The 72,089-nt window shown below is 45.1% G+C and overlaps 1 long non-coding RNA gene across 1 annotated transcript; it reads right to left on the minus strand.

The window, feature by feature from the left end:
- Positions 1-18,167: 18,167 nt before the first annotated feature.
- LOC144139395 (uncharacterized) lies at positions 18,168-39,320 on the minus strand. The gene is made up of 9 exons (XR_013316181.1): positions 39,237-39,320; positions 39,096-39,140; positions 38,951-38,997; positions 38,809-38,853; positions 38,676-38,720; positions 38,394-38,438; positions 38,252-38,296; positions 36,456-36,524; positions 18,168-18,382 (listed from the first exon to the last, which is right to left on the minus strand). It is a non-coding gene; the product is annotated as an uncharacterized LOC144139395 (long non-coding RNA).
- Between the last annotated feature and the right edge of the window lie 32,769 nt (positions 39,321-72,089).

Consider the following 72,089-nt stretch of genomic DNA (forward strand, 5'->3'; position numbering starts at 1 on the left):
ACATTTGAGCAGTACAGAAACTGTCTGTTTAGAAGAACTTGGTTTCTAACGAATTGCTATAAACCCTTACAGAAAATATTACCCTTCTAATGACATAGATCACAGCTTGAAACATACGTGTGCTGAATAAACCTATAAAGCGAACTTCTAATGCTATGTGTAATCGTTAGGGTGTTGGATAGCTGCGGGTGAAGTCAGGTTCAATGCGATCTGGCTGTGTTTAAAATTGCTCTACATTCGGGGCGCCCGTTATATTTCCGGTGCATCTTTATTTCTTGCAATGTCGTGGTTGTCCCCTTTGATACGCAATTTTGACTATTTTGATTAGCAGCCGCCCGCAACGTTCGTTATTGATAATAAGCGCGAAGTCGTACTATATGCTTAGCAAGTGCGTGGATCAATGTGGGCGTTTGGAACATGCACAACGTGCTTCTGGGAAACGACTAAACTGGAATCTCACGTGCGATAAGTCTAAACAAAGAGGGAAGACAGCCCGCGTCAATAAAATAACGTCGTGCACTCACTGCTTGGAGCTGTGGAAGCTGGGAGGAGTCATGCCATTCACCGACTTGAGCGTCAAGTACTTCAAGCCGCGCGTGCTCCACCCGTACAGATAGGCATTTCAGCTTCGCTTCAGGCACGTAATATTAAACGATCTTCCAAGGTAATGGAAATAAAGGCTTCGTTTTAAACATGTATCTCGAAATGATTAGGAGAAACAAATATCTTTAGCACCGAACAAATATCGGATAAGTGCCAGTACAAGTTTGAGCAGAGAACACGGGGGACGCACGCCGACAGAAGATACTCTGCCATTACGTAATATGCGGCTTTATTATAGCAAAAACGCAAGTGGCCGTCGACCTGAATGTAGTTGTCGTTTTCAGCGAACGGCTTTGGACAAACTTGCATGGTGGGTGTCACTTTTTTTCCAATCCGTAAGTTCTATGCCCACAGCGTCTTCCGACGTGCGTCGTCTGCTTTTCGCGGGAAGCGGTAAAAGTATGCACTGCTGTACTTCACTCTAACCGTTATAACAAAGGGGACGCAATAAAGCTCCTTTATCGTTTATCGCTTCATCGTTTCTCGTATTTTTTAGGCGGTATTACGACAACTACGCAGTCTGATGCTGAACAAGCGTGCTCCGCAATGGTGAAGTCCGTAACTTGACCTGATCAGGGCAATTCTCGGGACAGGTGCTAGGTGGCGAGCACAAACACGTGTTCGCCAATGCGCGACACCAGCTCCAGGCCGAAAGCTTCCCAATTGAAAGTAAATTTTCTGATGCGAGCCACGCAAAACAGGAACTGGTATTGTGGCGTGCCACAAGTTAGCTATTCCGGGGAATATGCAGGTAAATTCATTTATTAATTTTCTCCTCATGTAGCTCATCCTACATCAACACAAGCCGAACTGGTGGATGTTTTAATGCAAACTTTAGGAGTGTAACAATGTTTGCAAACAAGTGAAATCGGTTGAGTATGTTGCTGCGCACTGTGTTCTGTGCAGATGAATGGTACAGTGGAGCATCTAATTGTGCTGCTGTGTTCTCCAGAGCGTGGGTGCAGGAGGTAATTTAGTATTCCAGCATGCTCTTGAAGGCACATGGCGAACACCTCAGCGTGTGTACTGTAGATACCACTGACAGACGATGTGGCTCTATGCCGAAGAATAAAATCGGAAGGCTGATTTGCCGACGCGCAGCACCTGTCGTGTTTAATGTGCTAAAAAGTATGATTGCACAGCACAACACCATATTTTAAGGCAGTACGTTGGAATCCGCATTCTGGGTAAACCATTGGCAAATTTGCACACGGACTTATGATTTGTTTGCTCCCTTGTTGCTCTAGCCTCTCTCACTGTGTAGCACACAGAAAGTTCGAATTCAAAGCAATGCGTTTGAAATTCATTCCGAATGCACAAAAATCCTATTTTAAATACATAAAAATGTGAGAGTATAGCATAGAAATTGACACTTTTAATACATACAAGATGTGCTATTAATGCATTTTATATAAAAAATACTGCTTGAATTATATTCAAAATGTGTTCAATCTTCAAAATATTCAAAATACAACAATAACTACCTTGAAAGATGCCATTTAAATGTATTTTAGTGGAATTTGATTTCGTTTAAGCTAGAAATTGTGGTTTTTTGGTATTGAAAATTGTAACAGGTTCACGCCTGAAGATATGTTTGATAGTGTAAAGCAAAACCGGCCCTGCTCAGCTTAGGGGACAGCAAAGGACTGCAACGAACAGCACGTGTGCACACATATTGACATGTTTAGGCTTGCTTCTTGCACACCTCAGCCGAGTGGCCAGTTTGGTCATTACAATTCACAGCATGGAATGAATGTTTTTTCTTCACCTCAGAAGCCAGCGCAGCTGCAGCATTGTGCACCAGAGTCCTCGTACTTTGGTTTCTCCTAGGAGTAGAATTTCGCCGGCACCTACAGTGAAAAAAAAAGAAAACAAGAAAAGTATTACAGATACACTGCTTGTTTGGAGTGAAATGCATGATAAAACAGTTGCACCATTTTCCTAACCATGCCAACTTTCTTCAAAAGCAAGAATTTCTTACTTTCACATAAAAAAACAGAAAAAACCAGCATGGGAATTGTGCCACTTTGAAGGACGTAACATAATTTATGAAGCATACATTTTATATTCCCACGTGACATTGCACATTCAAAACCTTTAAAAAGAAAAGCTGTCGGGAGTGAAGCGGGTTATGTTCGGAGATTACCTAGGCATGAGAACTCGCGGAAATTAGGCAAAGAAGAAGCACCTAAGAAAAGAACATTGTCAAACATGCCACAGAGTGCTTAGCGTGATCCTTCTTTTCTTTTTTAGGCGCTCAGGTTGGCTTCAAGGGCAGGTAATTGTAGTTTTTCAACTACCTTGTGCAAACCTGATCTGCGACACCGCAGGAAATTATGAGAAAAAAATATTATTGAAATAACAGGTATTATTATTATGTTTTCCACAGTTAGGCGTCACGTTCCTCGGAGAATATGTTTTATAAAAATAGTTCCCAGCAAAACAGGTAAAAATGCAGTAGAAAGACCGAAATAAAAGGCTTATATAAAATTCATGAAATTTGCGTGTGACTAAACAATGCCTTTAAAAAACTCAAGATTAAGTTCAATTAAAAACAAAATTTGTACAAGGCGTTCCTAATATTTCAACCTGTATGGCAGGCCTATATCCAGGCGATGAAAACAAGCTTAGCGAAGAATGTTCATTTCTGCATACAGATGCATTTATCAGATGAACATCCCTGGTAAATTTATTCTTTTGCTGTTCACAGAAAATGCAATAGTTAATTTTGGGGAATCTTTGTGAATTCTGTCGTCTCTAACATGCAGAAAAAATAAATACCTGTTAGCGTCAGGGACCATCCAGTAGAAAGTAGTGGCTTTAATAATACTCGAGACAACTAAAAATATTGAATGTACACTTGCGACGTAAATGAGCAAATGCGGCTGCTAAACACACACCACCCGCCAATTAGCCCATGCGCAGCCGCCCTAGACTTGCTGTTATGGCGTGTCTTTACCAACCTTTAAAAACTCACTCGATCGCAAGTGCCCCAAAAGCTTCTCAAAACGCGCACATGTGTAAGTCCAGAATTGCTTATAGTTTATAACGGGTAAGAGCGCAGAAAAAACTCCACCCACAAGCCTTGTGTGGCAGGTACCTGAATCCCTGTGGTTGCAAAAAAGAGTTAGTTATATTCCAGCTGTTTATCACACGATTACTAATATAAACCGCTAAAAGTTTATTCATTCGATTTTAAAGTCATTTATACATGTTTCATTCCCAAGAATAAATGATTTTAACATGAAGAAGAGAAAGTCGCCCTCATTGAAAACTTGCTCAGGAAAAAAAATTACTTAGACAAGCCTTATTCTTGGTGCTAACTATTTTGGGTGTATTTTATATTGACCTCAAGGCCATCTGATATTGTTTTGCAGTAAGACAACAGAAATAAACATAAACAACGCGCATACAATTTTGATTCCTAATAGTTCAAATTTCGATCGCTGCGCGTCGCCTAGCCATCGTCTGCTTGGAGAAACATAATGTTCTTCCGTTATCTTTGGTCGGGCTTGTCCCATTGCGATTATTTCTTCGCCTTGAATGTGCATTGATTGTCAAGAAATGATGTTGGCACAATATCTTCCACAGCCATCATCGCCGTCTGATTGAGCGTTGTGAACTTAGGGTGCCAAAAAGGGGCGTTTCTTCACCGCATGTTTGGATGCAGTGCACAGACTGTGTAAACCCAGGATGACAGGTAAATCAGTGACGAAAAATGATCGGTTGCTTTCAGGAATCTTCGGCAAGTTCAACGGGCAGCGTATTTTTCTGTGCAAGCATTTCAAACGCAGTTACCCCCTTTGAGCACCTATCGTGGTGACGCAGGTCCCAACGCCATACGGGGTGTCCTTTATTGGAAAATCAGCTGTAACTGGGGATAAGTAAGCGTTATTTCATTCCGCTTGAACGAGGCGACGCCACCGTATGGCGCAAATAGAGAATATCGGGACATCAAACGTTGCAAGTCCAATCATTGCTAGTTCACTACACACGGGAGTGGCATGACGCTCTACGTCAGTTGGTTTGATTCACACTGCGGTGTCTTGCTTTCAATCCAGGGGACGAATTCTGATGTGTTAACCGGCGATGTAATAAAACACCAGCCGCCATTTCTTCAGTTTCATAAAGAGCCCTGGAGTTGACGGACGAATGATACGGCAGAAAACCTTGACTGGCAGTTAAAATCAATAGAAAAACACCTTGAGCACAAGCAGCCGCATTAAAAATATATATTGGGAGCTATTATCGAACAAAGTGAATAGTCACCTACTAAATCAGTCTTCCAAAGTTTCACTATCCAACTTATGCTACAATAAACGTTCACTGATTTTTTACAAAAATGCAGCGTGGTGCCGTGAACGCATTTTTAATTATGGTGAGGCTTTTAAAATAGCTTGCTTAAAGAATACATCCGGGTAAATGTGTAGTTCCTGTCCACCCAAGTCATGCTTTTCCGGAAACATTTTCATTTATAATAATTTTCCTGAAGCCAGTAACCTTCCCCCTATGTACACAAAACACTGACGTCGACACTGACTGCCCCAAAAATATCAACAAACGGCTATACAAGTGTATTCTATTCTCACTGAACCAATTTAAACAGCTATAATAGGCACAATTATATTATAAATATGATCACGAGATTTAAATGACTGACTTATAAATGCCGAAACACGTCTCGGCAAATATATCCATTTGTTTGTCCACTTCGGCAACAATCAGAGCACTGAACTGAAACACGGAAAATAAATATTTATTTCTCAGGGCTCCTTGTCAAGCGTGCAGGGCCTGCTGCTCAGGCAATTTCTATTCTCACCACACTTCACAGTTAGAAGCAGCAACGTGGCACCCTGAAAGCCCAACGTTGAATCGATTTTGATTTGCTGCACCAGTGGTTTCAATTAGTAATGCAGCTTTGAAGCGAAAAGCAACAGTGTGTGCATTAGAAGCAGCGACTTCACAGCGTGAAGGTGTGGCATGAATTCATTCTAACGTACTGCATAACCACCTTCAATTCGCAACACAACTTCATGGCCGGAAGATACATTGTGTGTGAAAGAATCGGCGACTTCACAGCCTAATCGCGAAGTATAAAGCTATTCCAGAAGTACTACATAAGTGTTTGAAATCGCTCCACTACCTAATGGCCAGAAGGTACAATCTGTGCGGAAAAAGCAGCGACATCACAGCCTTCCAACAAAATCCAACAAATTTTATGGGAGCTCTCATTTCTTAACGAAGCTTTCTATCCAAAGCAATTGTTCAACATTGCCGAGAAATTACATAGCCCTTTCAAGAAATGAAGTAAAACCATTTGAACCTGTTAAACAAATTTTTCCAATTTTAACTGCGTATGTACAGGCAGAAGCAACAGAGTGTGTTCAAAAACGAGGTACATGACACTCTGAAGGTCTGAAATAAAACCATTTTGCTATGCGACCTAGTTGTTTTCGGTTCTTCCTGCAACTCTTTAAGCAAAAGCGAGGGTACGAACATATTGGTACGAACATATCACTCTGAATGTGGGATAGAACACACTTCTACCTTCTACACAAGTGTTTGCATTTACTACTGCACCTCTTTAACCTGTACCATATTTACTCACTGTTTGAAGGTTCTCCAACGCCTTACACAGTTTTTCGATTCATAAAGTATGTAAAAGTGGGAACAGGTGTTAAATCTATGTAAATGTATGCTCCATGGGAAGCCGCTCAATCACATCCCGCACTCTGTAAATTAACAACGGTTTATTATGAAAGAGACGCTGTAAATCTGAATATAAGCCAATAAACATTGAAAATCCTTTGTTGAAACGTAACAGTACGACCCCGTACATTCTTCACTGCACAAGCACCAGAATCCAATAATTCAACTACAGCCATCACTATGAAACACAGCTGCAACAGACAAATTTTTATAACTCATCAAGGCCATCACAAAAAAATGTGCAGAAAGCTAAACGGTAGATGAGCTGTTGGTTCGTTCCTGCGAAATGTATTCAGCTATTCCAAAACCAATTTAACAGCTTACGACGTCTATCAGAAATGCCAACACTTCAGACAGAATACAAGGCAATCGAACTTCTGTCCACGCATAGTCAGTTTCCACGATGTCACTTCGTTAGGCGATGGGAACAAACGTACAGTAAGCTTAGAAAACGTAATGAAAAGCTGCGCGCATGTGCATTTTAGGCAACGTATGAAAAAAATACGTGGTCATGTCACGGGGCCAAACGTTTCCGCCTTTCTTCAAAGGTGGGGTTCAAAATCCGGGAAATATACAGTTTCATGACTTTTTTACCTTTGTTTTGTGTTTTAAAAACTATTCTGATGAGAAAGACCAACCAGAGTCTATGACAGTCAATAAACAATACGCCCCACCACATTTCCTTACTCCTACAATACTCACACTGGTTCATAATATTGCATGTGCGATAATATGCCATTTGTCACAAAAATGATGTTTTAGGCACCCGTCTCTCTCAGGAAGGCCGGCTCCTGCTGATTTTCTTCAAGCTACCCGGTTTCAGATAATTTTGTAAGAAGGTTTAAGTCTTTGCGTGTCTCTACAATATTGCTGTAATCACACCTGTTTAGGCCAGAAAAAAAGTCACGCCACACCCCTTCTCCGTCTGTACTCCGACCAGCCAGACCAAGGGGAATAACTAAGGAGAGATACGATACATTGTAAGATTTTACAATCAGAGTAATAACGCGTTAAGCTACTCGCACACTAGCGCCGAGATGCCATGCCGTCCTAACGACGGCTGCCAGCCGCGTCGCGCCGCGTTGACGGTGAAGTGTGCAGCACGATGCCGCTGGCGGCCTTCGGTAGTGCGGCACGGCAAGTTTGACGTGAGCACGCAGCTTAAAGCTGTACGAGCGGCCATATCTGTCCATACACACACCCCACACGTTTGTGCAATTCGCGTTAGGCCAGGTGGAGACCAGGTACGTATTTGCTCAACATCAGCCTCAACCGAACTGTTACAACGAACAGTTCAGTGAAAACGGCACAATTTCCACATCCCACCAACAACCGAGGTAGCTTCGACGTTCTCATATCGAGTTCGGTGACGACGTTCCGCATAAAAACAGCCCACCACACTTTTCTAACGTACAAACCATGACCTGGCAGGACACACACGCGACACACGATGATAAGCGTCTTCTTGTTGCCCTAAAGCACATTCGTAACATAAATCCCATACACAACTTTTCGCATACGACGCAGCAGAGGTCACGAGGCGAGCACGGCAATATTGAAAATAGTTCTGCTGTGAAACGTATGTCACAGGCATCACACAAAAAGCGAGACGTGAGTGGTCGCAGATAAATACAAATTCAATTGATGCTGAAAATGCTGCGACAGAGTTAAGCTGTAACAAACTATATGAACAAAGTACAGTAACGAGGCAAGAAGTTCCTACAAAGCAAAAAAGAATAAGGTTCGAACGTCCCGAAGTTTCAGGAAGTTTTGAGCAGCGATTTAATAAACAAAGAGAAACGAACGCAGCCGTACGGGGACCCGCACACCGGGCATCGTGGAGTCTCGTGCGGAGAACTGGCGCCTGCCTCGGCGTCCCGCACCTCCCTTCTTCGTTCATTTTACACAAAAGTGTTCTATGTCCAGGTACACCAGAATCTCCGTCAGGCGATATCCGTCACGGAAGTTGCGTCCCACAAAAAGTGCAATGACCCGGCGGCACCCGGATTCGAGCCAACGACTCTGCCGCCGTAACGGGAGGTACGGAGCGCTTTGACCACTGCGCTACGAAAGAAGCCATGAACAGCTCTACGAACGCGCCTTATTTCTTTCCCTAAGAGGCATTTAGTGTACCTTGATGCCAGCGCCACCGTACAGGGGGTAGACGCCCTTTGAACGGTCCCCTGCCACCGTAATGTGGTGAAAGTGCTCAACGCATTGTTCTTTCCGTTTCCCGCAAGACGCAGCAACGCGAAACAGATCATCATCACCAGCCTATCTACGCCCAGGGCAAAGGCATCTCCCATTAATCTCCAATTACCGAGGTCCTCTGCTAACTGCGACCAATTTGTCACCGCCAACTTCTTGATCTCATCTGCCCATCTCACTCTCTGCCGCCCCCTGCAACGCTTGCCTTCTCTGGGGATCCACTCTGTTACCCTTAATGACCAACAGTTATCTTGACTTCGCATTACCTGCCCTGCCCACGACCATTTCTTCTTAATTTGTACTAACATATCCTTATTACGCCCCCGCACGGGGCACCTTGAGCAATCTTGGTGACGGTACAGGCGATACCGCGGACCCCGAGCCCCCAAACATAAGCTGGATCCAACCGTGGCGATGTGTTCATAGGTGGAGGGTTAGAAACCACGAACGGTGGCCGTCGGAGCCCAGGTCAAGCTCCGGCGGATGGGCTCCCTGTCTGTTCACCAGGCAGGGAGCTCCGGGACCTCTTTGGCTACCAGGGTAAGGTCAAAGAAGAAAGTACCCCAGTCTCCCTGCTTTTATACTATGCTCTATGGCATTTTCAAACGCCCCCCCCCAAACGTGATCGGTCCCTCAAAAGGGGCCGCACCGAAGTATCGTTTCCCCAATTGCCATCTTTAACATTTCCTGAACCAGATCATTACTCTCGATTTCTTGTCATGGAGTCCCTCAATCCAACCCACCCTCTTGCATCTCAGTCAGTATTCTTGATCGCAAAATATCTTGAAGCCATAATAGGAAAATCATATAAGTGAAAAAAACAAAGGTCTGGTGAACTACTAATCGAGGTAAATGACAAGCAGCAGTCCACGAAGCTTCTAGCTCAGACTAGACTGGCTGATCTAGACATCAGGGTCACACCCCATCGGAGCCTCAACAGCTCGCAAGGTGTGATATCCGAGACTGATCTCTTGAACGAAACGGATGCGGATCTCCTTGCCGGCTTGAAGGATCAGGGCGTCACTGCCGTGAGACGCATCACTATCCGCAGAGACGACAAGGAGATTCCCACCAAACACATTATCTTGACTTTCGACCGTGCAGTTCTGCCACAACACATCAATGCAGGTTTTATCCGTTGCTCCATCCGTCCCTACATCCCGAACCCGCGGCGCTGTTTTAAGTGCCAGCGGTTCGGGCACGGTACAAACTCCTGCCGTGGCCGAACGACGTGTGCAAAATGCGCGTCGCATGACCATCCGAGTGACAACTGTACATCCGACACCCTCTCTTGTGTGAACTGCGGGGGGGCACATGCAGCCTACTCCCGCAGGTGTGAAAATTTTCAAATAGAAAAAAAGATAATTAACATCAAGGTCACGGAGAACATCACCTTCCCAGAGGCGCGAAAGAGGTTTGCCTCTTTCCCTCTGGGGAGGTACGCAGATGCGGCTCGCCGGGGGGCGGAGCGGCGTCTGGTTTCCACAGGGACCCAGTTCAGCGAGGCTGACCTGGTCCCACTCCCGCCCCCCCCCCTGGGTTGCCTCACGCAGCCCAACCCGGCACCACGCCGCTTGCTGAGGCAGCAGCGGTTGTGGTGCAAACCACTTCTGTCGGGACCGGTGCCGCTCCCTCCTCTGTCTCCCCGTCTTCCAGTCCGTTGGAGGGTACCGAGGTGATGGACACCACGGGCCCCGCACCGGCTCCCACCGTCACCGCACCGCCCGTGCCACCTCTGGTGCCCCGGACGCCCTCGGCGGTGGCGGCTCAAACGAAGGGCTCCCGAGGGGGGACCAAGTCCGGGGGGCCCGGTCCGTCGGGCACCCCTCGGACATCCGACGACGAGATTGATGTCGGGCCGTTCCTGCCTGCAACGCAGCGCAAGGAGCGGCCACCGACTTCCAAGCCTACAGACAGGCCTAAAAAGCCTAATCCCAGAGTAACAGCCCCGAAAGACGACACATGAACACATACACACACTCCAGTTATTCTTAAACTTAAATAATGGGAACAGAAAACATCATCCAATGGAACTGCAGAGGCCTCCTTAAAAATCTTCACGATGTGTATGAGATTCTGCATGCCAGTCAGCCAAATATCATGTGTCTCCAGGAAACCCACCTCAATTCTAAACAAACAAATTTCTTAAATAGGTACATGGTATTCAGAAAGGACAGGGTTGGCTGCACACACTCTTCAGGAGGTGTGGCAATTGTCGCCCGGAAATCCTTAGCCTGCCACCCTGTCACTCTGAACACTGTCCTTGAGGCTGTAGCAATCCGTACGATAATATTTAATAGGTTAATAACCGTATGCTCCATTTAAATCTCTCCTGATTTTGCACTTCTGAGCTCTGACTTCGAGGCGCTGGTCGACCATCTGCCCGAACCATACATCATAACAGGCGACCTTAATGCGCACAACTCTCTTTGGGGCTCCTCTAGAACGGATGCCCGAGGTCGCCTGATAGAGAAGTTTCTTACATCCTCCGGAGCATGCCTTTTCAACAAAAAACAGCCTACATACCATACCTTAGGACACAATACATACTCGCATCTTGACTTGGCTATTGGTTCTGCAGTTCTCTTTCCATGTCTTGAGTGGGGTGTGGGCACGGACCCATATGGTAGTGACCATTTCCCCACTTCATTAACGTATATAGGTATAGGCCCGAGCAGTCCATCTTCCCATAAAAGGTTTAATGAATCAAAAGCAAACTGGAGCACATTCACACAAACATCTCAACTACACCACACATTCATAAAACACCTACACGTGGAGGAAGCCGCCCAACTCGTCACGGCGCACATCCTCGACGCTGCCGAAAAGTCCATTCCCCAGGCTTCCAGTGGGTCCCGCACCCCAAGGAGGCCCTGGTGGAACGAGGACTGCAGGCGGGCGCGAGAGGCCCAAAACAAGGCTTGGGGTGTCCTTCGCCGGTACCCCACGTCACATAACCTCATTTCTTTTAAACGGGCAAAGGCTTTTGGGAAGCGAGTGCGTCGTGAGGCGAAAAGGGAGAGTTGGCGCACCTTCCTCACTTCCATCAACTCATACACTGACACACACAAAGTCTGGACACGAATACGAAAACTAAAAGGACAACAGACACACAGCCTGCCCCTGGTTAGTACAACAGGGGACACACTGGAAGACCAGGCTAACACACTTGCACAACACTTCGAACACGTGTCCAGTTCAGCACACTACACCAACACTTTCATTAAACGCAAAGCATCATGTGAGAAGAAGTCCTTGCGAGACACTAATAAGTCGAACTCATCCTATACCACCCCCTTTTCACTTCATGAGCCCAAGGTCGCACTCGGTACTTGTAAACCTTCAGCTCCAGGTGCAGACAGGATTTCATACACAATGATACAACACTAACATTCAGACGCACTTGAAACACTTCTTCACCTCTACAATAAAATATTTCTTTCGGGGCAGTTCCCACGCTCTTGGAGGGAGGCCATAGTAGTGGCTTTCCTAAAGGAAGGGAAGGACCCTTCCTCTCCCGCCAGTTATCGCCCCATTTCCCTGACAAGCTGCCTGTGTAAGCTCTTCGAGAAGATGATAAACAGGAGACTCGTGTACTTCTTAGAGTACAACGGTCTTCTCGAGAGCTCTCAGGCAGGCTTTAGGGCGGGGCGATCTACGAACGATCAACTCGCTGGGTTAGAGTCATATATTAAAGATGCTTACCTCCATAAGCAGTACTGTATGACAGTATTCTTTGATCTTGAAAAGGCGTACGACACTGCTTGGCGGTACGGCATCCTCAGCGATTTGAAGTGCTTTGGTATGTCGGGTAACATGTGGAACACGCTTGCCAGTTACCTCTTTGAAAGAACGTTTCGCGTGCGAGTTGGAACTGCACTCTCTAGAGTTCATGTGCAGGAAAACGGTGTTCCACAAGGTGGAGTTTTGAGTTGCACGTTGTTTATTGTAAAAATGAACTCTCTTCGGAAGGCTCTTCCACCAACCATTTCCTGCTCAATCTATGTAGACGACGTGCAATTATCCTTTAAGTCTTGTAACCTGTCTATCTGCGAGCGCCAAGTCCAGCTTTGTGTTAACAAGCTCGCTGGCTGGGCAGATAGCAACGGTTTTAAATTTAATCCAGTGAAGTGTACTTGTGTTTTGTTTTCGAAAAGGCGCGGCATTCGGCCGGATCCAGACATCAAACTCAATGGTGTCTCAATTCCAGTCAGAAATGAACACAAGTTTTTAGGTGTAGTCCTTGACGAAAAGCTCTCGTTCATTCCACACATAAAAGAACTTAAACATAAATGCTTAAAGGCCATGAATATACTCAAGGTTATCTCCCACTCTTCATATGGGGCTGACAAACAACTTCTTTTACGTGTTTTTATCAGCCTGATAGCTTCACGATAAGACTATGGAAGCGTTGTTTATGGGTCAGCAAGTAAGACATCCCTCAAAATGCTGGACCCAGTGCTTCATCTGGGGCTCCGGTTGGCATGTGGCGCCTTCCGGACTAGCCCGGTCGAGCGCCTCTATGTGGAGTGTAAAAAGTGGAACCTACAACGTCAGCGAGCATACACAGATCTTCTTTTTGCTTTTAAAATTTCATCTATGCCACACCATCCTTTTAAATCAGCTTTTTATGATACGTCTCAGACTGCACTACTCCTAAACCGACCATCGTTCTCTGCGCCCTTCTCTTACAGAGTTAGAGAGGAAGCGTCAGAGCTTTCTGTCTCCTTTTTAGACACCATACAAAGTTCTTAAACAGATTTTATAGCACCATGGCATCTCCGCCCTGTATCATGCGACACATCCTTCACACATGTAGACAAAAACCGAGCTCCCACATGTGCAATTCTGCAGCACTTCTTGTATTTGCAGCAGAAGTATCAATTTTCTGAATTTTATACGGACGCCTCTAAAACTGCCACCTCTGTGTCCTGCGCGGCGCATGGGCCCGGCCTTAATGTCACTAGAACTCTTAACAGTAATACCAGTATCTTTACGGCAGAGGCTTATGGTGTATTTCTTGTTGTTAATCATATCCTTCACAGTCACATCCCACAATCCATTATATATACAGACTCCCTCAGTGTCGTGCGGGCGTTGTCGTCAAAAAAGTCTTCAAAAAATCACGTTGTAAATCTAATAGTCAAGGGTATTATGTCGGTGTATGTACACAAATTTGAACTGGTTCTTTGCTGGGTCCCTGGCCACAGTGGTATAGCCGGGAACGAAGCAGCGGACCGAATGGCTGCTGCTGCTACACTCTCGAATACAGTAGACATAACCACATTACCCTACACCGACGTGAAACCACACATCAGACAACAACTTCGCAAAACATGGCAAACACACTGGAGTGAACAAACAGACAACAAGTTACACGTAATAAAACCACACTTGGGACCATACACCACCGACACACGTAATAGATACACTGAAGTCGCCTTGGCTAGATTACGGATAGGGCACACTCATGCAACGCACTCGCACCTTCTCACGGGGTCTCCAAGACCTCTGTGCAGCAGGTGCGGAGAGGCCCTATCCGTGATCCACATCCTCATACAATGTAAGGCACTCGACATTACACGACGAAAACACTTCCCACAACTACACACACGACATATTCCACCACACCCGTCATACTTCTTAGGAGATGAAGGCATGTTCTCTGTTCAGCGAACCTTAAGGTTCCTATCTGAAGTTCATTTCTTACAACTCATCTCTTATCACCCATAGTTTTACCCCTGGTCCTATACACCAGCCACCGTATTTATCTTTTAACCACTCACGTTCTTCACCCTGGCCCTTTACACCAGACGTGCTCATAGTATTTAAATGATTTTATCCGATTTCCCTCCTTATCAAATAACTTTGTATTTGGCGCTCTTTGCCCATGTCGGCCTTGCGCCATTAAACGTAAACCATCATCATCATCATCCTTATTACGCGTTTGTTGCCTGACCCACTTCGCTCTGTTCTTGTCTTTTGATCTTACGCCTATCATCTTCCGCTCCATCGCCAGCTGCGTCGTTCTTAATTTAGGTGGAACCCTGTTACTGAGCCTCCAAATTTCTGCTCCGTAGGTGAGTACTGGTAACATGCAGCTGTCATACACTTTCTTCTTCAGGCACAATGGTAGGCTGCTATTCATTATCTGAGAATGCCTGCCATATGCACTCCACCCCATTCTTATCCTTTTAATTATGTCTGCGTCATGGTTGGGATCTGGATTACAACTTGGCCTACTTAGCCTACGTGCTTATCACTTCCATGGCCTCGCCACGTATCTCAAACCACTGCTATCCCGAGGTTATTGATAATTACTTTGGTTTTCTGCATAATATTTTTCAGGCCCACGGTTTTTCTGTGTTTGTGAAGTCCGGATCACATGCTTTGAAATTCGTCCCTTAATTTGTCGTTGCGAAACAGAAGCGATGATTCAAACTTCGCTAGTAAACAATTTGCGGCGATACTTTTAGCCTGGTTTCGACACAACGACCGGGTTCGGCGGCGATCGGGGCACCCAAAATGGCGGCACCAACGTATAAGTGTTTCCACTAGCGAAACTAAATAATGGGTTTTAGAGTATTGGTATTCTTTTCTTTCATTGCTATGTGCCGCCGGGACATTCATTGGTGGATCAGCACCACGTGATAATTGATAAAATATGATCGGAACCATTCTGTTCCTGGGCGCCTCTCCTCTCCCTCACTCTGCTGCGCGGACGCTAGAGCGGCCGATCACACTGCCCGTCACACCCGGCGCCGGTTTCGTTGAGAGAGACGGCAACAGTCCAAGCAAACCCAAATTGGCCCCCAGACACTTCCGGGTGCACGAAGTGGCGGCACTTTTCAGTGTAGCTTATTTATTGACGCTAGTCCCCACCCTGTACAGCGGTCGCGTGAATCGAGGCAACCTACTCATTAAGATGGTGCTGCCGTCTAGAAGAGGCGAAGTGAAGTAGCGCATCACGGTGCTAAAAAGCGCCGACAGTTGGCGCTTCGATGCAAGAGCCTTCATGTAGGGGGGTCGTGCGTGAATTGAGGGAAACCTCCCCTCTTTTTTCTGTCTTGCGTGTCGGCGCCACTTCGTTTGGCACGGCCAGGATAGCGAATTATTCGGACATGAAGGAGGTTTATTTAACAATCAACTGCTCCTGTAAGGCCCTTTATTGTTTTCCGATTCCTAAGAAAGAGGGGTGAACCACAATTTTTTTACTGGTTCTTGGCTCTCGGGGGGAGCAGGAACAGCAACTGATGATACTAAATGCTACAGTAACTTACCCGGCAGATTCGTAGATTTCTCCAAGATAGAATATTCAATATAAGTACCTGGGCGCGAACCTCTTAGTGCCGCTACAGCCGAAGCTAGTTACGTGGGTTGCTCTAAACACTCTTGTCTGATTACTTTTGGTTTTAGTTGACCGAATGGAGACATGCGACCAAAAAAATCTTCGGACTGCGTTAACTTGCATGGCAGGCCATTTGGCCCCTCGCCGTCCGGACCGCCAATGCGCATTATTCACAAATGCATGTATGCCAAAAACGTAGTTCCTTTTCCGTAAGGCGGCTAATGTGAACATGCGAGGCTCTGAGGGCCTGCTGTGAACAGAAAAAAAAAAACTGCTCCGACCTATCATACACTAAGCACATTTCTGAATCCTGCAATTATGGACGGCGGACTTTCTATGAACAGGTTGTACATAAAGTGTTTGTTGAAGTTTCTGTTTACTGCAAGTGTCAGTTCTCAATACTTTTACAACAGAATAACCTAATATACAAAGAAACCAGTAGCAAGAGTCCCCACTGCCGCTCAGAAGTACCCGGTTTATAGAATAAGCGCAAAAAGAAAGACGCTAAAATGGCATTTATTTTTTACGTCTTCTGGCTGTCGTTGATATCTGAGCACATTGCCTTGCACGAAGAACTTAGTACGTGGAGAAAACGGAGTACTTAGGTACACGAAGTAGGGGGAGAGAAGCCTAACAACTACGTGCAACTTTGATAAGGGGCATTAGCATTCTTCCAATGCAAGGCAAACATACGTCGGTCAATTGTTGTGGGACACATTACACGCAGATTGCTGGTAAATCATGGTTAGCTTTGCTTAACTTCTACCCAAAGACAAACGCCGCAGCAACGGACCATCCAGCCAGGGACTGCGTCCGCAGGATGACCGCCCGTTGAAGATTTCGAAAACTTTTGTTACATGACTAGACAGGGCGGAAAAAACGAATCCAGGGCAGACGAAACGGGAAGTAGGGGTGCGCTTCTCAACTCGCACCACAGGTACCGGGCACCTAGTATGAGGTCTTGAGTGGCAGTGAGAGGCGCCCAGCTGCTAGCACTGGCAAGCATGGCGAGCGTTTTCCATGTAAGGCCAATATTTTTTTAGAAAAAGGCCATTTTCAAAGCCTCTACAGCGATACCGTCGTCACCACTGTTGCGATGTGCAAGTTTGCTTGCACATATATATATATATACATAGTCGCTGAATCATATGCGTATGCTTTCACGATTGCTCTGAAACACTGTCACCTTCGTATTGGTGCACTGAGTTTCTCTCTCATACGTACACTTCAGTTGTATGCCTGCGTTATGCAGCGCCGTAAGCGAAAGTATCTCCCTGAGTTTCTCTTATTAGATGTAATAACAATTAGGAGAAAAAATCGTACTGATTTTACTCATTTGAACTGTATTTTATCAGGACCTGAAGATACGCTTTACGTGAATGTTAAAATCAAGGATTAGCAGCAGCGCTTTTACTGTACTTGAAGTGTATTTTGGGGAAGCTTTAATGCATTTATAAAGTATTTTAAATAAATATAACCTCCTCCGCAACACTCGCTAACCAACCATCAAGCCAAGATCTATCATCGCCTTCAGAGAACATCTTTCTACAATCACATCATCCTCCATCACATCGCACTTACTCTCAACCCCCTTCAATACAAACACTGGGACACCCCACCCTGCCGCACTGGAAGACTGAGCTGACCAGCCCAGACCCGGCCCGCCAGAGGACCTAGCTTTCTCGGGCCATCGAGTCGGCCCCGTCAAAGACGCATCCTGGAAATTGGGCGATTCACCACCGCCATTTTACCTTTTCTTTTTGTTCTAATCAACGTTTATACTACTACTACCGTATTCATGGCGTATTTCTAACATGCTAAGTCAACAAACATAAAAGCAATTGAAGTATATTTTGACTATATTAGGGGTGTGCTTACACGCTTCAGCATACTTCTAAGATCATCTCATTCTGCAGCTCAAAATGTATTCAGTTAAATCTATTTGTATTTAATTTACACTGCAATTAGAGCGTGATTATTTGCGGGAAAATGCACTATTAATATATTCTCAGTACCGTAAGCGACATCCCTGAGGGTAGGCGCATTTGTAATCTTTTGGGGGGTAGATGAAAGTACACTATTTTCTCTTCATGTTTTGAAAAATGTATTTGATATATTGAGTAAAAATTCACATATTACATTTAATGCATGTAAGTTATGTGAACAAAATAGATAGCAAATTTCAAGTTCCGGTCAAGTACACTAGTCCATATTAACACGTGATAACGCACAACACGTGGTTTATATTACTTTTTTATTTGATGACCGTTCGTATTGAAAAAAGCAAACCGTCCTTCCTTCCATATTATTCCTCCCGTAGAAACCGGAGTGGCACCAGTGGGCATAGATTCTTGAACACGCATCGTCCATCCCTCCTTCTGTATTTATTTTTTCGGCAGAAGCATCCTGCTCTGACCGTCCCAGAACAGTCATCCTTTGGTATTTGATTTCGAAACTTGCATTTCTTCTCCTGGCAATGCTGGCCAGAACAGTGGACTTCGTTGAGACGACAAGCTGGAAATAAAATGTTAAATACAGTGTCCTCATGTATTTTTATTGGTCTTCTTTAAGATTAACACTTAAAATAATAACATGCAGTTACAAGAACCGTAACTTTTAAGAATGTACTTTCTGTTGATACACTAGATCAGCACGATCTTTGCATTCTGAGGTTTTCTTGACTGCCAACCCTCATTTTCTGTCTTATTTCACGGAGGCCTTCATTTCCCATTTTCTGATTCGCTATATATGTAAATATATGTGTATATATATATGTGTATAAATATATATATATATATATATATATATATATATATATATATATATATATATATATATATATATATATATATATATATATATATAAAGAAAGATAAACCCACAAAGCGCGCAGTAATAGTGTACGTAAAGAGTCGGATACACAGCAAGAACAATAACAAATAATGTTTACTTACGTAGCGGGAACGGGACTTGCCTTCATCAGAGTAAAGTTACATGATTTTGCTGTCGCAAACATTTTGAACACAATTGTTATATAGGTTTGCATAAATGCTGTGTATCCGACTCTTTACATATACTATATATATATATTTATATATTTATATATATATATATATATATATATATATGTATATATATATATATATATATATATATATATATATATATATATATATATATATATATATATATATGCGGGTTCCCCAATTGGGGTCATGTAGATAGGTGTGGTTGTTTCCTGCCTCAAAAAATGTCGTAAAAACCACATAAAAGAAAGCTTTAACGGAAGCGTTCAGTATACGGAAGATATGTAGGAAGTTCCGGAGATATGTACATTTGCACGTCATTCGCCTTCGCCTGCATAAAGCGCGCAAATTAACAAAAACTTAAATTATGAAGATTGTAAAACCTTTGTTTGTACCACTTATCAGAGCTGCGCTAGGTTTCGATATTACGCGAAGTTTGACTGATAAGTATCCACTTCTACCTAATGATACCTCAGCTTGAGTTCTAATACAGCATTTTTTGTTTAAAAAGGTTAGAATTGTGTTCACATATCCTCTTGCTCATTAGAAATCCCGCTTTATTAAGGTTACTCAGTAGTGGTAAAAAAGTGCAAAAAACATACTTTTATTTTTGTTTGCAAAACGCCCGGATGCGCGCAGTGTTAAAACGTCTTTCTTTCTGGGCAGAAAGAAATTTAGGCTTGCAGTAAGCCTTTTATGTTGTAAACCAATCGATATAAACAACCGAAGATATGCCTTCTGTACACTTCCCGTAGTTTCTATAGATTATAAAAAGACTCCAAAAGCAAAGCGAAACCTAATATAGGGTAAATATATCATGCGGGAAAATATTTTTCATTGTTGCAAAAAGAGGTTCAACCAGTTTTTATAGGGTGGTGTCTGTTATAAATAAAAGAACCTAGAGCAGAAATAAATCTGTTAGACGTTGTATGAATAAATGTTTTTTACATTTTTCAAGCCCATGGCAACGTTATCGGACAAGAACAGTACACCACGGAAAATAGATATTTGGTCACAAGTCCTAAGGTACAAATTTTTTGGCGTCAAGGAGACGGTGAACTTCACATTACCGAAAATTCTACGTTCTGAGGACTACTACCACTAAGAAGTGTCGGCGACTCGTTTTCCCTCGAAAATGTGAGACAAAACACCGTGCTTTGACTCACAAAGCTCCGCATCTGTCTCCAACAAAGCTTTTTACCATTTATAAAACAAACTAGTAATGGAAATTGGTAGTGTTCATATCGCGCCCGCATTTGTGTTAGCAGATTTTATTTCTTCTTTCAATTAGTAGAATCTCCTAAATGACACAACACATCCACCTAAGACTTCCGTTCTAGTTTACACTAGTCTTGTATTCTATATAAGCTCACGACGCAGCGCTCAGGGCAATATTAAAAAGCGAACGCTTGTTTCTACGGAAAACCCACGCGGCCATTCCCTCTACCTTGAAACCTAATGAGGGGGGAAGCGTACGGTTTGTAAGTGTATAAAAAGATTGTAAGTTTCTCTCTTGTGACAAGGCTCGCAGGAATTCGGGGCCAATGAAGCTCTGGTTGGAGGACCAAACGCGCGCTTGTTCAGGATGTGGCGTCATCTTTGGCATTGAACGGGATTGAAGCAATTAAATGGGAGACATACTTCCGTCAGTTAATCAGCAAACATAATCTCTACCAAGAACACATGCTGGAGGTCCCATTGTTCAAAGGGGCCTTATCATCTATATTGCGGTTTCGATGCTTAACCGTCGGGGTCTTAGGCCTTGGCTCATTCGTATTTTCACCCACGGAGAGGAAACCATGGTGGGAGAGGTATACATCTTTGCTTTAAAAGTGTCGCGTCTTTTAAGCACGAAACGCTCTAGCGCTTGGCAATGAAGAGCAATCGTCCCGGAGTCTTCTTTTATACACACTTTTCCCCACATAGAGAAAACGTTCTAGCGCAAGGCATTGAAAAGGCAGTGTCCCGATGTGTTTTAGTATGCGTTACGTTCTAGCGTGAGGCGTTGAAAAGAAGCTTCCTGCTGTTTTAATGCCGTGACTTCATGAGACTTCGACGCCATAAAATTTCTTAAGCCTGTACCCTTAAGGTTCTTCGACCCGGAAAAATTTAGGGTTACTTGAGATCGTGAACTTCTGCTTGTGAAGTGGCGGACGAGGTTCCGATTCCGCGGCCGCTTTTCTTGTGAAGGGAAAAACCGGAAACGCTGCTTGTGAAGTGACGGACGAGGTTCCGATTCCGCGGCTGCTTTTCTTATGAAGGGGAAAACCGAAAACGCCCGTAGGTTCAAGATTTCGGAGCACATAAAGGCCCCAAGTTGTCAAAATGTATCCGAAGCTCTCCACTACGGTGTCCATCATCGCCTGTGTACCGTCGGTGTGTTAAACGCCGCAACCAGACGCCCTGGATGTTATTCAGGCAGGCTAACCTATTTTATGTGGCAGCTTCCTCCACCACTTAACAGCATGCGCTGCTTCAAGTCGATACCAGCTCGTTCGTTTCAGTGTGGCTCAGGCCTCCGTACTTTGCTTTACCAATCTTAGTTGAACAGATGCATTTCACTAGCACTAAAACCCTACACCAACCGAACAGGCATAAGGGAAATCCCCAAAGTACATTTCGCCGAAGGAAAATTTGACATCACCCATTATGTAGCCTTATGGCTCCACAGGAAAGCTGTAAAGCTTGCTCAGAAAATTCATAGTTGACGAAAAATTTCTCCTGGCTTCGAACACGCGACCTCCGCCTATCAAGGGCAGTCGCTCTACCAACTGAGCAACCCTTGGGGATTTTCTCAAATTTGTTCAGTTATGTCCTCCTTATCAGTTCGAGTTGCTGATTAAGTCGCCCTCGACGTACAAGCGGCTAGCCACCTGGTTACCTCAGTTTATAGAGCGACTGCTCCCGATTCGTGGTCTTTCCGTGTGCGAATCCTAAACCAGGACAAACTTTTTGTCAAGTGCGAAGTTTCTGAGAAATCCTTACAGATTTTCTAGGAAGTTGTATGGCTGCATTTGGGGTACAGCCATACCGTTTCTTCGCCAGAACTGTAGGGTGCGTTATGGGGAAGTGTGAAATGAACACGACAACGAGGGCACTTAGGGATTTGTCTACGCCTATAGATTCTTGTCATTTTGTGCCAACTTTGTTGCCCCATATATTTAATGGCTTTTTGCAGCTTAACCACCCACTAACCAAGGACCTGAGTTTGATGCACCCTAGTGCAATTTAGGAAGCCCCACAGTTTAAAGATTCGGTGCGGGCTTGTCACAAGGATAAAAACCCTCCCCATTTGGCCTGTTCAGCCTCTCAATATGTGGTCGTGCTCAAGCGTCGATATTTTGATTTCAATCGTAGAGCAGTTCAAAGCTATCTTTGTTGAGTGTTTTACTACGGCTGATAGAGTTACATTTTACAAGATACATCAGCATAATGTGTCCTATGAGTGCCTTGACCCGCCCTTGACCTTGAAGAAACAAACTAAGGTTATTTGCCAGAAGCGCTGACCATAAAAAGTAGCCGCTGTGAAACAAGTTCGCGGGCTTCCGCGCATGCTGCCATTATCATCATCGTTATTGAAATGGAATGTAAAAATTTGAATGCATGCCCGGGCCATTTCTTTTATCGTTTTATACACCATTTCTGCAAGAGACACCCCAAGAAAAATTAGCTCCAATCCACGATTTGAAGGTGATTGGAAAGCAAAGCTATAAACGACACTCACAATTGCCCAAGCGACGTCATCTGAATTCACACTGGTGGCTCTACAAGGAGTGAAACCAGAGATTCGTTCAGCCGTTACCTGCTATTACCGACGGCGCAGTGCCGAACGCAGCAGCATCAGTAACGCCCAGGCCAAAACCCCGAACGCCGCCTCTGTAGCCCGGCTTGCGCCGGCCGAAAAAAATGGAGATGCGCATCTATCCAAGGCTGAGACAGCGGAACCCAGCCATCCTGATGAGGTAGCTTGTTGCTACAACATCGCGACACTGCGCGACGCAAGCGCAGACACCGAAACAATTTGGCATGTGAGGTTAGTTATTCCCATTGATACCAATGTAAATTATTTGAGAATTTTGGGAAAGTAGATCTAGTTGCTCCTTTTGCATTCTGTAGTACCGCTTTAAACACATCTGAACTGGTATTCACCAATTCAGAAAACAGAATTCCATTCGTGGCGGACAGTGCGCAGAAAGTAGCTTTTCTCTAGGGGCCAGGTGGCGGTATGTGTTCTCTGCATTTCGTTTTCCCGCCCTGCAAAGCAATGCATATTCTATATTTGCACTACGCTCTCCTAATTCTGTAAAGTCCGGGTTATCCAGCAGGGGCTCTCAAAAAAGTTATTCAAGCCGTGCGAAGAAAGCGCGCAATGCACGCGAAGTGGCGCCAGAACAGGCCCAAAACAACTGTCGCTGAAGCAGGCGACAAAGCCGTCCCACTGATCCATCCGCCGGCGCGGGCAATCACCTGAGTGCGGAGAACCCTGAGCAATAGCTTCCTATCGCCGCACCATCAGACTGTGTTCTGTGAGTGAAAAGTGCCCTCCGCATCTCCATCCGCGTCGGAGTTTCTGGTCCCGCACATTACAAAAGAACTTTTCGCTGGTAGATGTAGAAAGCATTGGTTCAAAACCCTAGGACGTCTCGAAAATGTGCGACGTTTTGTTAGAATTTCAATATTTCGAAACAAGTGATTTTGCACTGAAGTGTCCTTGAGAAGTATTGACCACCGCAGAATCTCATCGCCACTACGGAATTTCGATGAGTGAATTGAGAGCCGCATCTTCACTAAAATCGTATAGCTGCCGCGGAAAAAGAAGGCCGGGTATTGTATCTTTGCGATATCAGTATCCACCCTAAAACAGGCTCTGCATGGTATCAGAGAGTAAATCTATGAAAAAGCCAATTGAGTTGAGAACTGTCTACAGCCTAATGACCTAATACCCATTCCAAGAACATGAAGCCTGCTGAACGTATTGGAGAAGCAAACTGAGCTGTACATACACAGCGAATGTATGGGTGAAAAATTGGCAACAAACGTTGTCTGGGAAGACATTGCAATCTATACCAACGCCAGGTTGCGGTGCTCTTTGAAACAAGGAATGAAAGCAGAATACCTGCGCACTACTTATGTAATATCCAGCACCTCCGACCCTACAGTCGTAAAGAAGCCTATGAAGAAATTGCAAGAGCACCATTCTCCACATCCTTCAGGTCTGAGGACGTCCTAAATACTAATATAAATTCATCACTTTACAGCGAAGGCTTACCAGACAAATTCTAAATAGGAAATCACGAACAGCATGTGCAGAATCTATCATAGAGAATGACGCATGTCAGAGCGTGATCTGAGTGTGGGCCACCTTCACGAGTCTCCAGCCACAAGCAGCTCCAGAGTGACACGAATTCTGACAAACTTCAACTTGCACACGGCACATGCTAGAAAACCCAATCCAGAAGCATAGGCAATCACTCTCAACAACTTCGTGCTCCAGAAACAAATTGTGCTTCACCCAAAACTTCTCATATGCGATTGCACTCTTTGACATACAACTGAGGAAGCGCATCCATCCCGAGAACGGAAAAAAATGAAGCTCACAGTGACGCGTAAGAATTACAGGTAGCGAAGCTGTACGCAACCTTTACGACCATCACGAAGGTTTATGCCAGTAAGGGGAGGCAATTTGCTTATTCATCGCAGCCACAACGACCATTGTTGCTATAAGTGTGAGCTTCTATCATTTTTGGAATCGATAGTCATTGGAGATTTCCTTCTATTGCCGTACGCTATGACGGGTCTCTCTCGTTCCGAGCAAGTGTTGCCGCGGTTACGGTGAACGCTGGAGTTTTTTGGCAAATCTTTCCCAGTTTCCCTCAGTCGATATTCTTGAGTTGACAAACGGTCGCCGGGCACGCTGAGTGGTCGCCTCGAGGCAACGACACACAAGCACTCGACGTTTTCTTGGTTTTTTAAAGTGCCGGTCGGTTCTCGTCTTGCTTTCGCTCACCTGGCCACGCTTGGTATTTTTAAATGCGGACACAAACAAATATTTGCTAAACTGGTTCGGCTTTATTAGAATTCGACCAGAAGAAGTAAACAGAAGCACCCTCGGATGCGACAGAATACCATTCTATTAAGCTACCATTCAAGACCAGATGAGGATATTGCACGAAACAGCACTATCTACACAAGTATGATCATATTTGGCTTCAAGTGATTTCTAAGACCATCATCGACCACTATACAGAGCCTACTTTCCCCAAACAAGCTGTGGTTACTGTCCTGAAGTTGGTACATGTACACAAGTCTGTCAGAAGCACCATCGGTGCTACAAGCACGCCTGGAAGATTCAGCTACCTCAAAACATCTTTGGAACAAGAAAGGAAGTGATGTGCCTTTAAAACGGACAAGAGTGATCGGCCAGATAGTTTACTCACTCTATAGGCATGTGTTGGATGTTGTGAAACAAGAACTTCTCTGAATCACACTCATGCTGATATTTTCTTGTCTTCTAGATTTCAACAGCTGCTACATATAGGTGCTAGCTTTTGTACGAATCTGTGGTATACATAACCAACGGCCAATTAGTGCTACATGGTCTTTATGTAATCGTAAAAAGTACAGTGCTGTTAGATTACCACAATAACCTTTCTGGTGGAAGCATTTTCGCTTACATAATAGAGCACAATGCAAATATTTTTTTTAGTTTGTAATTATACCGAAATTAATTTTTTTCACTTCTGCTAGTCATGTGTGCAGGGTCCTATATTTGTGCCTTTGACCCTCGAAAGATTAGGCATACTTTGATACTACTTTACTGCGGCACCGTAATTTTAGTAAAAAAACGACATCCTACAAGGCTGAAAATACAATAAGAATGGTTAAATGTGTCAGGCATGCCGAAAATATTCAGTCCTGGAGTTCGGTTTTGAAGACTTTGAATTCGAAAAAAGTCTCACCAACTCACGCCACAAAAGGAGGAAATAGTATCCCAGCAACTTGTTTACTTTCTAGTAAGCGCTTGCTTTTCCATTCTTTCCATTTGTACACCGGGCAAACATTTCGCGTTAATGAGAGGGGCGCTCGCCAAGTTTTGAATAAACGATTTCGAAAGACGAACATCTAACATCTTCGTCCCCGCCCTTGAATATTTCCTGGAGTGTTTTTACGATATCCTTCATAAAGTTTGAAAAACGTCGTAGCCTTCGTTTCTTTTTAGTTTTTGTCATCCATAATAACCTAAACAAAATCTATTGCTGGATTTATTGTGTGGTGAGCATCATGCGCTTCCCTGACGAAATAAGGAGGCCCATCATTCGTCAGAAGCCATGCGCTAACTTTAAAAACTAAAACCCAGCGTTTCGTGTCAAGCATTCGTCTGTATTTTACTCCCTTCATGGGATCCCATCATGAGCGTTTTTTTAGTCGACGCCATACTTCTCTTCCGGCGTCCTATAGAGGCTACAGACGTCCAACAAAGCGAGCAAAAAGTGGATGGGTGGATGGGTGAACTGTCCTGTATAGTCGACGCAACAGGACGGGAGCATCACCGATACAGGGGCCGAGCAACCCTTCACACCAGAAGGCGTGCCAATCACACTGCCAAGGGTACCTCTTTCAACGTGATGTCCCTGCACAGCATGTTAGTAATTACTCAGTGAGTGCCAGATAGACGGAATTGAAAACGTAGTCGACTTCCCCTCCTATTTCAGACGTAAAGACAGAGAAACTAATATGACGAACGGTCACTTCACTTCTTGAGAGGACTGAAAGTACACCGGCTCATTTCCAGGGTTCAGCAGTTCCAACTATATTAGGAGTGTTCCTGCGCACTGATCACATTACCTGCAGTTATCTTAATGGTTCTACCGCTATCACTACACAGAAACCATGAAATGGGATCTTAAGACGGTTTTATCATGACACAGCAGCATCACAATTCCCGCAAATTTTGAGATTCGAGGCTATTTGAAGGGTACAGCGGCTAACGAAGCCTATACGACTGGATACTCTAAATGAAGGGGAAGAGAAAGAGACAGGGCGAGATAAACGCCTTAGCGTGCACCTATCGGAACAAATGCAAGGCAATGCAGTAAGTGCAGAGGTAACCATAGATATTCATAAAGCTTTCTAGATTAAAACTGTGAGGAATAAACAGGTGGGATTGCCAGCAGACCTGTGCATTTATAGGAATTATTCTGTATTTCAAATCAGGGCTGACAGAAATTCTAGCGTCGATAGGTCACATAAAATATTTTTTATGAACAAAAATCTGACAACCACTTCATTAGGTAACAATGGTTTAGGTCCAAAACTTGCCGCCATAAAACATAAGTCATATTCAAAGACTCAATCCAAACTGCTTCTCCATATCAGAATGGCGCCATCGGATAGATATCGCCTTCATAACGCTAGAAAGTAATGTAGGAGTTTGAAAATGGGAAGCGTTTTTTTCTTGGGCATGCTTAATGTGCTTCCGTTTATCATGACTGTAGTTTTTGTGAAATATATTTTACAATGCTGGTTTTCCTGCACAGCATTTTGACATGACATCGAACGCTATTAGCGGGACATGGAAAGCTTTGTTTTAAAAAAAATACCCCTTCACTCGCAAAAATGGGGTGCAGGTTGAGCTTGACCTTCAGTAAAAGAGAAAAAAAAACTCCTCTATAAAATCAAAGCTCCCAATATTAAATTCAAATAAAAAAATTCACGGACCCCCCAAAACCAAGTTTATTATCCTGGCCGTCCTCCGAACGCGCGGAGGAGCTAACCAAACCTGACCTACACACGATGCAGCCGACGTTAAACTAGTCGACGTTACATTCTCCAAAGCTGAACGGTGACGTCGTGTAATGCTACACGCATAGCATTAACCAACCGAATGCAACCGAAGGAATGTTCAAGGGAAATGGAAGGAGGCAGAGCAGCTGGGGAAGATCAGATAACAGTGCGCGGGCAAATTGTACAAGTAAAACTGGCAAATCTGTATAGGCGATGCCTAATGACTGCGAGTGTACAGAAATCTTGGAAGTACGCGAACATCATCCTAAACTATAAGAAACGTGTGGTAAAGGACTTGATAAATTACAGGGCGATCATGTTACTGTCAGTCGTCTTCAAGGTATTTGCCAAGGTAATCGCTAACAGAATTTCGGCCACATTATGTTTCAGTCCACCTGACTATCAAGCAGGGATTCGTAAAGGCTATTCCACAATGAACCATTATAACAGGGTCAATCAGAGGATACAGAACTGCCCTGAGTACACTGAACCCCTATAAAAAGCCTTCATAGATTATTGAAAAGCATTTGAGTCGGTCGAATCCTTAGCAGTCATTCAGGCAACACTGAACCAGTGTGCAGACGAGCATTATGTAAGAATACCATAAATTATCTACAATGGGTCCACAGCTACCATCGTGCTTCATAAAAATATCAGTAAAATACCTATAAGGAAGGGCGTTACACATTTGGAGACATAATTTTGTCAATGTTTTGCGGCATGTTTACACGAACAATTCCAAACATTGGATTAGGAACATGTGGGAAGAAGGTTTAGTAGAGATCAGCTCAGTACCCTCAGATTTGCTGATGGCGTTATCTTCCTAGGCAAGTCGTGTGACAAATTGAAAGCATGCTTATCGCATTGGACAAAACAGTAAAACCGTAGGCCTGAAAATAATATTGTAACAGAGATAGTGGCCGTTATAAGGAACACCAATGTGGTCAAAGGAGTGTGAGCTCAAATAAGACCGAGGCTGACTTTGAAGTGGCGTTAATCCCCCTCTAGGTCTGTGTGGAAATTCAGTTATCGGAGCAGCCCCATTGAGAATGCTCTTTCGCGAGACCTCCGGATATACTCATGAGCTAGCTTGGTCTTTGGCCACGTTCTGGACGCCTGCTATTAAATCGGCTTACATATTGGTAGAGGTCGTAGTCTCTGCACAATCAATGGCCTGGAACTATGAAGCAAGAGATCGCTCCCTCCTGTCTGACTAGGCATCCAGCACAAGTTGACGTTGCCTCAGCATGCGCCCGTTCTCTGCTCCGTGTCAATGTGCCAATGCGACCCCCCTCCCCCAGCTTGTCCAGCAGCGACGACATCGATGCGGTGGATTGGATGTGAAAAAGGGTGAGCGCCCTGATCCGATGTTATGACATTGCCAATGTCAACAACGTCTTTGTCTCCCTCGACAACTTAGATGAGTCGTGTTTTTGCCACAGTGAACCCAGGATGCAGACTTGGTCGGCGAACAATTCGAGATTCCTGGAAGCGTTCGGTCGCCCCGCTTTGGGCAAGCTTCACGCGGAGCAATGCCTGCGCGCCCGAGCCCAACTGTACAATGAAGTTTACAAGCGTTATATCGAGGAAATTGTGCACTTTCACAAGGGAGTAGACACTGCGATGACGGAGAGCGACAAGATCAGACATGTTCTCAAAAAGATAGAAGAGTTCGCCATTAAGATGCTGCTAAACAAGAACCCAAAGACTGAAATCAATAGATTTTGGTTGAGCAACGATGAACTGCGGAAGCAGTGTGTCGCCACTCACCAGCGCACGCCACCCAATGAAGAGTGCTCAAGGGAAGGCCTTTCATAACTCACCGTGCCTCATGACGTTCCTTCTCTTCTTCCGCTTATCGCGGAGTTCGCGCAAGCAGAAGCTGCGCGACAGCCGGCTCTGCTTTTCAGTGCTCATGAGCCAGTGTCTTCGCCGTCGCTGCCTTCGACTGTACGCCTCGTAATCCGGGAGCATATCGTCGAGGCGCTTCCTACAGTTCGTCAACCAACACTTGTGCCGCCCCCGTTGTAACACCCATCACACTACCAGTGGCCCCCTCGTTCCAACCGCAAGTGACAGTGCCCCTCTTACCACCGGTGGCAGCGCCAATCCCACCACCAGTGACAGTGGGAGCGTCCCCCGCCACGGCTGGAGGGCTCCGCTCAAGTTACGCTTCGGTGGTCCGGCAAGTGCTGCTCTGTGCTTTCCAGGTGTATCAGAACGTGAGAGACCAGCGAAAAAACGCCTTATCTGTTAAAAAGGCCTTATCTGTTACGCGTGCTGTATGCCAGGACACATTGTTTGGTTCAGCCGTCGGCGGCCACCGCCTGCTAGCGACGTCGATCCAGTGCCTGCTTATGGACCACAACCGCATTACTCCCATGGAGACTTGGGTCAGGCACCGTATTCGATCTCTGGCGACCAACCGCCATTTTCAAACCGTCTTCTTTCCCACATCGCCGTTTGCCGTCGCCCATGCATCCGCGCCAGAATCCCACCGCTGAGGATAACTAACGGCTGTAGTTCCCGAAGCCAGAACTGCAGCCCCGTCGAAATTCCGAAGTCCTCCTGTGTGACCCGTCAATGCTTTAGACGTGATTGTTGAAGGGGTCACCGACCTTAAGCTTATTTACAGGGGCGCCGCTGTGTCAATGTTGAGGGTACGTCTACGTCACACATTACGTTAAGTGACAACGCCTCTCTCTGACATTGCCCTTCGTAATGCGTGCTCGCAAGACATTCAACCGTTCGCCATGTGTGCCGCTCGGATTCTCATTCAAGACTTCACATACGTCATCGAAATCATTGTTGCCCCATCATGTTCCCACAACATCCTCCTCGGCGCGGACTTCTATCGCGACGTCACGGCATAATCGATTGCGCACGTTTGCAAGTTTAACGTATACAGGTCTACGATCCACCGCCGAACGAGCTGTCGACAAAATAACTGTTTCCGAATATGCGGATATTCCTCCGAGATCTTCCATCATAGTGCCTGTTATTGCAATGCGGCCGACACGGCTGTCGTTTTCACGCCTTACAGGATTTTTTTCCTCTTGCGCAAATCTCTGCCTTTACCCTCTGCTGTCATCGACGTCCAGTCCGGTTTCAGCCTATTTGTCATATCTAACCACTGTTGTTGCCATGGGAATGTCTAGGGTGCGTGGGAGCTGTTGAGCCTCCTCACTGCAACGCTGTAACCGACGAACCATCGCTCCACAATGTTAGCACAGTTAGTCCTGCGCGTGCGTCAAGCCCAGGTGCATTCCTGCTGTCTGTCGACAAGGGCCTTAAATCGGAGCAACGTCACGAGCTCATTGCATTCCTCCAGAGTTTTCGCGACTCATTTGATTGCGTGCAAACCATCTTGGGACGGAAGTCAGCGGTTTCACCTGAAATGAACACCGGCTCCGACGCCCCACGGCAGTAGAGACCATACCGCGTTTAACCAGCCGAGCACCGTGTGATCGACGAGAAGAACCGATATGCTTACCCGTTACGCAGTTCCGACCCTCTAAAAGCCCGTGGGACTCTCTTGTAGTTCTGATGATAGAAAAAGATGGGTCTATCCGGTTCTGCGTAAATTATCGCGCCCCCCCAACAAGATTGCACGCAAGGGCGTTTATTCGCTACCCCGTATCGATGACGCTTTTGACTGCCTACAAGGGTGCAGAGTTTTTCTCCTTGGACCTGCGGTGTGGTTGCTGGCCAGTGCCAGGGCTGATGCCGATCACTGAAAAACAGCGTTCGTTACACTTGACGGTATTAAAAATTTAACGTGATGCTTTTCGTGCACTGTAATGTGTTAACCACTTTCGAATGAATGATGGACATAGTTTTATTGGGCTTTAAGTGGAAGGCATGTCTTTGCTATCTGATTGACATTGTTGTGTTTTCAAAAGATTTTGACGTGCACCTTGACCACCTTAAGCAAGTGTTCACCTCCCTCACATTAGCCGGCTTGCAACTGAATCTGAATAAGTATGGCTTTGCTGCTCGCAGGCTAACAATTTAGGGCAATGTTGTGTCCAAAGACGGCCTCCTTCGAGATCGCGACAAGCGTCGTGCAGTGGCAGAGTTTGCCAAACCGGCCAATATGAAAGACCTCCAAAGGTTTGTCGGGTTGTTTTCCTATTTGCGCCAATTCGTCCGAAATTTCGCCACCATCATCACTCCTCTAACTAAGCTTCTCAAAGGATACAGCGAATGTCTCCAGTGGTCCCCTGCTTGGGACACCGCCTCAAGATCATGCGCCGCCTTCTTACGATGCCCCCAATACCGCGCCATGTTGACCCGCTTGTACCTACTGAAGTGCACACTGACGCGAGTGGTTTCGGTCGTGGCGCCGTGCTCGCTCAGTGAAGAGCCGGCTTCCATGAGTACGTGCTCGCATACGCCACCGGCACTCTGACGAAGGTGGAACGAAATTATTCCGTAACAGAGAAAGAAGGTTTGGTGATAGTTTGGGCCGTCAATACTTTTTACCCTGAGCTTTTTCAGTTTTTTCAGTTTTTTTTCAGTTCGCAGTGAATACCGTTGTGCTTTTTCACTGCCAGCAGTAAAATTAATTTGTGATGATACTTGAGGCTTTGGTCGTTTTTACCCAACAATGCCTCTTGGAACGATAGATGGTTCCGGGAAACCAAGAAGCGGTCGCTTGCCACTGTGTGTTGGGGTCTGAAACTAAAATCTGGATTGTGAACAGTCATCATAAGCCTGACAGGTCCTGCTTGAGCAGGCGAACGCCCATGCGTTGATAACAACAAAAAGAAATAAAACTTGTGAAATCCGATACGATGGCTGCGATTGCGATTTCGATAGGTAGCGCAGTGTTACAATATTCCCTCCAAAAACAAAATACCTAGGTTCAATAGCAAGCAGTTTTGTGTTTTATTCACTATATTTAGTTTTTTTTCAGTGTCCCCAAAAATTGGGAAAAGTACGCCTAACGAGTGACAAATTTGCCTGCCGGCACATTAGATAAAGAAACACATACTTGACGAGGTACTGCGCTAAAGGTGCCTATTTTAGGTCAAACGAATACTTGTTTTATACACAGTTTGTTGAAATTTTTTCGCTCTCTCCAAGCAATTGCGTGCGTTTTCTTTTATGCTTCGGCTCTCCACCACCAACGTTCATGGCGCAAAGGAAAAGAGGGCTTTTCCTAAGAGCATTAAAGGCATTTCGCTAGAGATTTTTAATGCTGAAGGAAAAATTTATTATTGTCGTAGATAAAACTTTTTTCACCTATATTTTATAAGGTTTACGGTGTTTGTTGCTTTTACTTATCCACTAAGAACCATAGTTTCTCTTCGGCCCCATCTTGCAGAGAAGCAATGGAACACTTCACAAGAATCCTACTTGGCTACGCAGTCATTGCTTAAAGTTGAGCAGCTCGCTTTCTGCCAGTTCACAATAGACTAAGTAACGTTGTCACCATCTCTGCTTATCACTGTGGGTGTATTAATGGTTTATATTTAGGTGAACGGATAATCGTTATTATATGTATTGAATTTTTTTCGCTGATCAACTATTGCGTCATTGTCAGTCAAATACACTATTGCCAGAAACCCGCCCCGCGACCGGTTAAAAATTGACATTTGCAGCAATATACGTAAGGTCCCTTTATAACGCGAGACAAAATGGTCAACATGGCGTAAAAAATGGGCGCACGGAAGTGCAGACTATCCAAACTTCGCGAAAACATTTCCGCTACGGCGCGAATGAGCTACGCATTATAGAACCGTCAGATCTCATGTGCGACAATGACGGGGACTTTTAGGAAAATTGCATACGACAGACGTGATTATTTTTGAAACTTTATTGTACGGAGGTACCACATCACGATTTATTTGTGCTTCCGGTAGGTTGCTGCCTGTCCTCGTCTTTGTGATGGAGGGCTTTTTTTTTGTCTTGCGCCTCGTCTCCCCTGGTGACGTCAAGACTTATCGCCATATTAGCGTTACGCTTGGAAGGACGCGGTGAAGAGTCGTGATACCCCTCTTTTTCAAGAAGCACTTGCGGGTTGGGTGCTTTTCCGTGATTTTGCCGAAAAGCGACTTCACCTCCGGTAGCGGCTACTATTTGTTTCTCCTATTTTCTGGACAACATCTACAGCTAAACCTGGATATAACAAAGTTGACAAAAATCGGCATTTTTACGTTCCATTCAAGGCTTTTGTTACATGCAGGTTCGGCGTTAAATCTCACAGTAATGAAGCACAAAAAAACAATATGCGAGGGAACAGTGATGCTGAACTCGCACTTCTTTTAAGGATGTATTTCACGGTGAAAAACTTCGTGATTTCCGATTGCTCCTACTGCACGGCCCCCGAATTCACAAACGTAACTAAGTATTACTTTTGCTTTTTATACTCTTCGGTGACGTAATGCGTTTCAATAACAAAACGTATGCTGAAGGAGCACTTTTTTGCGAAGTTCATGCTGGAGACAAAATTGTTGAAGGGATGCTAGTTGGGACCTTGTACAGCGCGGGGACGTTCTTCTTTCTCGCCGGTGGAGACGGCATTTAAAATTGCGAGCTTGTCTTCAAAAGACAAGTCTTTTGGTATTCAGGCAGCAGAAATCATCCACGGACCTATGCCACATATATCAGGACACAGGCGCTAGTACACGCGGACAGCCAGGCCTAGCACCTAACCAACACGGAAATCACACGTGAAAACACTTTAAAGCTGCCGGTGCACGCGCAATTCGCTAAATTAGTACATTTCTCTAGCCGATTTTTCAAACAATTGGCGTTGGCGAAAAACCTCTACTCATCAGTGTAACAAGTTCGTTACATCCAGGTTAATCGTTACAACTCCTTCGTTACATAGAGGCCGCAAAACACAAGGGCTTTATTAAGGTGGTAATGAGGAAATAAAAAAAACTTTGTTAAATCCAGGAATTTGTTACATACAGGTTCGTTATATGCATGCTTAACTGTATTGCTGTTTCTTGTTTGGGTACTCCTATGACAAGGGTGCCGGGCAATTATTGAAGCCCACACGGCTATGGGTGGTGAGCGACTTGTCGTTTATCTGACTTCCCTTCTTCCTCAGAAGTAAGTTTGCGCATTGACAAACGTCGTAGGCGACTTCTGTTGTTGGGCCCAAAAATAAACGTAGCGTGAGTTTGCAGACTATAAGCTTAGTGAACTGAGAACGGGAGTGTGCCCCACGTCGGTATTCACGCGGTTCATGGTTGCTGCAGAAGTGATGAGAATTTCGAAGATGCACTTCGGGACGGAGTCTCCTTTCAAAGCAGTAAAGAATGACAAGGCGGTTGAACAGATGCCGCAATGGGCAAGATTTGACGTTTCCTTGTCCCCACAGTGATTGGCACGTCTCCACTAGATGCAAGACAGGTTCCTCGATAAAATCACGGTGAGAACTGACAACCGATTTGGAAACCAAGTTGTGATGGTTTCTCGCGAACAACGGGCGAACCACATTCTACAGAATTTGCATGAGCTGTCAGGCGCCATCTAATTTAGTTAGCGGGATTTTTTTTGACCAAGCAGTTCTCTTAGTCGTATGACACGAAACGAACTTCGAAGCTCTTCTTTATCTCGGTCTCCTTTTAAAAGTGAGTAGAAACGTTTTGTTAATTGCAAACAATTAAATTGTTCATGTGTCACCCATTCTTATCAAAATCCACTCCTTGAAGAAGAAACTAGGAAGCTTTAGGAAATAATGTTGTTTTGTGTATGGGATTTCTTGTGGAACGAATTCGGACAAAATAGAATCACAACCTAAACAAACAATCTTAATTTGGACGCACCAGCCCATCGCCAACGAATACAGTGCTCCGGATTATAACTTCATGCATTTTAATCTCAGAACAAGCCTTTTCAGGAACCGTGTACTGAGATAAAAATATTCTCAATCAAGCGTGGAAAGTCTGACTAGGAAACGTCGGAATCACATTGTCTTCCCGACTACCCGGAATGCACTACTTCATCTACGGAAAAAAGAGAAATTCACTCTCACCCGAAGCACAGGGTAATATCCCGAGCAACGGCTATGCGTAAGTAATGAAACATGAAGAAGGTGGAAATTGGTTGCTTATTAGGTTTGTGCAAGCTCCATGATGTATAAATCGTTTTGGTCAGCAGCAATGTTACAAACTCAAATGAGAGGATTTTCAAAGTTGAAAGCACTATGAGCATCCAAACTACACAGTTTTTGTACACACGGTTAGTGCATACAGGCTACACTGGTACAAATAGAGGGCTGACCAACGCCGCGTAGGTCTGCTTATTCGGGGTATCTTTCCTAGTATTTGTTACCTTGTTTATACTTTTCTGTTTGTTAGGTTTTAAGAACCAGGGTTGGCGTGAATACAATTTCGCAGTTTTTCCCACCCATATACTTTTTTGATTTCTGGAAAACTGGCATAACGGCACTATTTTGGCCCCTGAATACTAGGTAACAAAAATTTCTTTGGAATGATAGGAGGAATTGTCAAGAGCAAAGTCACGATCTGTTAAGATTGAGTTTATTGTAGTTTACCATTATTCAGTTTCAAAAACTTGCCTCACAACTTTCGCTCGCATCTGTTATCTGATTCTGTTTTGTGCCGATGTAGAATATTTATCTCCTAATTTCTTACTATAGCCGCCTATTTAAAGTCTGATAGAATGTTCTTGTTTAACTAAGTGTTGCGATAGCAAATATATAACCATTCACGTAACTTATACGCAGAAAGCTAGCCCCACCCTGCATTAGCGCTTTCATTAGGGCAGAAACCCCAATAATTAAGAGTTTTACGTACGATAGTGGTCCCAAGGTTTTTTCCTTTTTCGCTTCTTTTTGTCTGTCTTATTCGCAGAAGTTTTATTCTCTGTAAATTGCAAGGTAAGATTTAGCGCAATTGAAAACAATTCAAATCAGAGACAATATTGGCAATTTGTTACTTGTACGGCGACTTATAAATCATAGGGAAAGCTGCGGGTTTTTATCTCTTGTACATTATTTTTACTTTATCTGTATATAATGGTTTATTAAACATATCGAACATTTCCGCTGCTGAGCTCGCTGAGGCACAACATTTCCTTGTGCCGAACAGTAGCATTTTAAATTGCTGAGTATAAAGTTTCCACCGAACATACCTTTAAAATGACTTTCTGTGGTTCAAATACAGTTTTTGGTGATGTAAGCGGATACAATTCTGACAATAATTTCTTGTGCTTAAAGTGCAATAAGAATTTGTTTATCAATAACAGGTGCTGAATAGCGTGTCTTATTGCTGGTACAATGCATCACGTTAATTTAAAAGTCAAACTTCCGAACGCCCAATAAGGTTTTTTTTCTTGTTACTTTTCAACTTCAATACTGCCCACTCAAAATCGCGGGATTCGAGGTGCAAACTGTATATTATATGAAAAAAAAAACCTGCACTGCGGTTGCTTTTGAAATCATAAACTTCCTGTTCACTCTCTTGCACAGCCCTGTTTTTCACAAGTCGTCAGGTGCAACTAGCCTCTACTTCTCTCCCCACTTCTAACATCTAAAAATAGCCTCTACTTCTTTACAATTCTCTTTTCCGTTACCCTTAAAGCCAAGGATCTCCGGAAGCTGGGTGTCTCCCTCACTGAGCCCTTTGCGGATACATTTGTACCCCGTTACAATAGGTAGCATGGCTTCTATGTCCCTGTCACTCCCTCTGCCCAGTTTTGTCGGTATCTGCTCGCGGATAAGCGTTTTTATTAGCAAGACACCCCCTAGGCTTCACTGACCCTGCAGTTTCTTGTACGATAAACAGAAATAAAACCGAATAGAAATTTTATTCAGAATACCAGGAAAACATTGAATTTTAAAGGTGGAAGCTTGACAATACCCCTCTTGCTTACAACATTTTACCTTTGTTATTTTCAGATTTATATTTTCATAACAATCAAGAAATATCCATATCGGGTTTCTTCTTAACGCCTTGATAGATAACTCCCCTTAATTATTCGCGACCACATTGTATAACAAGAAAATTCTACTACACTATACGAAAGCGAATATTGTTGGCACAGTACCGAAATATTTAGTACAACGAATTTCAATTGGACATCTCTGTAAACGTCAAAGATGTACTTCACGCAAATACGCCTTAAAAATGTGTTGGGTGTTCATTAATGTTGTTACAAAGTGAATTGTTGAAATTTGTGCTAAGGCTTAGACAAAAGTTGTCATCACCTTGATTCATTGAAAGTTGCCGTAATAAAGTATATTCTCTTCGAAAAGCTTTATAGGGAAAGGGGTATTGAGGCGCCAAGATAAACTCTATAAAAATGTAGATAATCAAGATGCACCTATTTAAAGAGTTTACTATTGATTGATTTTTGCTTTATGTTTTAGCGAAATTTCAACAAAAAATACAAAAAGCTCACATAAAAATGCTCACGCAATGTATACCTCATTTAATAAACAGTAATAATCAACCGCATCAACAAAAATAATTGTCAAGTATGCTCGTTTGCTACTGCTCCAATAAACAGGGAGGCTCAAAATTCGTTTGGCATATCTCGGATAAAATATGCTACTAAAATATTTTGCGAAATTTCGAGAGATTCAACTTACGAACTTTGCCGTTTGTTTGTTTCTTCGAAGATGTACCTTTTGGCTCTGTTCATAAAAATGTACTTTTCAGTAAGTGGTCTTGTTCGTCCGGGTTGAAATTACTCTTAACAAATTGTGCAAAAATGAAGGAGATAGGGCTCACGCTGTACGTCTTTAAGTGTCTCCTTCGCAATGACTTGTGTTTGCGCTGTAGGTAAAAATATTTTTAAAGAGCTTATTTATTTATATGCTAGGAAAGGTATAATAAACAAATGGCTAGACAACTGACAGACAAAACACACGGATTAGTTGGTGTGGCTGCTCCTTCCGAGAGGGTTCGTCTTTCTCTATTTTCAGAAGGATTACTTTTCAGTAACCAGTGTTATATCTCCGACCTAAAGCGTATTTGGAACCAATTGCACTGAAATTTAGGCAAACAACTTACGAGACACGTCTTTGGGTTTTTGCGTTGCTTCGGTTCCTGAGGTCGCTAGCAACAGAAACAATGCGTTTCAGTAACCGAGACTTTAACATATATTTTTTTAAAAATGTGCGAAATCTCCACCGAGCAAACTTACTAAACATGTCCTTCATCTGATGCGCCTCCGGACTTTCTACGGACTCTGTTGAAATAAACAACGAGTTTCAGGACCTGTGCTGTTGTGTCGCACTGAAATGAGTTTTACAAAAATTTTCTAAAACTCGACAGCGGATACTTACTCAACATGCCACTTGGTGGTGTGTTGTTGCATTGATTTCTTTTGGATCTGTTAACAAGAACAATGCGTTTCATTAACCCAGTTGGTATCGTAGAGCCGAAATATGCTTGAAAGACAATATGCTAATATTCGAATAGTATACGTACCAGAAACCCCAACTGTTTCCGGCGTGAATGGGCTTCCCTTGGGCCCTGTATTAGTAACAACACCTTCAGAAGACCTGTTTCGGACCCCAGGGCTTAAATATGTTTGATATAAATTATGGTAAAAAGATCGAGTATACGTACCCAATAGGTCATCTATTTCCTGCCCAACATTGGTTTTACCTGCCTCTGTCAAAATAAACAATTCATTTCAGCGGCGGGTTGCTATGTTGATTCTGGCATATGTTTTAAAAATTGTATGAACATTGATCAAATAAACAAACAAGCAGAGTCACTTGACGACGGGGCCAACTATGTTCCTTGGGTCATGTTAAAATAAGCGATTCATTTCTGTAACTGTAATTATATCTCCAAATGAAATGAATTTTCGAGGTGGTGCTGGGATTTTTGCACGAAACTCACCAAATAGTTCTGAACCATTCGCCGATGCCTTGGTTCCCTTTTGTTCTGTTCACATAAACGATACATTTTAATAACCAGTTCGGTATTGCGCGCATACGAGTAAAAAAGTGGAAAAAACTTTGCTGCAGAGCACACTGACGAGCACACTCACCTTTAGTCTGGAGAACTTCACCTTCTACACCTAATGGTAAAATATAGGCAGCGACTGCGCAGATAACTAGGTAACCATTCATGTTTGTGTGCGAAAGATAACGCTTTCTGCTAGGTGGCTTTCGAACTTTGAAACCAAAAAAGCAAATCCCGCTTTTAAAAGTTTAACATGGCCCTCTTAATATTGCTCTCAATATTGTAACCCTGTTGGATTTGGCAGAAAATACAGAGATACAGAAGCAACGCTACGCATGGCTGTCCCAGCAATCTTTAGGAAGAAACAACTTTGTGAGCAGCAAACAATGCCACTCAATCACCTTAGGATTGACAATGGTTGTCTTCAAGATAAGCGAAAGTAAATGCGTTCGTTTGTTCGCTTTAAAGCTGGCGTTGCTATACAGGCGGATTTTTTTTTATTTGACCACTAAGTTGAATAGCTTTAAAGCAGGCTTGCGCTATGTTTTTTTGTTTCTAGAATATATACGTGTCTGTTGGGGCACTGTGCGAAAACAAAAGGTTCGAAGGGACGGAACATCGCTGTCAACTTTATAATTGCTGCTTATTGAAGCCGAGCTAATGACACGCTAATGGCTTATGCCTGAGGCTTTATACCTTTTCTTTCCGTGGTTTTCTTGAATGCATATCTAACCTTCTGCTTTCTTTAAACAAGCCCACCAATCAGCCGCCACTCTTATTTTATTTATATATATATATATATATATATATATATATATATATATATATATATATATATATTTATATATATATATATATGTACAGACACATCAACTAACACAGAGGTGGCACAAATAAGGTAGGTAAATACAGAAACACACCACGAGAAAAACATTAGCCGCACTAAGAGTTTACTGGTGTTTTAGGGGCAGGACTTTCTTTCTTTAGAGTACCGGGTAAGCTGGCTTCCCTGGCATATATATATAGAGAATGTAGCATGGGAGGTTTTTACAATGAGTATATGGTTGGAGAACGGCGAAAAAATGATCAAACAATATGTAGGTAGGGAAAAAAGGTATAACAAGAAAATCACACCCACGTGAATCAACATGTCAACGAACAAAACAAATTTGAACAAGGTAGTTGCTATTTTTAGTGTCTGGAGATAATGGGGGCAAGAGGGGGGTCACCAGAAGATATGCCCACGCACGTATCTGGCGCCCATCTGGGTATACACATTCGGTCTCAAAATCAGAGACAGGTGTTAAAATATGTAACTCACATATATATGTATATATATATATATATATATATATATATATATATATATATATATATATAGTAAAAAAGTGGCGCAATAAAAAACTTAACAAGTTTACTTAGAGAACATAAAGTTACATCGACGTTTCGGATGGGGACCGTCCTTTATGAAGAGTTAAAGGACGGTCCCTTGATAATGGACGGTCCCCGTCCGAAACGTCGATGTAAAGGTATGTTTTCTAGGTAAACTTGTTATGTTTTTTATTGCGCCCCCCTTTTTTCTATTGAACCTTCACTAGCCTAACCGTGTATCTTATGTGTATATATATATATAAATATATATATATACATATATATATATATATGTATATGATGATGATGTTTGGATTTTTGTGGCGCAAGGCCGACTGAGGGCAAAGAGCGCCAAAGAATGCTGGGTTCGTTTAAGTGACATGAATGTAAAAGTAAATCATTTCAGTAAAATTAAACAATGTAAAACACAAAGTAATGAAGATGACTGGTGTAAAGAGCCAGGTTGTCATGATGCATGGTAAGAGATGAGATTTAAAAACTTGACATCAGTGAGAAACTTAAAAACACGCTTGATGGAAAACATTGGCTCGTCACCTAACAAGTACGTTGGGTGAAACGGGATGTGTTGTCTGTATAGTTGTGGAAATTGTTTGCGTCGTGTTGTGTCAAGTGCCTTGCATTGAATGAGTATGTGGATTACGTATAGGCCCTCTCCACACCCACCGCACATGGGTCTTAGAGATCCAGTGAGCAGGTGGGAGTGTGTTACATGTGTATGGCCTATCCGTAACCTTGCTAGGGTCAGTTCTATTTGTCTGTTATGTGAGTCAGTTGTGTATCGTCCCAAGTGTGGCTTTATTACACATAGCTTGGTGTCTGACTGTTCACTCCAGTGAGTTTGCCATGCTTTACGTAGGTGTTGTCTGATGATTGGCTTGATGTCAGTGTAGAGGACTGTTGCTATGTCTAGAGTGTTTCGGAGCAGCCCTTTCATCAGCCAACTCATTGCCCGCAATCCCAGTGTGGTCTGGAACCCAGTGGACGGTTACATTAAGATTCGAGGCATACGCCGTCAATAAAGGTTTAAAAACCAGATTGACAATGTAATTTTTGCAAGACCTTTGGGATTGATAATGTACTCACGACGCTTAGTGAATACGTAAAAATGATGGAGTTTGCGATATTATGTACGTTGAGGTGATTTAAAAAAAGGAGTATACCATATGCTTCCGCCGTAAAAATGCTGGAATTCACATTCATGGTTTTACAAGCGCTGAAACTGGGCTTGTGTGCAGCACAAGATAGCGCAATGGACGTTTTTGAAGCATGAATAAAAAATTCTGTTGCCACACATTCCACCTGAAGATACATGAAATGCTGCAAATTGCTGTTGTGGGCACCGTGTTCGGCTTAAATTGAGTAAAAGACAAATCACATATTACGGAGCGAAGATGCCATGGGGGTACAGAATCAATTACAGATGTTTCGAAGGTGTCTAAAAACCAGACAGATAGTTCAGAAGCCTCCACCCTCACCCTGAGCGGGAAAGGCACAGAAATAGACGGACGATTTAAAAAAAGTTGGGATGTAGATGTATCGTTTATTATAGATATAATGAGATGGTCAGATATTGATGAAACTTTAAAAGGATATAGTACATTGACATACTCGCGCTTGTACTCTAGGCAGCTTTGTCACACTCGACATACAAACTTTGCAAAGGGCTAGTCCGGAAAGAACCAGATGCAAGTCGAAGGCCCAAGTGCTGCACTGGGTCGAGCATTTTTAAAGCTGTTTCTCTTCCTGAACCATATAGAACACTCACATAGTCCAACCGCGATCCTACTAGACTGGTAAACCCCGAAGCAGAAGTTTTTTGTCAGCACCTTACGATTGATGCGACAACACCTTGAGAATATTCATTGTTTTAGACATTTTTGTTTTAGCCGTTTCATATGAGGGATAAAGGGAAGTTTTTAATCAAGAATCATACCGAGGAACTTGTGTTCTTTTTTGACCGAAATCAAGACACCATTCAGTTTTATGTCTGGATCTGGCCTGATCCCACGCCTTTTGGAAAACACAACACATGTGCTCTTGACTGGGTTCAGTTTAAAACCGTTCTGATCAGCCCAGCCTGCTAGTTTGTTGACACCGAGCTGAACTTGGCTATTCACAGATTGGAATATTGCACGATTTAAGATATTTGCACATCATCTACATATATTCTACAGGAAATGGTTCGTGGCAATGCCTTTCAAAGTGAGTTCATCTTGACAATGAACAATATGCAGTACAAAGCGCCGCTTTGAGGCACGCCGTTTTCCTGCACGAAAACATTTAAAAGGGCAGTGCCAACTCTAACACGAAAGGTTCGCTCCGCCGGGTAGCTATACAGAGTATTAAACATATTGCCCGAGATACCGAATGCTTTTAGGTCGCAAAGTATATACATATATATATAACACTGAACAGAAATAAGAGTTGGCAGTCAAGAACACCTCGGAAAGCAAAGGGGAGGATGTGGTAGGTCATTTAAACAGATAAATAATTTGGAAAAAAAGAAAGAAAGTGGATAAAAAATGCCCGCCAGGTGGGATCCGAACCCACAACCTCCAGAATACCGTTCTGGTGGGATAACCTCTGCGCTACCGGCGGGGCGATTTTTCCCTTCACTTTCTGGGGTATGTATGTTAAGGTATTTTTGTTTCCTGTGCTTGGGGGTGGTAGCCAGCGCCACTCGGACTACTCGGGATGAAGGGAACATTCTTTTTAACCCCCAGGCCGTGACTCGAGTGTCTACGACATGTCTAGGGTGATCAACCAGCGATGAACCGTCTTAATTTTCCTATGGCACCAAGAGTGCCAGAACAGAGGCCCTCGGTGTGCATGTAGCGAATCAGAATAGGACATGAGAGGCTCATTGAAAATAACACAGAAATAAAAGTTGGCAGTCAACAACACCCCGGAAAGCAAAGAAGAGTTGGTGGTAGGTAATCGAAACAGATAAAGACTTTGGAAAGAAAGAAGGAAAGGGGTGAAAAAATGCCCGCCATGTGGGATCCGAACTCACGACCTCCAGAATACCGGTCTGGTGCGATAACGACTACGCTACCGGCGGGGCGATTTTTCCCTCGACTTTCTGGGGTATTTATGCTCAGGTATTTTTGTTTCTTGGGCTTTGGGGTGGTAGCCAGCGCCACTCGGCTACACGGGGTGAAGGGGACCTTCTTTTTAACCCCCGTGCCGTGACTCGAGTGTCTACGAAATGTCTAGAGTGGTCGACCAGCGTTGAACCCTGTTAAGCTTGCTATGGCACCAAGACTGCCAGAACAGAGGCCCTCGCTCTGCATGACATTTATTTTGACATATCACACCGGCGTTCAGGAACACCTTTTATTCCACACACACACATGTTTATATACATATATATAAATATATATATATAGCTAATCAGAATAGAAAATGAGGGGCTTGTTTAAAATAACACAGAAATAAGAGTTGGCCGTCAAGAACACCTCGAAAAGCATAGGGGAGGATGTGGTAGGTAATTGAAAAAGATAAATAATTCGGAAAAAAAGGAAGTAGAGAAAAATTTTCTCCACATTCTTTTTTTCTTTCCAAATTCTTTATCTGTCTTCCAATTTCTAAATTTTTTATTTGTTTCAATGACCTACGACATCCTCCCCTTTGCTTTCCGAGGTGTTCTTGACTGAGAACTCTTATTTCTGTGTTATTTTTAACGAGCCCCTCATTTCCTATTCTGATTAGCTATATATATATATTTATATATATATGTATATAAACATGTGTGTGTGTGGAATAAAAGGTGTTCCTGAACGCCGGTGTGATATGTCAAAATATTTTAAAACCCACGTGGATATATACTGATGTCTGATGTCACAGGACAATATCTATTCACGTGAATATAAATTGGCGACACCGTACACAGGAATCACCGCGCTACCACGGCCCACCTCCTAAGACGGCAAAGAAGAATCTCGGCGCGGGGCTTAGCAAGCACAGGCTCAGTGAGGCTGCATGAAAATAGTTCCTCGCTTTAGGTATATATATATTTCGCTTCCGAACCACAGGTTCCGGTTATTATTCGCCAGGATCCATTTCGAGGAGTAGGCGGTTTTGTTGCTGTGGTGGTCATCATCATCATAAAAATCTTTTTTTTTTGCTTAGAGGAGGAGGCGAAACAAACAGCCGTGAAAACATCTTGACAATTGTCCCGAAACCAATAGGTTGAAAACATGGCAATTCGAACATTTTTATGTTAAACAAACGAGTTCAGAATATATTGAAGCACATGACAGCTAGAAAGTATTGATGCAACATGATAAAAACTTGCAATAGTTATACAAACAAACGACGCCCCAGCGATGACCTAACCGCACCAAATATTGTTTCCGAAAATCAGTTCGTGCCGTAATGTACGTGCTGCTGAAGAAATAGCCTATGTGCATTGCTACCTTTCCTGAACGGGTTGAATTTTTCATTGGGTAATGGGTCTAACAAAGTTGGCATGGTATAAGTGAGATACTGGCAAGGTATAACTAAGAGACGTATTGTCATAGCACGAAAGAGATGTTGGTATTAGACAGGTTTCTTTATCCCGCGTTTGTCGATTGTGGGGATTCTCTCTTAACTTAGATAATGTTGATACGGAATTAACGTTACTGTTGATAAAATGTTTGTGTTAGTAAAAGCTTATAATTGTATAAAAAAGAGCGTTATATTTTGAGAAAAGATCAGCAGTGCGATGAAGAAAACGTACATTGGCAATGTATCGAATTTCTCTTCAGTGTTATACTTGTATTCTTCTTAAACTTGTAACTCCCGTAGTGCACCATACAAGACTGCAATATTAAATAGGTGGAGCAACTATTGAATTTTAAAGCAATATTTTCACTTTCGTGGGAATAATATTTCCAATCGCGCAATAATACCAATCGCCATTCGCCATCCCCTTTTTTGCTCCAGCATAGCATGGCGTCGGCGTGGACGCCGCCGCCGAGGATAACGAATTCCGCCAGTAAGCCCCAGCACAACCCGACGATTTCCTCCGCTCCGTGTCATCAGCCCGAAAGACTGAAGTGACGACAAATCGAGACGAGCCGTGCCCAGACCACCTAAAAATGTGTTCTACCATTCTTCTATCCGGTGTGGCTTCAGGACATTCGGCGCTCCATCTTGGCTGAATCCGTTCCTGTTAATAAAAGAGGCATCATCAACGCCATCATCATCATCATCGCTGGCGGCAAGCGATTCGGCTGCATTATTCAACGCAGCACTCATCCGCATTCAATCGCCATCTTGCCCTGGTTTCCACACCGGGATGGCAGTCAGTGATGGGGGGATGTCACGGATTGGACAACTCCCGCGCCGCAATTGCCCACCCCAAATCACAAGGAAGAAGGTTGGCGCGGTGCGCAGCTTGGCTAGGCTGAATTGTGGTTGCATGTAAATAGTCCTTTGCTCTCCTAAATATATTGCTGCATTTCCTCATCGTTCGTTTATTCTGCCGCCAGGTTACTGTATGTATATATACATACCGAATCAGAATGGGAAATGAGGGGCTCGTTGAAAATAAGACAGAAATAAGAGTTGGCAGCCAAGAAAACCTCGCGCAGCAAACGCGGGCATTTTTTCTCCACATTCTTTATATCTTTCCAAATTGTTTATCGGTTTCAATGACGTACCGCATCCTCCCCTTTGCTACCGGAGGTTTTCTTGGCTGCAAACTCCTATTTCTGTTTTATATATATATATATATATATATATATATATATATATATATATATATATATATATATATATATATAAATTTAATAATATATATATATATATATACATTTATATATGTATATGTACTTTCGTAAAATTATTTATTTCCCAACAGTTCGGCAAGTCCAACTTCCTTCATCCGTTGTTATATTAGGATAGAAGAGGGGTGCTTCTAAGAGATCCCCTGATGCAGTGAGAGGCACTTCCGAAACTGTTGGTAAATAAATAATGTAACATAAGGGACAATACTTTATCGTCTCCCTCGCTATATATATATATATATATATACATATATATATATATATATATATATATATATATATATATATATATTATTACCAGCCTATCTACGCCCACTGCAAGGCAAACGCCTCTCCCATTATTCTCCAATTACTCCAGTCCTGTTCCAACTGTGACAAATTTATCCCAGCAAACTTCTTGATCCATCCGCCCATCTAACTTTCTGCCGCCACCTGATACACATGCCTCGTATTGGGATCTACTCTGTTCCCCTAATTACCAATTCTTATCTAGCCTGCGCATTCCACGCCCTGCCCACGTCCATTTCTTCTTAATTTCTACTAGAATGTCTGTAACACGCGTTTGTTCCTTGACCCACTCCGCTCTCTTCTTTCCCCTCAGTGTTACACCTATCATTTTCCGCTCCATTGCCCTCTGAGTCATCCTCAATTTAAGTTGCACCCTCTGAGTGAGCCTCCAAGTTTCTGCCTCTTAGGTGAGTACCGGTAAGATACAGCTGTCATACACTTTCTTCTTCAGGGACAAAGGTATGCTGCTATTCATTATCTGAGAATGTCTGCTGTATGCACTCTACCCTATTTTGATCTTTCTTATTATCTCTGCCTCATGTTTCGGATCCGGGGTCACAAATTGGCCTTAGTAGATATATTTTTTTTCCACTTCCACTACCTCGCCCCCTATCCCAAACTGCTGTGCTGTCCCGAGGTTATTGATCATTACTTTAGTTTTCTGGATATTCTTTTTCAGGCCCATGGTTCTACTCGGTTCGTGCAGTGCGGAAAGCATGCTTTGCAATTCGTTCCCCGAGTTACTCTGCAAGCCAAAGTCATCAGAAAATCTGAGGTTACGGAGGTAATCTCTATTACCCCTTACTACCACCCGTTCCCAATCCAACGTTCTGAATACTTCTTTTAAACATGCTGTGAATAACATTGGATGGATTGTGTCACCTTGTCTGACGCACTTCCTTATAGCTATTTTCTTCTCTTTTTCTGGAGGATGATGGTACCTGTGGCCCCATTGTAGATCATCGGTAGTATTTTTACATATTGCTTATCTATCCTTTGGTTCCGTAATGCCTGAAAAACTGCTAGCGATTCGACCGAATAAATGTTTCCTCATAATCTATGAAGGCAAGATATAGGGGTTCAGAATACTCATCGCACTTCTCTATCACCTGATTGATCGTGTGACTATGGTTCATTGTTGCCTGTACAGAACCTCGTTTGTTCTTTTGGTTGACTGAAATCTAAGGTTGCAGGAATTCTGTCAGCGATTACCTTGGTAAGTACCTCGTAGACGACTGACAGTCAACTGATCATCTTGTAATTTTTCATGTTCTTTATGTCACATTTCTTATGGATTAAGATGATGTTCGCGTTCTTCAAGATTCCGGTACACTTGCGGTAGTTAGGCATTGCGTATGCAGGTTTGCCAGTTTTTTTAGTACAATTTTTCCGCCATCCTTCAAGATGTCTGCTGTTATCTGATCCTCACCAGGTGCTTTGCCTCGTTTTATTTTTTTCAAAGCCTTCCTTGCTTCTTGGGTTGTTACTTCTGGGATGTCTATCTCCTCTGAACTACTTTCTCGTACGGCATTTTCCTGGATGTCCCGGCTTCTGTACAGATCCCTATCGAACTCCTCGGCCAATGTGACTGTGTTATCCCTATTTCTGATGACATTGCCTTGCTTATCTCTAAGTGCATCCATCTGATTTTCCCCATTCCAATCCACCTCTTTACTGCTTTCAGGCTACCTCGGTTCTTTACAGCGTATTCGATCCTCTCCATATTGTACTTCCGTATCTAAGCTGTCTTGCACTTTTTGATTAACTTCGAAAGCTGCGCTCGTTCTATTCTGTCAGCTGGGTGAAGATTGTCATGGTTTTTTGTTGCCTAATTAGATCTTTCGTCTCCTGGGAAAGTTTACCAGTATCCTGTCTAGCCATCGTACCCCCGACTTCTACTGCACACAACGTGATAATGCGTGTAAGGTTGTCGCTGGCTTCGTTTGTCGTAAGCTCGGCTTCCTCAATAAAAGCTGACTATCGGTTCTGCAGCGCGATCCTGAATTCGTCTACTTTACGCCTTCCTGTCAGCCCATTATTCGGCTTCTTCCTTCCTAGCTTGTTACGGTCCCTCCTATAATGTAGCTTAATTCGAGATATTACCTTACGATGGTCACTACACCTTACTCTTCCGAGCACTTCCACATTCTTCACGACGCCAGGGTTATCGCATATTATGAAGTCTATTTCGGTTTTATGGTCCCCATAGGGGCTCCTCCACGTCAACTTCCGGCTCTCCCGTTTACAGAAGAAGGTATTCATTATGCTTAGGTTATTCCGTACTTCAAACTCAACTAGTATGTCCCGCTGCTATTTGTACACCCCAGACCACATTTCCCAACGGCCTTGTCCCCAGCATGATGCTTGCCTACTTTAGGATTGAAATCTCCCTTAACTACGGTATACTGTATTTTTACTTTAGCCATTGACGATTCCACATCTTCAGAGAAGCGCTCCACTACCTGGTCGTCATGGCTGTAAGTGGGGGCATAGCCCTCTACCACCTTGAGCTTGTACCTCTTAATCAGCCTAATTCCAATACCTGCTGCCCTTTCGTATTGCTTTAGTAGATCTCTAAACACGAAGCGTATTTTCTTCCCGCGGTTGAGACTGAGCTGTGTCCTGACCGTCTGTGAAAACGCGAATGCTCCCGCGCTTTCTGAGTTGGGTTTTATTACACCTCAGGGGATTAACACGTTGTAGAAGTTTCGGGACTAGAATTCCCATGCGGAGGCGCCAGTGGCCTACAAAGAAAGAGAAAAATCAAAAGTTTCCGGGGGGCACATACCGTAACGTTGTTCTCTAAACACGTAGCGTATTTTCTTCCCGCCGCGGAGACTGAGCTGAATCCTGTACGTCTGTGCAACGCCAAGACGTCTGTGCTTTCAGAGTTGGCTTTCAAATACACGTCAGGGGATTAACGCACACTAGAAGTTTCGGGGTTATAATTCCTTGGAGGAGGGGCCAGTGGCCCGCTAAGAAAGAGAAAAATAAAATGTTGCCCGGGGGCACATACTGTAACGTTGTTCTCTAAACACGCAGCGTATTTTCTTCCCGCGGCGGAGACTGAGCTGGATCCTGTACGTCTGTGCAACGCCAAGACGTCCGTGCTTTCAGAGTTGGCTTTCAAATACACGTCAGGGGATTAACGCAGACTAGAAGTTTCGGGGTTATAATTCCTTCGAGGAGGGGCCAGTGGCCCGCTAAGAAAGAGAAAAATCAAATGTTGCCCGGGGGCACATACCGTAACGTTGTTCTCTGAACACGCAGCGTATTTTCTTCCCGCGGCGGATACTGAACTGAGTCCTGGGCGTCTGTGTGAACGCATTCACGTTCGCACAGACGCCCACGATTTATATATAACTGTATATATATATATATATATATATATATATATATATATATATATATATATATATATATATATATATATATATATATATATATATATATATATATATATATATATATATATATATATTTTCTATATATATATATATATATATATATATATATATATATATATATATATATATATATATATATATGTATATATTGTGAGATGAGTTTGTGTCTCACTTCCTCCGATGAGATATTTTTCCCCATCTGTAACAATCATCATCACCACTAGCTTGCGGCTACTGCATAATCTGCTGCAGATACCATCATCACCGGCGCAACCTCTCCTTCGGCTGATCATCACCAGCAAGGACGCCGAATCGCCATCTTGGTTCTTTCGCCCCTGATACCTACGAATAAAGGAGCTGCGAAAGATAAGGTCCCATCTCCTTCACACTACGGCCTCACAAGTGGTAGAGTTTCAAATCGATCCCGAGCTGTACCTCTCCTTCCGCACCGCTGGAGCTCCGTTCCAGTCGCTACTTGCCCCCAAGACCAATGTCCATGCCGCAAGACACTCCGAGTGCCGCAGTCTCCGTATTTCTTCATTGTATCATCCCCGCTCCCTTGCACAACCCGCCTGAGTTCACTGGGCTTCGGGGCGAAGTAGTACAAGAGTGGCTGGAGAGCTACACACTTGTCAGCCAGTTCAATAGGTGGGATGATTGCCTCAAATTCTTCAACGTTGGCTTCTCTCTGAAGAAGGTCCGAGATGTGGTATTTGAACCACAAACACGAATGTACAAACGAGGCTGGCTTCACCACGGAGCTGCAAAAGATTTTTCGCTTCACCAAAGCGTGGAGTGTCAACGCGAAGAGGAAACTGAAGGTCCGCGTGCAGCAAGGTAATAGGACATACACCTCATGCATCGAGGATCTTCTAGCGCTGTGTCGCCGCGTCCACAAAGATATGCCGGTGTACTACCGTGTCTGTCACAGTTTCAAACAGATCGGCGAGTTCTCTTTCAACACACTTGCCCTGCAGAACCTTTCACCGTAACAGACGTAACATCCACTGGTCAGCGTATCGATGAACTGCAATCAATCCGCCTCCTACGAACCACTCATCAAACCATCAAACCACTCATCTTGCACCGAAGGCCTTCATGCCATGATTCGCACTATATTTCGCGAAATAATGTACGCCAACATCTCTTATTTCGCGCCCGGTGTTTGCCAAGGCGCTACGGGTTTTTGACTTCGCGAGATGGTTAAAAAGGAGCTCGTGGCTATGCCTGTGCTAGTGCCTTCTGCCCATTCGGTTGCGCCATCAACACCGTTCTACTCGAAAGTCTCTGACCAGACACCTCTGCCGTTGTCCCTGATCACGACTCACACATCGTCTGGCTATGTTGCGGCTATGCCTCCCGCGCCGAGCTCAACGTCCTAATTTCTACCAAGTAAGCATGCATCCGGAAACCGGCCTGTCTGCTAATTTTGTGGCATTCGAAGTCACATCTCTCGCTTTTGTCGACGCCGCCAACGGGATGAACGACGTGACTATGCTACCTATGAGCGCGAGAACGTACCCCGAACTACTACGGCTACCGGCAGCGTGCGTACCAGTCGCCTCCACGCCGCTCCCCGTCTCCGCTTCAGTCTGTCGACATTCCTCGCAGCTCCCGTGGGCCACGACCCCGCTCGCCTTTACCAAGTCGCCGTTCAGTTAACCCACTTCCTCTTGAATCTTACTTCACCGACCACCGTCAGGAAAACTAGTTAAGGCAGTTTTTGGAGAGAAAACTGCATTTTCTGCGAAGCTTTGAAGTCCTCCAGAGCGGCTGTCGAACTTACTTTCTGTTTTGGTTGAAGGTGTTTGCATCGAAGCCCTAATTGACACAGGTGTGAGCGTTTCAGTGATAAGTGCAAAATTGTGTGCTCGTCTCCGCAAGGTACGAACATCCTACACGGGACCTTTTTTACATGGACCGAACAGCAGCGTGCTTAATCCAATGGGACAATGCACAATGCGGATTGTTGGTTCTCTTCGGCATCATGTTCAGTGCGTGGGGTTGTAACCATGTGCTCATCATCTTATTTTGGCGTGGGATTTTTTGTCATCCGCGTCCGCTGTCATTTAATGTGACCACCTTGAAATTCAACTCGCGGATACAGAGCAGCTATGCGGCATTTCTGAAGTGCCACAGCTACAACTCACAGCAAGTGCAGATTGCGTTTTAAACCCCCGCCACGAGAAGCGCTTTTCCGTCTGCTCAAACCGAATCACTGACGGGGACGTGCTTATAGTTCCATCTCCACGTTTTCTGCCCAAGGAGTTATTATCCTGACATGCCTCGTCCGCTTCGCACATGAACCCTAAAAGCGTCTGGCCACAAACTTCACTTCCGAATATACATTGCTTCCCGCTGGCGCTACTATTGCGTCGGTTTGGCTGATGATGCGCTGTCATTAAACACCCTGTGCTCCGTCTCTTCCATTCCGGCGCCTGCAAAATCTGCGTCAACTATTTGCACACTTACGGCTACCATCAGCAAAGATCTCCTAGAAAGAGAAACAAAGCAGCTACTTCAGCTTCTGTAAAAACAGAAGGAGATATTTGACTGCCTTTCTAGCAAGCTGGGGCAGACTTTTGTGACACCGCATTGGATCTAAACGCATGGACCCCCATCGTCCGCCGTCGCCCGCACCGTGTGTCATCGTACGAAAGAAAAGTGATCGAGGAAAATACAGCCGACATGCTACAACGAATCATCATTGGGCCGTCTTCCAGCCCGTGGTCTTCCCCCTGGTTATGGTCAGCATGAAAGATAGTTCCGTGCGGTTTTGTGTGGACTATGGGACTTTGAGCAGGATCACCAAGAAGGATGTTTATCCAATGCCGCGTATAGATGACGCACTCGACTGCCTACAGTGGGCGGAATTTTTCTCCAGCCTAGATCGGCCATCTAGCCATTGGAAGGTACCTATGCACGAGGCTGACAAAGAAAAGACCGCGTTTGCAACTGCAGACGGCATATACAAGTTTAACGTAATTCCGTTTGGTTTATCCAACGCCCCAGCCACGTTTAAGCGCATGATAGACACAGTCCTTCATGGTCTTAAATGCAAACGTGCTTGGGGTATCTGCGTGACATTGTTATTTTTTCGTCGAGTTTTCTTGAACGCCTGCATCGCTTCGACGAAGTACTGAAAAATTCGGCTAAAGCCGCCCTGACTCTGAACACCAAAAAGTGCCACTTCGCCCACAAATCCATCGATGTTCTTGGTCACATTGTCAGAAAAGATGGTATACGTCCCGACCCAGGCAAAAATTTCCACTGTGGCCAATTTCCCTATACCTGAAGAGTAAAAATTCCTTTGCAGTTTTCTTGGGCTGGCATCATATTTCTACCGATTTGTTCACCATTTCCCTACACTGGCCTTGCCCCTTAATCATCTGCTGCCTTCCAGTAACCCCTTTGTCTGGGGTGACGACTGCGAGAAGGCTTTTCAAAACCTGAAGCAAATACTTACTTCCGGGTCTGTACTTTGCCATTTTTACTACACGCAGCCAGCCCTTCATCACACTGATGCAAGCGGGCATGGAAGTGGCGCCGTCATCCTTCAACGCAATGCTCACTCGCCTGAACATTGGCATATAGGTTGCATACGCAAGCCGCTCTCTGACATCCGCAGAAAAGAATTACCCCATCACAGAGCAAGATTGTCTGCCTGTTGTGTGGTCTGTACAAAAGTTTCTGAAACACCTTTAAGGCCGACACTTACAGTCGTTACCGATTACCATGCCCTGCGTTGCCTGTCTTCTTGGAAAAAAATATCAGGACGACTTGGCTGCTGGATACTCAGCCTGCAAGAATATGACTTCACGAAGACCTGTAAGTCTGGTCGCAAGAATCTGGACGCGGACGCACTTTCCCGTTGACCGCTAATGAAGTCTTCAGATGACGTTCCCCGCATTTCAATGTGTCAATTTTGCCAAATGCACCTATCGATATTCCCATCAACGATACCCCCGACTTTATTGCCCGTCAACGCGCCGACAGTTATCGTCGGACAATTATCGATCGGCTCACCGGCTCCCCACGACCGCCGAATAGCCGCCCAAATCGTCATCTGCGCCAGTTCCAGCTTCTGGATGGCGCACTCTACCGCATCAACCAAGACGCCAATGGAGCTAGATGGGTTCCGGTTGTGCCAAGCTTCTTCCGTCCACGCGTTTGGTAAGAATTGCACGATGGCCCGACTGCAGGGCGCCTCCGATTCCAGAAGACCTATCACCGTGTCCGAGGGCGCTTCGTTTGGCCAGGGCTTTCTACGAGTGTCGCCAAATGCGTCACCTCTTGTGCGCCTTGTCAGCACCGGAAAAGCTCCACGTCAAACCCTGCCGGTCTACTCCAGCCTCTTCCGTGTCCAGCAAGTCTGTTTTAATTGGTTGGTATTGACGTTTGTGGTTCCGTACCTGTGACAGCGGTCGGTAATTGCTGGATATTTACTTGCGTGGATCACATGACTCGCTACGCCGAAACCGCGCCACTTCCTTCAGCTAGCGCCACCGACGTCGCTGAAGTCTTAAACAACATCTTGCTACGCCATGGAGCGCCCTGCGTTTTGCAAAGCGATCGAAGCAAGCCATTACTTTCTCAAATTCTCGGCTACCTGCTTCGAGCTTCCAACACCTGTCACAAGGTGACGTCTAGCTATCATCCAAAAACAAACGGCCTCACTGAACGCTTCCATCGAACTCTTTCTGACATGATATCTATATATATTCAACCTGATCATCACAACTTGGACGCCATCTTTCCTCCTGTTACCTATGCTTACAATACCGCAATTCAGAGCACAACCGAATACTCGCCATATTACACTGTATACTGCGGTCACCCTTCGCACACTCTGGCTACCTGCTTCTTCGCCGCTCCCGTGTCAGCTTCTGCGACGCCTCTCAACAATTTGTTGCTCGTATTGAACACTCCCGTCAACTTGCCCGCTTGCGCACTGAAGCCAGCCAACAGGTTTAAAGCAACGCTACGACGCTGTGCACCGTTCTCCTTAATTCAGACCCGGTGACGAAGTCTTGGATTGGACGCCAGCTCCTATTGCGGGCCTCTGTGAGAAGTCCTTGAACCATTTTCTTGGTCCTTACAAGGTTCTCCAGCCGACCTCTCCTCCAAATAATCGCGTCACCCGTGTTTGCCCAAGTTTCGACTGCCGCCATAGTTCAACCCAGATAGTTCATGTTTCCTGGCTCAAGGCTCTCAATGGCCGCGACGAACTCTGAAACGCGGCCAGACGGCCTTTTTCAGATCGATCACTTCGTGGCGGGTCCGCCACCAGAAAACGAAGCCATGGGACCCCTACTCAAACGTATCTTTATGGCGATGACAGACTAAAATGACAAGGATTGTAGTGCACGCTCCGCTTGGCGCGATCTGCGGCTGTACGAGCGCATGGAATTTTTCTCTTTGTCGCCTGCTAGCGTCCAACATCCTCCGGGGCCTCAAGTGTGGCGGATTGTGCCAGGGGCTACGTCGTTTTCCTCTACAATTCCCAACGCCGGCTGTTTCTTTCAACAAGGGGGACAATGTGTGAGCTGAGTTTGTGTCTCGCTGCCTCCTAGAAACTATTTTCATCATCTGTAACCGTCATTATCACCAGTAGCTTCCTGTTACCGCATCATCTGCTGTACATGCTCATCATCACCGGGACGACCTATTCTTCGGCTGATACTCAGCAGCAAGGACGCTGAGTCACCACCTTGGTTTTTCACCGCCTGACGCCTCCGAATGAAGAAGCTGCAAAAGCGACGGTCCCATCTTCTTCTAACTACAGCCTCATATATATATATATAGCGAATCAGAATATGAAATGACGGGCTTGTTGAAATAAGGCAGAAATAAGAGTTTGCCTTAAAGAAAATATCGGATAGCAAAGGGGAGGATGAGCCAAGTCATTGAAACAAATAAATAATTTAAAAAGAAAGAAAGTGAAGAAAAAATGCCTCCCAGGTGGTATCCAAACCCACGACCTGATATATATATATATATATATATATATATATTCATATAAAAATTTATATATATATATATGTATATATATATATAATGCCAAGAATGACAAGACGACAGATGGGTAGAGTAGGGCGAAACAGCTGTTTTATTAGGTGAACTTGTGCCACCGAAATGAAGAAACGCAAACAGGAAAGCCGCTGTCGAGAAAGAGAGAGCTCTCCTGCACTGCGAACGCGTTGCTCGTGGAGTACTCTCACGTGCGTCGGCGAGCAGTGCGCTCGACGCCACTCGGCACACTTGCGCGTGCTAGCCGGCGCAGAATATTCTCGAACGCGGTCGCATGACGCGGCGCTGTTCTGGTTGTCGCTGGCACTCCCCGCTCTCACTAAATATGACACGCTTTGTCGGCGCGTGTGGCAATATCCCTCCTCAGAAAAGCTCCATCGAACCCATGCTGCCTAGGAGAAACAAAAAAACACAACACCACAAACAGTTCAATACACTCAGTGCCCTAGCGAGAGAAGTACGGTTTCAGCGGCACAACATGCACCACCTCTGGACGAAGCGGCCGCCTGTTGGATCACTCTTGAGTGTCGTCGGGTAATACTTCGTAGGTCAAATCACTGACACGGCGGGTTATTTTGTATGACCAAAATAGCGTTTCAAGACCTCTTCGCTGTAACCGGCGGCGTCTTATCGGTGTCCATATACATACCTTGTCACCAGGCTTGAACCGTACGTCTCGACGGCGGATATTGTACCGATGGAAATAGGTGCGCTGCTGGTCGCGTATTCGAGTTCTTGCTAGTTGACGGGCTTCTTCACCACGCTCGCACACGAGTTGGCAATCGATGTCTATGATTGCGTACTGTTGGTTAGGCAACATGGCATCCACCATGGTAGTTACTTTTCCACCGTGAACAAGTTGAAATGGTGACTTCCCGGTAGTTTGTTGCACGACCGTGTTGTATGCGAAGGTTACATACCGAAGTACCTCATCCCATCTTCTGTTTTACACATCTACGTACATAGCGATCATATCGAAAATCGTCCTATTTAGCCTTTCGGGTAACCCATTTGTGTGTGGGTGGTACGCAGTTGATTTACGGTGAGTAGTGGAACTTAAACGTAAGATTTCTTCGGTAACTTGCGCCGTAAATGCTGATCCTCTGTCAGTAATGATTACCTAGGGAGCGCCGTGCCGTAGTACAATACATTCCATAAAAAACTTCGCCACTTCCTTCGCAGTCCCTGTCGGTAGGGCTTTCGACTCGGCATAGCAGCTCAGGTAATCAGTCACTACAATAATCCACCGATTTCCCGACTCTGACCAAGGAAATGGGCCAAGTGAGTCAATTTAGATTTGTTGGAATGGCACCCTTGGTGGTGGAATCGGAGGCAGAAAGCCGGCACGGCGTAAGGGCGGTGTCGTCCGTCTTTGGCACTGGTGGCAAGTGTTAGTGTACCAGCGTATGGTCTTCGCGAGTCGCGGCCAGTAATAACTTTCTCGTACTCTTGAAAGTGTGCGCGTACAGCCGAGGTATCCTGAGCTTGTGTCATCATGACAGGTCTCAATAATTTCTCCTCGCAGGTCATCGGGTGCAACAAGAAGCTATGATTTCCCCCAGGTACGACGTTTTTCTTGTATAGGACGCCGTTCCGAATGCTCAGTGAGGGTAAAACGCGAACGAAATCCGGGGGGAGTTCGTTTCCTCTTTCATCCAAGTGTTCCATCACGTGCCGTAGTTCTGGGTCACGTCGCTACCCCACTGCCATATCCGTTTCGATCACTGTTCCGAGGAAGCTCTCCTCGTCATTAGTCTTGTCCACCGGCGCTAATTCTGCGGGATTTTGTGACGGGCAGTCTGCGTCCTTGTGCCCTCGACCTGACTTGTGTTTCACCGTAATTTCAAATTCTTGCAATCGGAGGCTCCATCGAGCAAGTCGTCCAGCAGGGTCTTCCGAATTCACCAGCCAGCACAGTGAATGATTGTCGGTGACAACTCGTAATGCGCGTCCGTACAAATATTGGCGGAACTTCGTCACCGCCCACACCACCGTGAGCCACTCTTTCTCAGTCGAAAAATAATTGGTTTCGGCCTGGGAAAGCGTTCTACTTGCATACGCAATGACTTGCTAAGCCCCATCTTGTTTCTGAACGAGGACAGCTCCAAGGCGTTTATTACTAGCGTCGGTGTGTATTTCTGTTGCCCTAGCTAGGGAGGCGTTTGTAGTGCTCTTTTCAGTTCGTCGAACGCTCTTTGGTGTGCTTCCTTCCACTCGAAGGCGGCGCTTTCTTTTGTTCGGTAGTTAAGTGGGTCCGCTAAACGAGAGAAATTCCGGAAGAAACGCCTGTAGTACGCACACAAACCAAGGAACCGCCTGATGATTTTTTGGTCGGTTGGAGTTGGGAAGGCAGCCACAGCCTTTGTCTTTTGTGAGTCGGGGAGAATCCCTTCACTGCAAATGATGTGCCCGAGAAACTTCAACTCCCGGTAACTAAAGCGACATTTTGTCGGTTTAAGCGTCAGACCCGCGTTCCTGATTGCCTTTAGAACTGCTCTGAGGCGCTGCAGGCGTTCGTCAAATGTGTTCGAGAAAATTACAACATCGTCAAGATAAACAACACACGTCTGCCATTTCAGACCGGCAAGAATAGTATCCATCACCCTCTGGAAGGTGGCAGGCGAAGTGCAAAGTCCGAACGGCATCTTTCTAAATTCATACGGGCCGTCAGGTGTAATGAACGGCGTTTTTTCTCTATCCCATTCGTCAACTTCATTTTGCGAATAGCCACTCTTCAGATGTACTGACGAGAAGTAACGAGAACAATAAAGTCGATCAAACGTGTCGTCTACACGGAGTAGAGGATAGACATCTTTCTTAGTTACGCGGTTCCATCGCGTGTAATCGACACAGAATCGTAGTGTGCCGTCCTTCTTCCTCACCAGCACTACTGGCGCAGCCATGGGGCTGTTTGAGGGCTTGATTATGTCATGTCGTAATATTTCTTATAATTGTTTCTGTATAGTTTCTCGCTCCTTGATAGGTACTCTGTATGGCGATTGATGATTGGGATGCGTGCAATCTTCAGTTATTATTCGGTGCTTGGCAATGGCAGTTTGATTGACACCTTGTGTAGTCGAAAAACAGTCTTGACACTCATCTAGTAGCCTGGTCAAATCGTGTTTCTGTTGTGACGAAAGCATTGGGTTTACGTCAAGCCCCAAGAGTCCAGTCGAGCATGCTCCTGGTGGACTTGCCTCTCCTAAGATTGGTGAAACCTCGGAGAAATCACTGATGTCTTCGACGTAGCCTATTGTCATACCTTTCGTGAGGTGCTGCGGTTCGGCCTAAACGTTCGTCACAAGAACTGTGGCATGACCATCTTGCAGTTGTGTGACACCCCCTGCGACGGCATTGCCGTTTTCCAGAAGAAGCCTAGTATTGCATTCAACCAGGGCTTCGTGGCAAATACTTAAAAGAAAAGCAAGAAAACTCCCGAAATAGGAGGTACCCTCACATGGTCATCTAGAAATCGTGCCGTACTGAATATCTGCCGCTGGTCTTCAGAAAGCGCGACAGGTTTTCGAAGCGTCAGGCTGCCCTCACCAAAGTCAATTATAGCACCGTACTCACACAGAAAGTCCATTACGAGTATGACGTCTCTAGAACAGTTCTGCAGAACAACGAAATTCACGGGGCATGAGTCACCATAAATTATCACACGACCGGTACAGTTTCCGTTAGGTGCTTTGAGATGTCCCCCGCAGCCCATATTTCAGTGCCATCCAACACAGTCATCACGTTCCTAAGATGGCGTGAGAAGCTCCTGCTATGGACGGAAAAATCTGCTTCAGTGTCGACGAGTGCAATGGCGTCGTAGCCACCAATCACCACATTGAGGTTATTTGACACGGAAAAACGCATGCCGTGTTGAAGACCACCTTTACTTGACTCACTGCGTCCTACCGCCGCCTGAGGCTCTTCGCTAACTTTGCCGGCGGCAACTCTACCTTCCGGGATTGCCGTGTCTTGTTTTCCTGCCAGGGCAGGGGTGAGGGGCTCTCACGGCGAAGTTGGCGAGCAGGAGACGCTGGGCGACGGGGTGACGGCGAACGGGATTCTCGGCGCTGAATCAGTGGCGGAGGCAGCGGGCGGTGCAAATACTTGGTGATGTGCCGTGGATGCTGGCCGTATTTTGGACGCGGGTCGTGCGGCCGATATCCGCGGAGTCTAAGTTCGTGGTTGGGGCAGTGGCGGTAGACATGATTGCCTCTGCACAGTTGAAACACAAAGGTTGGTTGTCGGCCGTCTTCCACACGTCGCTTTACCTGGGGGCGCAATGGGTTGTGGGTGCGTATTGTTACGATGGTGGTTCCCGTCGTGTTGGAGCCAGGTACTGGCGAGGAATTGCGATAGACAAATTTTTTCTACAGCTGCGTACGTCAAGGGTGGCTGCTCAGGGACAACCTAAGGGACTTCCTGCCGAACGACGTCCGCGATGAAACAGATGCTGGGCGTTCAGAGGATGGAAGCTCCTACGTCAATTCTTCCCGAATGACGTCGCGAATTGTGTCTTTAGTGCGTTCGGTGCCGCCAGTGGTCACGCCCAGTCGACTATCGGCCGCGGCGGCCACGAAGGGGGCGGCGGCGTTAAGTTCTTCCCGGATAATGGTACAAATAATGTCGCGAAGATTTACGCGCTTGGCGGCAAGCATTTCAGGGTGTTTGTGCGCCAGTGTAGTGACACTAGGGCCGCCAGTGAGCCTGCGATAGTGGCTAGCTTTTGCCTGTAGCGCCCTTTCGATGTTTGTTGCCTCAGTAACAAACTCACTCACTGTCGTTGGGGGATTACGAATGAGGCCACCAAAGATGTCACTCTTCCCACTTTTTATAATAGTTTGCAACTTCTTTTCTTCGCTTGCCCGGGGGTCGGCGCGGAAAATCAGGCGGAGCACTCCTTCGACGAAGCTAGTGACAGTTTCTTTTCGACCTTGGACCCTTGTCTGAAGGAGATCCTCGGCACGCTGCCGTCGGTACGGGTTTGCGAATGCCCGCTTCGGGTCGTCTTTGCAGATTTCCCACGAGGCAAGTGAAGCTTCGTGGTTTTCGTACTAAGATTTGGCAGTCTCTTCTAGTGAAAAGTAGACGTTCTCCGGGCATTGCTTCGGGGTCCACCCGTTGTGGCGGGCCACCCGATCGTAATAATGGATCCAGTCTTCCACGTCTTCAAATGGCTCCCCCCGGAAGGGCATCGGCGCCCGAGGGGCGATGGACATCTGGATGATTTGCGGTGCACTGGCTTACTTCTCCTGGCCTTTGGAAGTGATGAAGAATTTGGCCTTCGTCCTTGTTCCGTCTTGCAAGAGTCCAAATTAGAGTGGTTGATTTTGGAGACGTCGGCTCGTATGTGGCTGGTCCTGATCCAAGAAGACGCGCTGTGCGGGGCTAAGAATTGGGCTTGCTGCACGGCGTGTCGTGAGGGTACGCTGCATGGGTTGCGATTACCCCGCACCCCCACCTGTTTTACCACGATTGACAAGACGACAGATGGATAGAGTAGGGCAAAACAACTTTTTTAATTTGGCGAACTTGTGCCCACCGAACGGAAGAAACGCGAACAGGGAGGCCGCCGTCGAGAAAGAGAGAGCTCTCCTGCACTGCTAACGCGTTGCCCGTCGATTCCTATCACGTGCGTCCGCGAGCTGTGCGCTGGACGCCACTCGGCACACTTGCGCGTGCTACCCGACGCAGAATCTTCTAAAACGCGGTCGCATGAGGCGGCGCTGTTCCGGTGGTCGCTGGCACTCCCCGCTCTCACTAAAAATGGAACGCTTTGTAGGAGCGTTTAGCAATATATATAGCGGATCAGAATAGGAAACCCGGGTCTTGTTGAAATAAGACAGAAATAAGGGTTGACAGACAAAAAACTTCGCAAAGCAAAGGTGGGATGTGGCAGGTCATTGAAACAGATAGAGAATTAAAAAGACAGAAAAAAATTGGAGGAAAAAATGCCCGCCAGATTGCATCCGAACCTACAACCCCCAGAATACCGGAATGGTGTGATGACCACTACGTTACCGACGGAGCTATTTTCCCCTCCGCTTTCTGGGGTATTTATATCCAGTGTAGCGTTGATTAAAGACGCGATTGATGTAATTGGCAAAGGCGTTCATGGAAGGACAAGGATATTCGGCTTGGTGCACGCCACACGACGAGGAGGCAGAAGCATCGCTTGGTGCACGGGCCGATGGAGTTTCGCGTCGGACATAGCTTGCTAAGCACGAAGAACGTCGTCTTCTGCGCAGCTCTAACTGCTCGTTAGTGGTCCAATACACCACGCTACACAAGGCTTTTTTTGTTTCCTGCGCTTGGGGATGGTAGCCAAATCCACTCGGACTACTCAGGGTGAAGGGGACCTCCTTTTTTTCCCGGGCCATGACCCGAGTGTCTACGACATGTCGAGAGTGTTCGACCAGCGCTGAACCCAATGAAGCTCCCTATGGCACGAAGACTGCCAGAAAAAAGGCCCTCGCTATGCCTGAAGCGAATCAGAATACGAAATGAAGGGCTCGTTGAAATATGACAGAAATAAGGGTTGACAGTCATCAAAATCTCGGAAAGCAAAGGGGAGGTTGTGGTACGTAATTGAAACTGATAAAAGATTTGGAAAGACAGAAACAAAGTGGGGAAAAGATGCCTGCCAGTTGGTATCCGAACCCACGACCTCAAGAATACCGGTCTGGTGCGATGACCCCTATGTTACCTCCGGGGCAATTTTTCCCTCCAATTTGAAGGTTATTTATGTAAAGGTATGTTCATCCACTTTCTGTCTTTCCAAATGCTTTAGTTGTTTCAGCATCTGTATCGACAATCGGAGCCGGTTACTTAATTTTACCCCCTATGTTTCCGCCCTACAATTCTTAAATCCCCTAATCCAGCTTTTTCCCATCTATCTGTTTCAATGACCTACCAGATCCTCCCGTTTGATTTTCGAGGTTTTATTGACTGCCAACTCAATATTTCTATATATGTTTCTATATATTTCTATATACATTTCTTTCTGTATTTCCTAATGAGCCCCTCATTTCCAAACACTAAGCTTAGTGAGGCCCTCGGTTCTGGCAGCCTTGATGCCAAGGAAGCATAAGAGTGTTTCCCACCAGTTACCCGCTTATGACAGGCTGTACACGTTCATGTCACGCCCCGGTGGTTGAAAAGAAGTTCCCCTTCTCCCCGTGTAGACTGAGTGGCGCTGGCTACCACCATCAAGCGTCAAATGCAGTTGTAGTAAATTTTAATACCCCAGAAAGTGAATGAGAACACAGTCACCCAGATAGCCGAATTGGTAAGGCATTCGATATCTAATCAAAATGCGTGATTTCGGTACCCACACTGGGCGCCTGTTTTTCTTTCTTTCTTTTTCACGTTGTTAATAAAAAAATAATGTAATGTCGCTGACGGTGAAAAATGGTTTAACCATTCCCCTATGCCTTCTTTGGCGTTTTAAACTGCCGGCATTTCTTTCTGTATTTCTTAACCAACCCCTCATTTCCAAACCAGGAAAATATATATATATATATATATATATATATATATATATATATATATATATATAAATATATATATATATATATATAGATAGATAGATAGATAGATAGATAGATAGATAGATAGATAGATATCAGTGTGTCGAACCAAAAAAAATACCGGTTCGGTTACGGTTCGGGTTCGGGATAATTCATTTCGTCCCGGTTCAGTTCAGGTTCGACTAAATCACAACCCGAACCGGTTCGTGAACCGGTTCGGAAGCTTAAACCGGTTCGCGAACCGCTTCGGTGAGTAAATTGCTAGCGAAATAAAAAAAAAATTGTCAGTTTAAACCGACCACGAAAATTTAATACAATTCTGTGGCATTCGAAATTCAAGTTTTTCCTAATAGAGGTTGCGCAACTTCAAGTGAGCAATTAGACCAAATATTAAAAAAACAGATGTAGTAGCAGTGATCTGCTAGTTTGTTTCCCTTTCAGTTGGACTACTCAGTGAAGAGCATACCTGAAAACAATGCATGACTGAAAAAAACAAAAGAGCAAAAAACGAGCAAAGTATTAACCCGGGGCAAATGGAATAAAGGGGGACCGGCCTGCCTTTCTGCGTGCATCGATCTTTAGGGCCGTTTTTTTTCTTCGAGACGAAATACGTACTGCTTGCGAGGTGGGCGAGAGAGTCTTGCAAATGTACACACTGCGTGCAATACCGTAAAAGCTCTCTGTGCTATATCGGTTATCATTATTTCGATCCGGTAAGAACGCAAAGTTGTCCGCTCTAGTTGTCCTGAAAAACTGTTATACCAGGCGCCACGGCGCTCGCTGCATTTGCCAGGGTGACACGTTTGGATATGTTAAAGGTTCGACAAAGAAAGGGATGTCTAGAGGAAAATCTACTGTGGTGTTTCGCTTATTCGATGGCTTTATGCAGCGAAAAACTTTTTAATTTTTTTGTGTCGAAACTCGGCACGAGATAATTTAAAACCAAGCCCCGGGCCCGCGGAAATACGCTTGTAAAGTAATATTGGCGAGTTTGATTCCCCGAAGGTACTGCTGTGCTATAATGCGCGCCGTATATTGAAGGCCGGCAGATCAATTGAGACCACCTGTGGATCTTTACATGCGTCGAAATCTCCAAACGTTGGGCGAGAGAGCGGGGAGAGACGAAGAGGGAGAGAGTGTAAATATTTGTTATTCGCCGAGCAGATGTGTATGTTATGGTCCTCGCCCCGTGAAAGGCACCTCTAGTCCGGGATTCGCTGACTTCGGCTAGTTGTCCTTGCTTGGGTCGCCAAGTTGAGCTTGGTATGCGTGTCTGCGCTAGCCAGGGAAGCCCTGCACTGCTCGAAGGTGGGACTGGGAAATTGAGGAAAGGCTGGAGTGCGTTGGCACACCCATACTATGTGGTACATGGTGACTTCTAGTTTTTCATTTGGGTCATAAAAATGGTCGCAGGGTGCGGTGATCGAACCGGCATCAATGTGGCCAGTGGTCAATAGCTCACCCTCCGAGCAGCCTTTGGTGGTCACACTTTTTAAGTATATCTGCACTATAGGTGTGCTACCAATTAGAGAAAAGTATGAAATGCAGTTAGTATGCACGTTTCGAGGGGTGGCCTTCGCCGTTTCGCAGTGAAGCAGAGTTGCGGTCGGAGCGAGGGAAGGCGAAAGTCGATGTTTTATATCACCTTCAGGCTGCCGAGTGTGACATTTCATCTCAGCCTTGCGATCCTCTCGCGGGCATACATTTACAACATTGGTGAAGATACCTTTCATCATGTTGTGATGAGGAAGAGAGCTTTGATAGTGTTGTGACTGATCTGAAGGGGAAAGTGCGTGAGAAGTTGCGAAGTTGATGGTGCGTGAAAGAAAAAAAAAGCCCCGAATGGCGTTGACCGCGCATTATCAACTGCAGATGCCAGAACCATTTCGTCGTGAACCGATAACCGCTATTTATTTTTGGTTCAGTTCCGGTTCGGGTTCAGCGTGTTAAAAAAATACCGGTTCGAGTTCGGGTTCAGTTCCGGCAAAAATACCGGTTCGGTTCCGGTTTTTGGTTTGGTTCCGGTTCGACACTCTGGTTTTTATATATATATATATATATATATATATATATAAATATATATATATATATATATATATATATATATATATATATATATATATATATATAGTATAAGTAAAGAGTCGGATACACAGCAAGAACAATAACAAACAATGTTTACTTACGTAGCGGCAACGGGACTTGCCTTCATCAGAGTAAAGTTACATGATTTTGCTGTCGCAAACATTTTGAACACATTTCTTATATAGGTTTGCATAAAACTGTGAGAAAGAGCGGAAAATGTTTCGGAAATGGGGAGTGTGCATACAGTCAGGCTACGCCTATGCTACAACATCAACAAACAAGCAAGAAAAATAAAAGGGGGGGGGGGGAGCGAGAGAGAGAAAAAGGGGTCGTAATTACAAAGCAGCGTTCAAGGTTGCACCATGACGGGTCAACGTATGCCGCGCGGGCTGCAAGTTCAGACAATGGGGGAAACTGGACAACCGCGGTTTGAAAAGAAAGGGAAGAGTATACACTGAGGTGTTCAGTGACTGCTGAGACTGGTTCGGGGGGAAGCGAAGATGGGTGTGCCCCCCGCGGGTCAAGAGAATAGATAGGGGGCACAAAAGAGCATTTCACAGAAGCTTGCAATTGAACAGGAAATAGGTAGGGTCACAAAAGGTTAAACATGAATAGATCACAAAGAGTTAGACATTCTTAAGTGATGGTGGGAACGAGGCCTCCCTCCCCAGGAGAAATGGCATTGTTGAGCCGCATTCGGCTAATAAAGCTGCTGTATTAGGAGAGTTTCTGCGAATTCTGATGGCAAACTCGAGGGTAGGAATTATGAACATAGTTATAAAAATTATGAAGCCGCTAATTTTAATCGAGGGATAAGCACGTTAGTTTTCCGTAACTTTCATTAATTCCAAGCGTGGCTGACCCAAACTTATAAATGAGATAAGATTCCCGAACCTCGCGGTCGTGGTGCGTTTTGAAGGTGGATTCTAAAATCGTTGCTTTAAGATGTTCAAATGCATGCCCGGGACTGTTCACATGTCTTGACAGGGGCAAATAAGGGCAGCTTTTTGCATGAGAGCGATGATTATTGAACCGTATTCGGAAGGCGTTTCAGTTTGGCCGATATATTGTTGCCTACAAACAGTGCACTCTAGAAGATATACGACATTAGCGGAGTCACAGTTAAAGTTACCTTTTATATTTACGTAGTAGTCTGAAGCCGTGCTGGTGGCGCGCTGTGTAGTGGTCATGTGTGGGCATACTTTACATCGGGGTTTATTGCAGGGCATGCAGCCAGTAGTTGCCGGTCGGTTGATACCAGAGTTAGTAAGAAAGTCACCTAAATTCTTATTACGCCGGTAGACAACGCGTGGTGGTTCGGGGAATATGCTTTTTAAGCGGTCACTTTGCATTAGGATATTATGATGTTTTTTGAGCACGGTTGACACTCTTGGAGCGGAGGATGAGTGGGTTAAAACTAAGTTAGTTTGCGGGTTCCCGTTCGGGAACCCGCAAACTCAGCGACAGCCGATGCCACGTGAAGAGATAATAACTGGACCTGCCGTCACTCCGCACCAGCGAAAAATGCTGGAATGCCTTATCGATGAGTATCGTGATAGCTTCGCACGCAACACTTCAGTGATCGGGATGACCAGCGCAGCGGAAATGAAGATCGAGCTGACGATAGATCAGCCAATGAGATTCCGTCCATACCTACTTTCCTTCGCCGAGAGGGCTCACACAAAAGAGATGATTGAAGAACTGAAGCAAGCGGGAATCGTTGTCGACTCGACTTCCGACCACGCCAGCTCTATTCTCCTCGTGCGAAAGAAGACAGGAGAACTGCGGATTTGTGTCGACTACCGTGCACTTAACCATGTGAAGAAAAAGGACAGGTATCCATTGCCGCTAATTGATTATCAGCTGGACCGCCTCCGCGGAAAGTGCTTCTTCACGAGTCTAGACTTGACGTCTGGTTATTACCAGATCCCCATGAAAAAGGAGTCCAGACACAAGACAGCATTCGTCACCCCTGACGGGCACTACGAGTTCGTCCGAATGCCGTTTCGGTTGGCCAATGCCCCAGCGGTATTCCAGCAGATGCTCAACGTGGTTCTGGGACATCTGCAATACTCTGTGGCAGTCGCCTACATGGATGACTTCTTGCTTCCAACGACAACTGTAGAAGAGGGACTCGAGCACCTGCGAAAGATTTTGGAGGTTCTTCGAAGAGCGGGACTAACGCTAAGGTTGAGTAAGTGCTACTTCTTCTGCGACCAAGCCGACTACCTTGGCTACGATATTTCTGCTGAAGGGAACTCTCAAACTACAGTATGTAGCTGAATTTCCGAAACCGACAAAAGCCTTTGACGAAACTGACTTCCAAGGACGAAACTAGGCAGTGGACTGCAGAGCAAGACTTCGCATTCGTTAAGCTGAAAAAGAGGTTAATCGAAAAACCTATCTTGGCTCATCCCTGATTCGACGCAAGAACGGAAGTTTACACAGATGCGAGCAGAGAAGGGTTGGGAGCTATTCTCTTACAACAGCAAGCTAACGGGCAGCTCCATCCCGTCGTGTACGCCAGTCGACCGACAACCGAGTGTGAGGAGAGATACCACTCCTACGAGCTGGAAACATTGACAGTTGTGTGGGCGCTGGAGAAGTTCCGGTCCTACCTAACGGGATTAAATTTCAAAGTGGTGACTGACTGCAATACCGTGCGGGCAACGATGAGTAAACGAACACTCCTACCTCGGATCGGCAGCTGGTGGCTTCGACTGCAAGAGTTTACCTTCGATGTTGAGTATCGAACAGCCACGACTATGGCGCATGTCGACGCACTCAGCCGCTCACGACACGACCCTCCCGAAGACACCGATGCCGTTGGCGGCATTCAGATCCTCGCTACGTGCGTGGAAGGAAAAGACTGCCTTGCTATCACGCAAGTTAACGATTCAAAGTAATGGCACTGAAGGAGAGGTCAGAAAAAAAACAATGCCTCACGAAAGAAGATCAGCGCGTGCAAAGCGAATATCAATTGCACAACGGCAAGGTGTTCAAGAAGTTTCAAGACAAAGGTTCACAGAAAAGGCTCCTCTGGGTCGTCCCAAGTCAGACACGTTGGAGGGTAGTGAAGGCTTGTCACGATGACATCGGGCATTTTGGTGTGGACAAGACCCCGTCAAGGTTAAGAGAAAACTACTTGTTTCCAGGCATGAGGTGCTACGTTAGCCGATACATAGCCGCTTGCGTTGAATGTCTTTCCACAAGACGCCCGCCGGAAGAAAACCAGGAAACTTCATAGCATCGAGAAGGTAAACAAGCCATTTCATACGATCCATATTGACCATCTCGGCCCATTTGTTCGGAGCAAGTCGGGCAACGCGTACATAATTGTGGCTGTTGATGGCTTCACGAAGTTTGTCATGTTACGAGCTGTTCGTAACACCTCGGCTGGACCAGCGATGCTGTTTCTCCAGGAAATTGCTAGCGTTTTCGGGCCACCGAATATGGTAATCACAGATAGAGGGACTCCATTCACTAGTGTGAAGGTCAGGGGAATGTGTGAAAGCTTTCGAATCACGCACGTCAAGACTGCAACTGCCACCCCACGAGCAAACGGTCAAGTGGAACGGTACAACCGCATGATAACTCCGGCGGTGGCAAGCATTACCAAAAGAGAAGACGGTCAGGATTGGGACTCGACACTGCCTCAGGTGCAGTTGGGTATTAATAACACTGTGCACCAGGCCACGAAGACTACGCCGTTTGGACTTCTGTTCAACTTCTAATCACGGAGCAATACGGGTGACTGCGTGGAGGACGCCCTCACAGAACATTTCGACAGAGTTCAAGGAAAAGAGGGCCGCAGCAATGGAAAACATTTGTGAGGCCCAGCATAAGCAGCAAACACGTTGCAATAAGAAGCGGGCTGAACCGTCTTAGTTTCAACCGGGAGACATCGCTCTAGTTGAGCGAGAACCCACAGCGAGCAGAGAATCCCGAAATCTTAAGGTCAAATACAAGGGACCGTACGTCATATCCAAGAAGGTTCCCAATGACCGCTACCGCGTCAGAGACGTCCAACACACCCGGAGGACATGAAGAGCATATTCCAGCGTAGCTCCCGTTAAGAAGTTCAAGCTTTGGGCGGAGGACATCGACTCGGAAAGCTCAGAATCGGACGAAGACAAGAGTTTTGACCGGGATGGTCGTTAATGCAGGATGGCCGAATGTTCGCGGCGCTTCCGCTGGATGGCGCCACCGAGCCAACCGAGCAGGCGAGCGGAAGCCGCGCACCGCCACCGCAGAGAGAAAGAAGAGCGCTCTCCGATAGGCCACGCGAGCCACCGTTGCAAAGAGAAGCAGTTAAATAAAAACGAGTTGTTTCAGTTCAACCTCGGCTCTCAATATTAGATAACAAACCTACAATCAGTCAATCAACAGCTGAAGAACTGTATATCCTGAAAGCAAAAAGGGCCAGGGACAACTACCGTTTGCTGCTGGCTTGCCTGAATTGAGGAAATGCAGGCTGGTTTTATCCTGTATGCTGACAAGTAATTCACTGTTTATCACAAAATAGGGATTGCAGTGCACAGCTTTTCCTGTTTCTTTTTTCGCCCTAAATATGAGACACCTTTTGTTCGTAAGACTGCATATGTCTTGTGTCTGCTGCTACATCACTGCACAAACATCCTGTATATTTACTAGTTCTGCAGCAAATCCCCTCGAGGCGCACACATTATGCCCACACTGTACCAAGCCTCATGTAAGAATAACGTGCACTCAAAAAGCACTATTTTAATAAATGTACCCACTCATATTTGAGGGTATTTGAAGCCGACGTAAAATGCAGAGGGGAATTCCTGCCGAATGCGGCCAGTGACGCAGGCTGGCAACACCACACGGTTTCCTGTGCCCAGGAAGCTCCAGCACCACCGCGTAAACAGCCGGTATGCTGTGAATCGGTATTTCCTGCAAAGATAATGAAACCCCATTTTCACTTCTCTAGGTGGAAAGCATTGCAAAGATTCAAAGCGTTGGTTGCACTGAAGATGGAATGCATTCATTGAAGTGTTTCATAAACTGCATGCAAATCAACTTCCATCACCTCAACCTCTGCATGTTCAACAGTTCCATATGGGTTGCAGTGTGCAGTTCTGTCGATAAGACTGTACACATTATGTATCACTTTATAACCAGTTCTTGTCTCTGTATGTTGCACATGTTTCGCCACTTATTAGCAACCAGAATTCATGTTGGGCAAACCATTTGCAAGGCAACCTTATTTACATGGCAGATCTGAAAGGCTCTTTCCTTTGCTTCATGACACATGCCTTCGGTTTTATATTTGCAATTGTGAGGCAACTTTTGTTCGAAACTGCGGTTACTTGTTTAGTTTTTTAGAAATTCACTACTTTTGTGGCTGCTGCATTTGTTTGCGGTCATCAGTTTTTAGTGTGAGGCCACAGAGAAACTTGTCAATAAATGAATGTACAATGCACTTGCTGATTTTGTCTCTAAGAAGACTTCCCGCCTCACCAGCGCATGCTTCCACTGCGTTTTAGACAACATTTACAGCAGGCATTCTTACTTGTGCTGCTCACGTGCCATCGGCACACCGTAAGATGCAAGCTCCCTGTACATGACCTGCTGGACGGCTGGATTGAGGCACAGGCTGGGGAAGTAGGCGTGGCGAGTTATACACTCATCGTTGCCTTTTGAGAGCACTTCTGGAATGTCAAAGCAGCACTTGTTTTCTACGGCTTTGTCGCTCCTAACGCAGAGGCCGCAACTGCACCTGGAAGCATGTGAAGCACGAGTAGCGTGAGTTCAGCAAAGTTGTGTTGGAGGTCAAATGAAAGTTTACGGGCATAACTCCAAAGCGGCGGCAATGGTTTCGCAGCGACGAGGGGCCGGAGTGTAAATGCATGTATTCTTGGCTTAGGGCCTCGCTTGGGGGGTCGGGAAACGGTGGAAATCTCGTAGGGTGCTCCGAGAAGGCCCACCTGCAGCAGCAAGAGCATGGCTCAAAGTAACGCGCAAAACGACGTGATTTCCACC

This window comes from Haemaphysalis longicornis, unplaced genomic scaffold, assembly GCF_048455015.1.
Source record: "Haemaphysalis longicornis isolate Haplotype H1 unplaced genomic scaffold, Haemaphysalis longicornis Haplotype H1 scaffold_5, whole genome shotgun sequence".
In the NCBI taxonomy this organism is placed as follows: Eukaryota; Metazoa; Arthropoda; class Arachnida; order Ixodida; family Ixodidae; genus Haemaphysalis; species Haemaphysalis longicornis.